At 35.9% G+C, this 72,089-nt stretch overlaps 4 protein-coding genes across 18 annotated transcripts; 2 read left to right on the forward strand and 2 right to left on the reverse strand.

Annotated features, from left to right (window-relative positions):
• The first annotated feature begins 6,777 nt into the window (after positions 1-6,777).
• Positions 6,778-8,915, forward strand: LOC131146868 (probable membrane-associated kinase regulator 2). The gene is made up of 2 exons (XM_058096696.1): positions 6,778-8,372; positions 8,533-8,915. The coding sequence occupies exons 1-2, from the start codon at positions 7,400-7,402 to the stop codon at positions 8,640-8,642; spliced, it is 1,083 nt and encodes a 360-aa protein (XP_057952679.1). The 5' UTR covers positions 6,778-7,399; the 3' UTR covers positions 8,643-8,915.
• A 10,419-nt stretch (positions 8,916-19,334) lies between these two features.
• Positions 19,335-42,856, reverse strand: LOC131146556 (pentatricopeptide repeat-containing protein At1g03100, mitochondrial). 10 transcript variants are annotated; one of them, XR_009134399.1, is made up of 6 exons: positions 40,074-40,908; positions 38,493-38,579; positions 28,504-30,880; positions 26,871-27,236; positions 20,122-20,313; positions 19,335-20,020 (listed from the first exon to the last, which is right to left on the reverse strand). XR_009134399.1 is itself a non-coding variant. In XM_058096220.1 (6 exons), the coding sequence occupies exon 5, from the start codon at positions 30,858-30,860 to the stop codon at positions 28,515-28,517; it is 2,346 nt and encodes a 781-aa protein (XP_057952203.1). In that variant the 5' UTR covers positions 30,861-30,880; positions 34,205-34,260; positions 34,359-34,505; positions 38,493-38,579; positions 40,074-40,908; the 3' UTR covers positions 19,335-20,313; positions 28,504-28,514. The 10 variants fall into 10 exon arrangements, 5 of the variants coding, with proteins under 5 accessions (XP_057952203.1, XP_057952200.1, XP_057952201.1 ...); XM_058096220.1 differs by lacking the exon at positions 26,871-27,236 and adding exons at positions 34,205-34,260; positions 34,359-34,505 and having other exon boundaries at positions 19,335-20,313; XR_009134398.1 differs by lacking the exon at positions 26,871-27,236.
• A 4,894-nt stretch (positions 42,857-47,750) lies between these two features.
• LOC131146485 (late embryogenesis abundant protein At1g64065-like) lies at positions 47,751-48,809 on the reverse strand. The gene has a single exon (XM_058096119.1). It carries the CDS (start codon positions 48,719-48,721, stop codon positions 48,134-48,136), a length of 588 nt encoding a protein of 195 aa, XP_057952102.1. The 5' UTR covers positions 48,722-48,809; the 3' UTR covers positions 47,751-48,133.
• Positions 48,810-63,154: 14,345 nt separating this feature from the next.
• On the forward strand, positions 63,155-67,099 carry LOC131145509 (ABC transporter G family member 8-like). Of its 6 annotated transcripts, none has more exons than XM_058094640.1 (2): positions 63,155-66,150; positions 66,618-67,099. In XM_058094640.1, exon 1 carries the CDS (start codon positions 63,487-63,489, stop codon positions 65,317-65,319), a length of 1,833 nt encoding a protein of 610 aa, XP_057950623.1. In that variant the 5' UTR covers positions 63,155-63,486; the 3' UTR covers positions 65,320-66,150; positions 66,618-67,099. The 6 variants fall into 6 exon arrangements, with proteins under 6 accessions (XP_057950623.1, XP_057950624.1, XP_057950626.1 ...); XM_058094641.1 differs by having other exon boundaries at positions 66,622-67,099; XM_058094643.1 differs by having other exon boundaries at positions 63,155-66,097.
• Positions 67,100-72,089: the final 4,990 nt, after the last annotated feature.

Here is a 72,089-nt window from a genome sequence, read left to right on the forward strand (position 1 = left end):
CTTGATATAAGCAAAGCGTATGATCGAGTGGAGTGGCAGGTGGTGGATCAGATTTTCCATGCCCTTGGCTTTCCAGACTAGTTTTATAAGTTGATTCAGAATTGTATTTCTACTCCTTGGTTTTCTATCATGATGCATGACACTTATAGAGGTTTCTTCAAGTCAAAAAGGGGCTTGAGGCAAGGGGATCCGTTGTCGCCGTATATTTTCATCATCATGGAAGAAGTTTTTTCTAAATTAGTTCAAAAAAAGCTGTCTGAGAAGTGGATTTTACCGTTTGCACATCCATGTGGTGCATCTATTATATCACATTTAATGTACGCGGATGATGTTGTTATATTTGCTAATGTTGAAAAAAATCTGTTAGACAGATAATAGAGGTGATTAAGGAGTATGAAAACTGAACTGGCCAAAGGGTGAATAAAGATAAATCAGCTATTTTTTTCTCAAAGAAGTTGGGTGTTATGAGGAAGGGAGAAATTCTTCAAGAAACTGGTTCTAGTGAAGGTAAATTTCCTTTTACGTATTTGGATGTGTCGATAGTGGATGGTAAATTGAAGGGCTGTCATTTTGACCATTTAATTCAATAAATAAGTAAGAGAGTTGAGGGTTGGAAAAGTAAATTGTTGTCTCAAGGAGGTCGTCTAGTTTTGTTGAGACATGTGCTGTCGAGTATGTCATTGCATCTGTTAACTGTTCTAAATGTCCCAAAACTGGTGATAAAAAAGATAAAAGATATGCTTGCTTCTTTTTTATGGGGTTTTAAGGATGGAAAAGAAAAAATGAAATGAAAGGTTTGGAAGAAATTGTGTGTTCCTATAGAGGAGGGGGGCATAGGAGTAAGGGACATTTCGAAAGTGCAACTGTCTTTGTTTATGAAATTTGGTTGGCATTTATTAACTCAAAATTCTTTATGGGCTAGATTTTTTAGAGCTAAATATGTGAAAGGAGGACATATTGCCCTTTGCAGATCTCATGGATTGAATTCTTCCTTTTGGAGAAAAGTTTTGCAGGGTAAGCATGAACTGTTAAGTAAATCTAAGTGAAAGATTAGAGAAGAAGACATAAATTTGTGGTATGATAAGTTTCTAGATTTAGGACCTTTTTTTGTAGAGTGTCCAGATGGTGCATATTCACATATCAGATTAAAAAATTTGGTTATCAATAATGTGAAAATTTTGATGGAAAAGGTGGGAAATCTTAGAAACTCTTCGGACATACTGCTATGGCTCCCGGAAAAGGATGGTTGTTTTAATACAAAGTCTGCATGGGATGTTATCAGAGTTAGAGCTCCAAAGTTTGAGTGGGTAAAGTGGGTTTGGAATAAATGGTTATCGAAGAAAATTGTTATCTGCATGTGGAAGACCGCTTTTGAGTGCTTAAGTGTTGATGAAAATATGAGAATGGTGGGGGTTTCGCTTGCTTCGACGTGTAATTGTTGTGAGATGAGGCAGCCAGAAGATATGGAGCATGTGTTAAATAAGGGAGACCTTGCAACTGAGGTTTGGAGGAAGGTTTCAGTGGAGGTTGGTGTTCCTTTCCTTAGACAATAAAGTTGGAAAGAAAGAGTCCAAATGTGGTTTAATAGAGCTTCCAGATTTTCTCAATTGGGATCATTGATGGGTTTGATTCCTTGTTTAGTAGTTTGGAGGTTGTAGAGAAGGAGGTGTGTGGCTAGAATGGAGGGGAAATTGGAGAGTAGTACATATGTGTGGCTGTCCATTAAGTATTGGGTGGGGGTTTTGAGCAAGAACATGACAGGAATAACTCAGTTAAAGGATGCTGATTTTCAGATATTGCAGAATTTAGAAGTGCAAATTGTGAATAAAAGAATTAAAACTATACAATGTGTGAGATGGCTAAAACTAAGGCAAGGGAGGTTGAAACAAAATTTGGACGGGAGCAGTTTGGGGAACCCAAGGCCGGCGGGTGGTGGTGGCATCGTTAGAGACCATACAAGTTCTTTTATGTTTGGTTTTTCAAAATATTTTGGTTCTTGTTAAAATAATGAAGCTGAATTGAAAGCTATATTGGAGAGAATAAAGATTTACAAACATTTGGGTCATACTAGTATTGATATTGAATGTGATTCGAATATTGTTGTAAATTGGATAAGATCAAGTAGGTGCTCTTTGTGGTATTTATGGGATTTTTGGTAGCAGCCGATTAGTTTATTGAAGGAAGTAAACTTTTCGATAAAGCATTGATATAGAGAAAGAAATAAAGTGGTAGATGTCTTGGCTCGTCAAGGTGCTAGGGGGAGGAATAGTTTGTTTACAAATAGTAGTCAATTCCCTAGAGTTATCAATGGGTTGTATAAATTGGAAAAGACGAGTATGACTTATATGAGGTATGTTTAACTAATTTCCTGTTGGTTATGGTTTATGCTTTATCTTATTTATCTTTTGTTTGTTTTGTTGCATGATATTTGTTTTGTAGGTCCTTATTTTGTTTTGTTTTGATTGGACTTGTAATCCTGTTATGACTGGATGTTGGTGTTGTTATTTGGGAGGCCTTTAAAGTTTTGTTTTTTATTTCTCCCTTTGATTATCTTGTAACCATGGTATTCCTCTGCCAAAAGTGAGGGTTTATCAATAAATAAATGGAGGTGCCGCCCTTCTTTAAAAACAAAAAAAACAAACTTACGTTTAAATTAATCAAAGATTTAATATTATTTGCTAGATAAGTGTCTAATTCTTCAATGCAATCACAAAGATAACTATTTTACTTTTACAATTAATGTTAATTAATAGTATTTGCATATTTTAGTGTTGATCAAACAACTTATAATCTTAATCCAAACCCTAATTAGTCCTAGTAGTACGCTTTCTCATTTTTGAGGTTTATTTAGTTTGTATATATAGTGTGAATTGTTTGTTCGTTTAACACAGTATAGAGATTTATTCTCAAGAAGAAGTTTTCAAAAGTTTGTTTATAATCTTGAATGAAAACGTAATGTAAAAGATAATTAGCAATATTTTTTTTTTTTTCCTTTTTGCCTTAGAAAATTGAGTTAAAGATTTTAGGTTTGAATATTTATATTTTTTCTTAATAATGCATGTCTTCATGTAGCTAAGCCTCATGCAAGGATCCCAGTTAACTATAGCTAGTATTTATCTTGCTAAGATCTTAACAAGAGAAGGAAAAGGGAAAAAAAAAAAAATCAGACTTGTTCAAACATATTCTAAAATTTTCCCCCAAAACTTCATGCACCTAGCTAATGAAAAGATATATGGTGACACATGAGGGATGACCCAAATTGAAAATGCAAGAGAATTGAAAATGAAACTTACTGGAAGCCTGATCACTAGGCACCTAGCTTAGCCCTTTTGACCCAAGTGTGGAAATGTTGAACCCAAATCATGCCGTTGCTTAATTGGACCGAGTCCACCCACTCTGAAGCCAAGGAGGGTTGGACTGAGTCCACTGCTTGGCTCAGCAGGGCCTACCCCTGGGTTCCTACCCACCCACTAGGCCATTATGCACTTTGTTCCTCACCTCATGTGAATAAAAAGAGTTTATTTATATATGTTATTTTTGGTATATATACCCAATTCACTAGACGACCTTTAGGGCATGTAGCATTTTAAGGGCATTCAAAAGGGAGGGGTGGAGATGGATGGAGAAATCAGCTGGCAGTCCAACTTGTAACAAGTCAAACCTTTTAGGGCATATGAATAAATTATTGGGACACTGGGCCTTTACTTAAAGGGAGCATATATGCATAAAATGGCATATTGCAATGGGTAGGTCCACGAAGGCATAACATGCATGCGTGCCAAAGCTAGATGCACCAATATCTTTGCCTTGTAAAGAACCCATTGTCTCTGCAACAGCCCCTGAATTTTCAAAGCCTGGGAAAGAACAAAAGCAGTCGCCCCCTCAACCCAGCTCCCTCTTACCTTTGTCCCTCTCTCTCTCTCTCTCTCCTTTTTTGGCCTTTTGTTTTCATTTTTTCTCTCCCTCTCATCTTTTTGGAAGTTTCTCGACGACCTCCTCGGAAAAGACTTGTCCCAATCGCAAGAAAGACTTATCTCAATTCTTTCATGCAAGATTGGGCTTTGCTCAAATGCATGGGAAGTGAGAAGTTGAATTTTCATGATCTCAAAACCTCTTATTTGCTTTCTTACTCGTTAGATAAATTACTAGAAATAAGTCTCAATGAATGGATCACAATATTTTTGTTGGGATAAAAAATAATATTCAAACTCTCTTTCAGTCCGTAAGAAACAATAAATAGAATGATATATATGCGAAAAATATATATCAAAATACCACAAACACAAAATATATGATTTTTATGTGGAAAATCTTCTCGGCGTGAGAAAAGAAAAATCATGAGACCGTAACCCACTCAAACAATTTCACTATCAACAATTACGGAAATATATGAGTTTTCTATAGTCTCAACTAGAGACATACAATCTACAATTATTTTCAAGAAATACAATTCCTTAACTTAAATCAAATTCTACAATAATTAAAAGAAAGATCTCACCAAAACAGATGATACTATCCACGGACTGAAAAACAACACTGAATACTCAGAATCCAATCTCTACCGTTTACAATGAAGATTCACGTGTCATGGATATCTTTGTAAAATTTAAGCTCAATCGGACCACAACTGTTCATTGATTGGAGCAGTTGATCAACACTTGACAGCTCTCTTTTTATATGGCGACGACTCTCTCTTCTTTTCTTTCTTATTTTCTAGTTATTCATCACTCTTTGCATCTGTAAAGGAGAGTATATTTTAACTCTATTATCTCAAATGGGTCTCTCCACACATGAGCTAATATTGGGTAAGTTTGGGTCATCCTCACTTAAACGGAAACCCAACCCAACAATTTTCATTCTCAATTTAGTGCTACTTATATGAGTTCCAAGGGCTTAAAAAAAATTATAGACAAATTCTTTAATTGACTATTTCTATTCAAATTAATACTTGAATTGGGATAATGAGAATGAATATTTTGATGTGAGTTTCATTACTATAGATATATTATATACCAGTTCTTATTAAAAGAAAAAAGAAAAAGGAAAAGAAAAGTGAGAGGCACATACAATATGTGTACCAACCAGTCTACACTCCACTCACCCAACCTAATTCTTTTCTTTTTTTTCTTTTTTTCAGTTCTTTTGTTAAAGTTCTATTTTTCTTTTGGGTTTTAAAAAGAGTTAAAAAGCAAAAGGAGATGGGAGCAAGAGGAACATTGGCGTAGTCAACTCTGTATCATTTGAGAGCTGATATGTAAAAAGGAAGGAAGGGCACTTTAGTTTTACATTTGTATGGTAATATTGTATAGCTCAGATTTTCAAATGTAAAAGATGACACGTCCACTAATGTATTACATAGAAAAAATCACAATTATAACATTACTTAAATATAAAATATGCTACTTGAGTATCCTTAATTTTACTATAAAATTTTCAACCTGGATCATCGAAAAACTTAAAGGTTTATTCGCATAAGATTAAGAGCCTAGCTACTATCTCACATAGGCATTTGAATTCACACAAGTGGGAGTTAGAAGTTATTAAGTTAGACTCTCTAACTACATCACATTTTAGATGATCAATATTAACTTTGAATTTTGAATGATTTTTGGTTAAAAATGTGATATATGTAGTCGGAGGCGGCCTAACCTTATGATATCTCGAGTTATGATTTTTGTATGGATGAGAATTTCATATTAATTTAGTGATTTTAAATGTTAATATAACATGTTTTATTTGGTAGATTTTAAGATTAGAAAGAGAATGATACAAAATTCAAACTTATATAGACCACTTTTCATGTCCCACGCTCTTGATGTGAAACTCATTAGGTCAATACATTCGATCTTATTTGTTTTCAAAAATAAGTGGTTAAGTAGTAAAGACAGACTTAACTAATGAAGACTAAGTTAATCGAACAAAATGAGTGAGGAGAGTCAAGTTCATAATAATGATTAAGAACTTGACTAGGTTGTCCTTAATTATGTCTATCATAATTTTCACGAGGAACTCTCAAGTATACTTTAGTATTATATAACTAAAATATTAAAAGTAACTGCATTACTGTTTACTTGACTACTAACAAATTAATGTCATTAAGCTATATTCACATTGACTAAACAATAGACTAGCACACTAAATATGTTTTTCAATCAAAATTCATTTTCTAAATTACTAATAAGCTCTTGGTATAAATAAGAAAATATATATATATATATAAAATTGAAGTATGCTAAAAAAGACCAATTTACTCTGTTATTTGTCGTCCTACATCTTTTAATAGCTTAGCCACTACAGAATCATCATCAAAACTTTTTTTTCGCAAATTTATACCAAAACTAAATCTCAAACTTGTAGGGCTTTTCCTAGATGGACTCAAATTCAGCATTAATAATTTCATATAAATTTGAATAAAAGGGAGGGTAAGTCTCCAAATTGAGGTCACAATTTAAAATGAATTATCAAATACTGCTCAACTTATTGTCAAATGGATTTTCAAATTTTAATAAAAAAAGGTCATGACAACATGGACCAAATAAAATTAGTCTTAAAAATTCCCAAACCAGATAGATACGATTGTAATGTGAACAAGAAAGTTAACCATATGAATTATTACTGCTGCAAGGAAACAAAAGTTTCATATGTGGATTGGGTTGTAAAAGGAAGGGATTTGGTAGAATCAGCATCCTCCAACCATTTTGAAAATTTCTAGCCATGTATTTCATCTAATTGACCCATTTAGTCATAAATATGAATCATTTCCAGCAAGTAGTCAATATGGACATTTTCATTAATGCTGTTGACACCAATGAGCATGCTCAAACTTAGAGAAACCTAACAGTTGCATTTGTTTGATACTAGAAAAATTGGATCTTGAAAAAATTCAAATGGCAGCTGAGCCCTTTGGGCGTCATCATAATTGATTTCCTTCCAAAATTTGCACCTAAATCACTAGTGGGTTAAACCCAAACCGTCCAATCTATGTTTAAAAAGCACCAAAACCAAAAACCCATTGGTCATTCTCTCTTCTCTCTGCCTCCACAGTCTGCAATACTGTACAATCTGAACTCCTTGATTATGGCATAGCCCTCTCTCTTTCTCTCTCTGCTCCGTGCTCTCATGACCAAAACCCCCTCTCTCTCTCTCTCTCTCTGCTCTGTGCTCTCTCTCTCCCTCTCTCTCTCTGACTCTGCTTGCAGAAAAAGCCTAGCCTTACTCTGCTTCCTCGAAACACAGTTTTCATTTTTCAGAGAAAGCACCATAAAACGAAGGGAAAAAAAGCTTCCTTTATTTATACCCTCACGTTTCTCTCTGCCCTTTTCACCTATAAACCCTCCGAAAACCCCTGGCCAGTCCACCTGCACTACTCCCTCTCTTCCCAGACCTGGCTCTCCCAACCATGGAAGCTCTCGCCTTTCTCAAGTTCTGGCGCAATGTTGGCGCCGGAGCCCCATCCGCCGGTGCCGTGAATTTTCCGGCGGCGGAGATCGACAGCGACGGCGATGATGACGATGAAGGGTCGTTCTTCGAGATTGAATTTTCGGTGCCCGGACTAGATTACGAGCGCCAAGACAAGAAGGGAGAAAGCAATTGCAGAGATCCCGTGATGGGCGGCGGCGAAAAACGCGACAGCGACGCTGGCGGCGGCGGCGGCGACGGCGACGGCGGAAGCGGTAGCGGAAGCGAGCTCTGTTTTGGCGAATCGAAAGTTAAGGATCTGTTCTTCAAAAACAGAGTCATGCCGCTGGAATCCACCTCGAAGCCTCAGTCTCCGATGTCGCTGCTAAGATCCCCGCCGAAATTTCGCGTCTTCACGATGGGGCTAAAGCGATCGAGATCGCAAAGAACAGAGAAAACGCAGAAAACAGAGCAAAAACCAGAGACGATTAGCAGTGGGTTATTGGCTTGGGGCTCGAATCATCGGCAAAAGAAACCGAGCAAGCTTTTTACGCTGAAGTTGAAGGTCGAAGAAGGTTCCGTCGTTTCGATGTTGACCGGAGAAAACAGCTCCAGAGGCTCATCGGCGGAATCGAAGAGATTCTCCAAAGATGGTGTGCAGAAGTACTTGAAGCTGATTAAACCTCCGTACGTGAGGGCTTCGAAAAGGTTCAGTGAAAAGGTGAAATTCTCCGAAACGTCATCGTTTGCTTCGTCTCTGTCACCTCAGGCGCCGTCGTATGTGCCGAAGAAGAAGGAAGCAGGGGGAAATATTCCGGCGGGACTCAGGGAGGTGTGTAAGCAGTTGGGTAAGAGCCGATCGGCCTCTGCGTCGGCGACGGCGACGAGCAGGAGAGATGACTCGTTGATGCTGCAACATGATGGCATTCAAAGCGCCATTCAGCACTGCAAGAGATCATTTAATTCCTCTGCAGGTACGAATTAATTTCTCTGAAAGTTTACGTCTTGGTTACCATTTCTGACGTAATCTTCTTTCATTTGATTACTAAATTTTAATTGTCAAGTCTTTGAATATGCTTTTCGAAATATGCTTGATTAATCTGACAACTTGAATTTTTTGAATGTTGGTTTCAGATTCTCCTCAATTATCGAGATCCACCAGCCACCCATGTCCCAAAACATCAATGGAATTAACAAGAAAATCGACAGAGGAGGCAAAAGTAGGGAAAATTGCAGAAATATGAAGCTCTGTTTTCTGGGTTTTCAGTTTTCACCTTGAGCGAGAAAGAGCGGGAAAATGCTTTCTGTCGAGAAAGTAAAAAAAAGAAAAAGAAAACAGAAGCAAAGGGATTCCTTTTTGTTTGATTGTAAAATGAAGACTGTAGACAGGATAGGGCAGTGGGTGAAGATCACGAGCAGTGAGAATAGGTTTACTGTTGTTTCTGTAAAGCAAAGCCAATCGATCATCATGTGAAATTGAAAAAAAAAAAAAGAAGTTTAAAAACAGGATTCAGATCTTTGGGGCGAATGTTTTTCTTGGTGTAATCCATTTCTTCTGCACAAAACATCATTTTTGGATTGAATTATTGGAGTTTGGTTAACTGTTAAAACCACAGTTTTGATGATTTCTGCATTTGAAGAATCAACTGATGTTACAAGGCCTGCAACTTTTCCTTTTCTTTTCACATTGACGAGCGTGCTTCTTTCTTCTCTCTTCCTTTTTCCATTTTTTCTGTTTTCTTTTGTTTAATTTTGCAGAATTACGTTTGTTTTTATTTGTTTATAAATTTGTCTTTATCTAAGGTTAGTGACAGTTGGAAAATTTTGGGGGATATTTTTAGAGGATAATTAAAAATAATTGGAAATATTTTCACGAAATTGTTAAGTGTCTTAATTTGAATAAGCATGAATAAAAAAATTTGTAATGTAATTTTAAATTAAGACATCTTCAAACATAGAAAATGTGTATAAGAAAAATATGTATACATTAAATTTATGTTTATCTTGAAATAAGTCGTGTTTTCACTTTGCCTATTTATTTAATTTGTAGAATGGAATAAGTTGGATCTTTTTTAATTTTATATATTTATGCATTAAAATATAATCATTATCGTATATTGAATAAAAGTGCGAGGAATACCAAGAAAATTTCATATTTAGACATGTGGACCAATAATTGTGAAGTATGGTTTTTACTGTGAGGATGTTAAGGTTGTTTTGTCTTGACTAATTGATAACTTTATGAATAGATTGAATATAATAGTATTAGTTTTCACAAATTTACATATTTATTATATAAATTTTCATTACATTTTAATCTCGTCTGATTTCATTTCAGCGTATTAAGTATTAGGTTAGTCTAATCTTTCTTTTCAATAGCAAACCTCTTTTTAGCGACAATTTCTTTAGTTGCAACATCTTTCTCTCTATGTAGCCTTTTAGATGGTCTCCTCTATAATCTTGTAAATTCTTGTTTCTTCCTCTTTGTAGTTGGTAGATGTGATGCATTGGGTGCTAGAGACATGCTTCGATGAGACTTGAGACATTTAAGAAGGTCATTAACAAATATTAATATAAATAAAAACATTAAATATTAAAATGAAGAACTTATGGCCTATCCTCTATCTTGATAAGATTGAGGCCAACCCTCGACAACCTTTTCTTAGTCAAAACTCAAAAGGAGAAAGTAAGGAGGGAAACTAATGCTCTACAGTCTCTAATTTTATTTTATTTTTTTTGTATACAAGTTGGAAGCACTTATCTCAACTAGTTCATGCATTTACGGCTTACATGTTACTCGCCAGAAAGGATAATGAAGAAATACCTGTCCTTTTCCACTACTTGTGAATGAAGAATATAATTTCTAGCATAATCTTCTGCTTGAACTCGGGGGAAAAGCATAAGGGCCCTCAATAATCCCAATGACCATGTTTGGGATTAGGGTTTTCCTCATTACCCTTGGCCTAAAAGTAACTCCCTCCTAAAAGGCTACCACAACACCCTTAGAATGGTCTAAAGAGACAAAAGGTGTGGAAAAGGAAAGAAAAATGTTTTAATCCTATGTGACACAAAAATGATAAGAATTGATTCTTATAATTTTTTTATCAAAGATAAAAACAAAGCTTAACAAAAATGAAAGAGAGAGAGAGAGAGTGGAAACAAGAGAAAAACCAAAAAACCTTTCAAAGATAACACCAAAGTAAAACGAGAAGTTAGAAAGAAAGAAGCATAAATTATCAAACAGAGGATAGGCTATCGTAATAGAGAATGAACGTTGAAAATTAGGAGGACTCTTATCGGAAAATGACTTTGAAGTTTTTATAAGGAGCAAATTTGGGAAAATAAAGGGTTTCTTACCATTTTATGAATCTAAAGAATGACTCAAATCTGTCAAGGTTCCATGGTTATGATTTTCCTCATAGTATTGTTTCACAAAATTATATGGTATTAAAAATAAGAATTAATGTTCTTATTTTTTTCATAATAAATATTTTATTATTAGAATGTGTTTAAAGCCATTATATTTTAAAAATGATATAATCATTTATCTTTTATCTCACAGTGTATTCTATTATGATGTTTATAACAAAAGTTGCTCTAATACGGGAAATAAAAAGCGACACTCTTGTTATAATAATTAATACAAGATTTCGTAAGATTGTCAATTAGTATTTTAAACTTTCAATACTTATAACTAATACATATTTGGTTAAGAATATTTCTAACAAGAAGTACCTTTTTTGATTAGTTATCATTATAGGATATCAAATGGCGCCTAAAATTTTAAATAAAGACTCAAAATAATTAACTTTTATAATTTGGGTTCTAGATCGTATCTCTTATATTGTGATAACAAGAAATCATTTTATCTAAAAGTCTTTATGTTAAATGAGGATCGAAACCCGAAATCTCTTATGCTTTGACTTTAACAAGAAATCATGTGTTTGCTGAAAAACAATTAAAGGGATGATTTTGGAGCAAGGATGAAATTGGTAATTACTTATATAAAGGCACAACGATGCTCCTCATTGTCATTATTTAATTTTTAACTAAATAAAGATTATGATCGTCTACATAATTATTGTGTTTGTTTAAGTGATTTTTTAAATTTTGAAAAATGAAATTAAAAGAAAAACTAAATATGGGTTGGTGGATTAATAGGATGCTTTTGTTTTGAAAAGTCAAACCTTATAATACATTGTGGTCTACTTAAAGTGCTTATAATGTTGGGATTTTTTTTCCTTTTTTAAATTGTAAAAAGGTAAATATCTTAGGAGTTAGTGATATTTGATGGTCCATTTAACATGTAATTATGTTGTCTATTGTAACTATAAACTGAATTTAATTAATAAATATCTTTAGTGCAAAATCATGAGTCCTCCAATTTCTAATTGGATTATGATTGTGTTAGGGATTATGGCTTGGAAGGAATTAGTGCAACATCTTTTAAATACTTTCAAGATTATAAAAAGAAATTTGAAAAGCCTAAGCTCCTTTCATTACAACAACACACGTACGGATGAACTTCAATATCTGTAGATTAGTATAATTTTAAAAAAAAATTTCATAAAATTGTACTTATGATAAAAATACATATAATTTGGTCTTCTAAATGGAAAACCGCAACTGCAAGTTAAAACTGTTCATTTTCTTTTCTTTCTTTTTTCTTTTAAAAGGTTGAAAGAGTTTCAACAACCCAAAAAGACAAGGAGAGAAGACGAGCAATAGCCATAAAGAAAAGTTAAAAACTTAGTTTACTGTGAAAAATAACTTTCTGTCTTTCATTTTAAATTTTACAAAGAATTACAAATTGAAATTTGTTTGAAAATAGAAAAATGACTAAAAAAAAATTTTGCATTTTATTTGTAGTTTGTCAAATAATTATAATGCCGCTTCATTTTAAACTTTTAAAATTTGGGTAGGATGGTTTGAAAACATATATTTTTTATTTCTTATTTCTTATATAATATTTGAAAAATTGAAAACAAGATGTGTGTTTTTTTTTTTGTACTTTTTTCCAAAATATAAAAATAAAAAAAAAATTATTTTAGACATCGAGACAAACCCTTTCTTTTTTTTTTTACCTCTTTAATACAAATATTGACAAACTAAAAAATAAGTTGAAAGTTTTATAATTTTTTTAAAAAAAAATTAAAGAAAAAAATAAAACTATCTTCTACAACTAAATGATCTGAAGTGTCTAAATAATTGTCAAAATAGTTTTCTTTAATTTTGAAAATTACTAAATTATCATATTATTTTTTAAGTTCTGAACATATGTAGCGAACGCATACATTTTTTTTATTTAAAAGAAAAGTCGTAGTTATTTTGCACAAATATCAAAGATTGAAAAACACAATTTTTTTTGCAATTATTTATAAAAATAAAACTTAAAAATTAAAAAAAAAATTCATAATTAGACATGCCCAATGAACCAAGTTTAAAATTTAACATTCTTAATAACTTCACAGCTAAACAGTAATCCAGTTGTTTTCTGTAAAGGTGTTGAATCCAAATAGTAGTTTTAATTTATACTCATAAACTCATAAATAATCATTTGTCAAGTAAGAAAATTAATTCAAATTTCTTGCCATATGAAGAGCTTAGTCATGAATCATGATTGACTTGTTTGGCACACGGCTGGGCACAAAAATGGATTAAAAATTTATATATATATATATATATATATAAGCTATGAACTCAATTTTGCACATTTATTTTAAAGAAGTGTTTTGCTATCTAAGTCTATTTACAAAGTGATTTTGAGTTCATTGTCACTTTCCTAACATTTGAAACTAAATTAAGCAATGATACATTATAAAATGAAATACTACTAATAAAAATAAATGAAAATAATTATAATTATTTTTACGATATTTCAATCGGTCTCTTTTTTCCACAATACTCGTCATTTAAAGAATTCTTTCCAAAAAATAATTAATAGATTTATAAATAATAACATAGATACATTTTTTTTTAAATTTTTATACACCTTTTTTTTTTATAATTATTAAAAAATTCTTGTCCATGATTATTGAAAATCACAAATCACACCATAAAACTAATTATAAATAAATAAAAAATGAATTATAAGTTAGTTGTATACTCTTCAAATAATAAATTCAAGATATTTTTTCTATTAGATGAAAAGATTCGAATCTTAAGATAAGGGTTACAACTTTCTAATTGAAATTAAAAATTGATATTTAAGTAAAAGGGATAGAGCATACCATTTTTTATCGTAACATAATATTTGAATGCTCAAAGTTAACACGGGGAGTTGAACAATCTATTAGTTCAAAACAAAATCTAAGTCAATCTCTTTGAGTTCAGAAAACAAAATTGCACACGAAATAAACCCAGACACTAATCAAATCAAATATTGTTGTATTTGTGTGCGGCTCTTATACTTGGTGGGAATCACAAACAAAGGAATGAAAACATGAGATAAAGGTCTTCTTGTGCTAGCAGCAGAAGACTCATTGACGAGTTCCCTGTGCTCGTTGACGAGTAAATACCGAGAGCCGGAAAATCTCAGAGTTAAAGACTCGTTGACGAGAGGATAGACTCATCGACGAGTGGGCTTCTTTGACTCGTCGACGAATCCCCTGTTCTCGTCTACGAGTGCGTCTGGGTTGCGAGAAGTTATTTGAATTTTAAATTTGAACGTTGTGACAGTTGGGGATTCAGAGGGAAACCTTCAAGGGCTTGTTATATATGCCCTTCTGGGCATATTTTGAAAAAACAGATAATAAGAGAGGGGTAAGAGAAGGAGAAAAGATCATTGAGTGTGTATCTTTGATTTTCATAATGAAATCTCTTACTGATTGCTCCCATAGATGTAGGTTTTACCGAACCATGTAATTCTTGGTGTCGTTGCTCTTATCTTTACTCTCTTTATATTGCTATGGTTGTGGATATATTCTGTATTCACCATTTACATTGTTGCAAATATGTATGTGTGATTCTTTATATAATGTTTATTCTGTTGTGCATTATTGAAAAAGGCTCTTATTTCACAACAATTAATATCATAGCGTGTGTTATATGACGTTTGAATTGAAGGATCTCGTGGTGCAACGAGGTTTGGTGAAAGGTTTATATAGAATTCAACTGGATAGCATGGATGCAACGACTTGGAATGAATTGGGAGCAATAATTCGTTTTTTGTTTGGCTAAGGACGTGTTGTATCACGTCATGGATGAGAATTCTCCGACATTAGTTTGGTGAAAATGGGAATGCCGATATATGTCTAAGGGTTCGTCAAAATCTGCAAGTGTAGTGGAGGAAGACTCAGAATGTAGAGATATGCTACATGTTTCATCAAGTTCGAAGTGCCTCACAAGTGATTCTTGGATCTTAGATATCGGATACTTTTATCCTAAAAAATGGTTTGACATCTACATGTCAGTTTTTACTGGTTGTATTTTGATGGAAAATAATATTTCATACAAAATGTTTGTTGTTGGAAATGTCAAAATCAAAATGTATAATGATATTGTAAGAACCATATGTGATGTAAAGAATGAATCAGGTCTAAGGAAGAATGGTATTTCATTGGGAACTTTAGACCATATTGGATATTGTTACGAGCCTGAATGTGGAAAAATGAAATTGCGTGAAGGTAACTTGATAGTGATGTAAGGGGATAAAGTAGCAGGAAATATATATGCAATGCAGGGTGTTACGGTTGTAGGTGGAGTTACAACTGTTGAATCTGAGTGAGGTATCCTGTGGCATATGTGGTTAAAGCATATGGGTGACTACATGTATTCAGATATTTGGGAACTAATGACGATAGTATCAGGGGATAGACATATGTATTTCATGGGTATATCACGAAGGGTCTTGGTGTACTTTATGCAGTGGTTGAGGTGGAGAACCAGACCGGGTGAGAGATTCTCAAGTCAAACAATGGGGCTAAGTATGCTGGTTTCGTTCAAGAAGTTTGTGAGTAGGGCAGGTTATATGCAGAACTTCCAGGATACTTCTTAGTGAAGTTAGTGAGTATGACGCATTTCTCGTGTAACCGATCGCCAAAGGTATCGCTAGATGTGAAAGTTGCAAGTGAATTGTAGGCAAGTTTTGCGGAAGACTACTTCATTGTGAGTGGATGTCCACTGGTGCACTATTCTAGTAGTGGAGGATCTAGACTTGGTGTTATGTCTGGACAGTACATCTTTTTGGGTTATAAGAAAGGTGGGTGCAAGTTGGGTGATCCTATGACAAACAAAGGGGTGATTGAAGACATGACTTTTTTTTTTAATGAAGTCATGGTGCAGCGTACTCAGGTAAAGGAAGAGAAACAAATGTCATAAAACTGCGACAGCAGCAATCATGTTATTCAGGTGGAGTTAGAAACTCAAGACAGAAATGTGGGGAGTTCCATCTCGAATCAATAGTATCATGATATGAATGGGCATGTGATGCAGGTGGAGCAACACACTCAAGGCAACAATGACATTGGTCATATTGTAGGGAGTTTCAGCTCAGAAAATCAGCAAGATCACGGTGCGCCCATGTGCACTATCAGACCATCATTCAAGTATAAATTGGTGAGGCTTCCAATTGGGAAGAGGGTGATAGTGATGTATGAAGTGATGTATCTATTATATGTGAATGATATGTTTTTGGCTAAAAATGCTTTAATTGAGGCTAATCAGTTGGGAACTCTGTTGGAAGTTTTTGACATGTTTGTGTGGGGTACAGTCAAGATGGGTCTTGGTTTGCTAATTCGAATGGACAGAACTACAGGAAGATTGATGTTATCTTAGGGTGGCTTTGTGGACGAAACCATAAGGAGACTTCATTTGTCATCTCAAGGGGATTCTGTGGAGAATCAAAATAGAATGTCTACCGCTCGGTACCCAAGGACGGGTTGTGATGTCCGGGATATGTCAAAGGTCCTCCATGATTGTGTAATGGACCGTCAGTTGTTAGTTTTGTTGAAGACTAGGCAAGGGGCTTCGGTGATATAAGACTTGTAACAGATTTTGTGTTTATTATTATGGAAAGGTTTTATTGAAAGCTTAAGGCGAAGTCTTTGGGTGTTGAATCTAAAACTGTAACGAGGTTGATGGTAGAAGCTGAAGCTACCATGGGGAAGTTAAAGTGGCATTGCTTAGACTTGGTGTATGTCTCCAAGTACTAGAAGGGAGACGGTCCCAACCAAGTGTTTCAAGTTCAAGGTGGAGAAATCAGTCATATTTTCAAGATCTCCTAAGGAATGTATAATCGCCAAGGTGGAGATTGTTGTATTTGTGTGTGCCTCTTATACTTGGTGGGAATCAAAAAAAAAAGGAAGGAAAACATGAGATAAAGGTTTTCTTGTGCTGGTAGCAGAAGACTTGTCGACGAGTTCCCCGTGCTTGTCAACGAGTAGATACCAAGAGTCGAAAAATCTTAGAGTTAAAGACTTGTCAATGAGAGGATAGACTCGTCGACGAGTGGGCTTCTTTGACTCGTTGACGAATCCCTTGTTCTCATCAACGAGTGCGCCTGGGTTGCGAGAAGTTATTTGAATTTCAAATTTGAACATTGTGGCAATTGGAGATTCGGTGGGAAACCTCCGAGGGCTTGTTATATATACTCTTCTGGGCATATTTTGAAAAAGAAGAGAATAAGAGAGGGGTGAGAGAAGGAGAGAAGATCATTGAATGTGTGTCTTTAATTTTCATAATAAAATCTCTTGCTGATTACTCCCATGGATGTAGGCTTTACTGAATCCCGTGGTGTCGTTACTCTTATCTTTACTCTCTTTATATTGCTGTGGTTGTGAATATATTATGTATTCACCATTTACATTGTTGCAAGTATGTATGTTTGATTCTTTATACAATGTTTATTCTGCTGTGCATTGTTGGAAGAGGCTCTTATTTCACAACAAATATGTTGATTCGACAATGTGAAATAAAATCGAACCAAACTTAACACTTCCTTCAACAATAACAACAACTCTTAAGTTTCATTAGGTGGGATTTTCTACATAAACCCTTTTTTTTTTTTTGCTAATACACTCGATCAATAGTGTTTTCTTTAATTAAATTAATGACTATTAAATCTTTTCTCATTACCTCATTGCAAATTATTTTAGCTTACATTTATCCCTTTTCATACCAGACACAATAACTAATTCACTCCTCCTTACAAGTGCAGGCCTATGTTTCAAATGTCTAAATCATTTAAGTCGTCCCACCCTTATCTTGTTTTCAATCGGTGCAATACCTAAATTTTTACGTATATGTTCATTTCTTACTTTATCTTTTAAAGTTAAACTACTCATTCATTTTAATATTCGCATCTCAGTAACTTTTATTTTTTATACATGTTGTTTCTTAGTTCTAAACATTTTGAACCATAGTCATCTCATAAAACTTTCCTTTTAATTTCAAGGATATTTTACAATCACACAACACATCTAACACACTACAAAAAAAAACTTTTAGTAACAAAACTATTAGAAACAGATTTAATTTCGTCACTAAAAGCGAGTATTAGTGTCGGTTATAATTCATTACTAATACTTCATTATTAATGACGATTTCAAAATTTGTCACTAATAGTATTAGTGACGAATTTATAAGTATTAGTGACGATTTTGATCTTTCACTAATAACCTTATTTTTTGTAGTGACAATCCTTTATTTTACCCAACCTGTTTTAATCTATGTACAACATATTGTTTAATTTTCCGTTCAATTTGCATTATAGATCCAAGATATCTAAATCTTTAAATATTATTAATTTCTTAATTATTAAGCTTAATCTTCTATCTATTGCTACTCCTTATATTATTGAAATTAAATTTCATATATTTTGTCTTATTCCTACTTATTTTGAAATTTTATATTTACTTCAGATCAAACAGATACTAAAACAAAATTCAAAAAAATATATAAAAGCATTTTGAAATAATTATAGGTAATTATATGAGTATTTTATGATAATTATGAATAGTTATTGAAATAAATTTGACATCTTTATGAAACCATTTTAAGATAATCTGAAGTAATTATGAATAGTTATAGAATTAAATTTGACTTTTTAAAACAAATACCAAAAAAGAATTCCCTTCATAATATTAGATATTAGTATTAATATACTAAGAGTTGTAAGTGCTAAATAATTGAACTAGTTTTTTCTTTAACTCAAATTTTCATTTAATTGCGTTTATTTGGAGTTGCAAAACTAAAAATGGAATCAAAGACATTGACATTTCCTAAAATTTAATAAAAAGACCATGACTTTTCTTGAAATTTAAAAATTTTCAAAAATCTCTCCTGAAATTTTAAGAATTTTAAAGACTTCCTCTAAAGTTAATGGAACACAAACTTTCATTTATATTTTATAATAAAATAATAATAATTAATAATAAAATTTTTATTTTTATTTTTATTTTTATTTTTTTAACTAATCTCATTAGAAAGGCTTGTAATATTTTTAAAATCTTAGGAGACCTGTGTCATTTTAGCAAACCACAGGTCTGGCCTGCCGGATTTCCGATACGGTGACGTAAAAGTTTCACGTACCGTCGATACGTCCATCGGCTCGTAAAGGTGACGTGATTCGCCGGTCCCTACGGTTCGATTCGCCGTCCACGTGGCGCGTAAAGACGATGTCGGTCAAAACTGCTTTCCACCTGCCAGCGTGTCAGAGTTCAGACACACGCTCCTTTTTTCCGCGTAAAGAACACGCAAGGCCCTCTTTTACCCTTTTTCTAAGAGAGCTTTGCCACCCTGCTTGGCTGGCATCTTTCGTGGCCGTCTCAGGAGAATGTTTGCTGACGTGTTACTGACAATAGTTAAACTAATTAATTTAAATATAATTTTAATTAATTAAAACTAAAATAAAAGATAAAACTGTATTTTTGTTTACAAACTTTATTTGGGTTTTAGGGAGAATTCAATACAAATATAAAAATAAAGTAAACTTTATATGGAGTTGAAAACAAAGATTTTTTTTTTTTCGTTTTATTTTATTTTAAAATAAGATATTAAATAATATCCTGTTTGGGAAAATATTTTCCAAAATAACTCTGAAATAATCTCGCTAGACCAAGGAGCGAGATTTAAAGGATCAAAATAGTTGGGATGGCTACACGTGCCAATTACCCTCCCAACTACGTCATCTCCCATCTCTCCAGCTACTTCTCCTTCCTCGTCTTCAATTGCTCGAATTCCACCCTAGTGGGTTCTTTTATGAAAATGACAAGGGCGATGGTTGGGGGTTCTCTGCATCCGCAGAGTTTTTGCAGAATCCTCCATTGTCGTCGCCCACGTCACCATCCCGCCTCTTCCTGACCACTCCCGCGGGCTCTGAACCGTACGATTTGAGCGTACAGAGGCGAGGCTGCAAAATGATCTTCACATGAGCATTGGGCTGAATTCGAATCAAATCGACGCTGCATTGGAACAGAGTTGAATTGGATTTAGACTTAATATTGATGACCTCGAGTTCTAGAATTCCCGATTGGTTGTCTTGGGTAGTAGCTCTAATGGCCAAGATTTCAGACCAGGGAATTTCCATCTCTCTCTTCAAACCATCTTCCAGAATTTCCCACACCAATTTTCGCTTCGCAAAGTAGCACTTTGTGACCAACTCACCATAGTTCTCTGATTTCCTCTGCAGCCAGATTGAGTAACCAGGGTTGGAAGCAATAACAAAATATTCAAATTCTTTCATTTCCCTGATTTGGGTGTTTTGAGTTTATGATTGTTGATTACCCCCATGATAACAATTGAAAGAAATGATGCACTGAAGTTTGAAGTCTTCAACTTCTCTGACATTGTTAGAGATAGACAGTTTGAATCCATAAGTTGGGATAATTTCATTTCTAATAAGTTGACGAATGAAGGTGTCTTGCTCAATGTCAAACCCAGAGGTTTTAGTTCTGACAAGGCTTCCAACTTTTCATCCTGCAAAAATAAATAAGAAAATTGTTTTAGAAAAAATTTATGCAAATTAAGAAGCCTTTTCTTGTTAGAACCCAGAGAGAAAATATTGAAGGTTGTCCAAGAAAACAAATAAATGAAGGCGTTTGCTAAGTTTATAATCATTGAATTCCTCTCAATCAAAAGGATTTTTGGCACGGCTTGTTAGAGAGAGACTCCCTTCTCTCTAGGAAGGTGCATGTCGTGTGTGTTGGGGCTGTGTTCATCCTCAATCTCCTTCAATCTCGTTCGACTGGTGCTGATTTGAGTTGAGATTGGGCTTTGTTGAAGGTTATCGGACTGATTGCTGGGTGATTTCCAGCGGTGGAGTGGAAGTTGAAGGCTCGGGTGTGGAAAGTCAGTTTCCCGCCTATGAAGTTTTTTGAAAATCTGAACCTCTGAGCATCCATGGCTGGCCGGGGTGGTGCTAGGGTTGCTGGTAACCTTACCCATATAGCTGAGAGGAAGGAAGAGGTTGAATATATGCTGAGATTTATTGAAGTTGAGTGTGGGAATCGACATGCATGGAACAACAGAAGCTACAAAGATATTCTGGCCGAATATAAAATAGTCTCCAGAGAGAAAGGCCACAGCCAGAGTGAAGGAAACCAGTTGAAATCCTCATCGGAGCTTTTGGATGAATGTAGGAGACTGTGGGGTGCTTCTCATGCCTCTCTGGGTTCTTCGACTGGTGAAGAAGATCCGATTAATTCCAGGTCTGACTGTGAAAAGGACCTGGGAAGAGAGAAATCTCCACAGAAGGGACAGTTGGAGGAGGTGAATGTGGCCATTAATAACTCGGCCACTCTATCTACTCTTTTTGACATGCTCCAAGAACACTTTGGGCTTGGGGCAACCTCTGATCTGAAAGCTGTAGGTGGGGATGATTCATCTGTGAGGCAGCTGTTGGAGAAGAACAAAGCCCCGTTGGTGTTAAATGAAAAATTTCTTGAAGGGATGGGGTTGGTAGAAACTGATTCTTTAACCAAGGAAGAGTTTGATAGTGGGGAGGGGACTGAGAAGGAGAAGAAGAGATTCTAGGGTGATGAGGAGCCCTATGTTTCTGTTACCTTGGGATCAAAAGAAACAACTGAGACTATAGAAGCCAGGAAAAGCTATGCTCAGATTGTTAAGGAAGAAAGAACAATAATCTGGAATAACAAGAAGGTGTCGTGGTCAGAGTTTTTGGCAAATAACCGTAACCCTGAATGTTGTGTTCCAATTCCAGCATTTGAGTCTGATGGAACTGGTGCTCGTCTCCGAAAGGAAGATCTTTCTGCTCCGGAGAATTCATATCTCAAGTGCCTTATTGGGTACTTTGTAGGTAAATTCCCTGGGAAGGCAGCGTTAAAGAATGTGGTGAGTTCATGGAAGGTGAAGGTTAACTATGTAAGCCACAATGAAGGTTGGATTGTATTTAAATTTCAAAACAAGGATGATCTTGTGAATGTGTTGCAGAAGGGGCCTTACATCATCTATGGAAGACAATTGCTGATGAAAAGAATGCTGAAAAGGTTCCAATTTGACCCTGAACAGAGAACTACTCTTCCTGTTTGGGTTCAATTAAAGAACCTTCCAATCGAAATGTGGACTCCGACGGCTATGGGGAGGATATGTTCAGAGTTGGGTAGACCCCTTTGTGCAGATAAACTAACTTCTATGCATGCAAGAGTGTCTTTTGCTAGAATTCTGGTTGAGATTGATGTGGCCAAGGAGGTTAAATACTGTGTAAAGGTGATGATGCCAGATGAGGAGGACCCTTTGTACCAGGAAGTAGCTTATGAGAACTTACCAAGGTATTGCTCCTTCTGTAAAGCAATTGGCCACACTGTCAACCTCTGTAAGCAGAAGAAGGAGATGACATCCACTTCTGGAACAAAAATGTATGTGGCAAAGGGGGGTAACCCCATCAAGGAACCCTGCAATCGGGATAATGATGGTAGAATGAGTAATGGGGGGAAGGAGACTTTACCAAGGGATGGGGATCCAGGTAAGAATGTAGAAGTTGAACTTCTTACTGAGAAGGTGGAGGTTGGTGGCGTCCAAGTGAAGAACCAATGCCTGCAAGACTCTCCTACTCACAGTTCTGGTTGTGTTGGCCATGAATCATGTTCTCCAGTGACAGACAGGAGTGATTGCCCCTTTCCTGAGCAGGAGTATGATTGGTCTCAGGATAGAAGAGAGTTTTTTCCAGAAGAAGAGTTTGGAAATAGGTTCCTGTCCCAGCCAGAACCAGGCAAGTCTGGTGAGTTTGCTACCAGACTAGGAGATGACAGCAATAATATGGAACAGGTGTTGGAAGATGAGGATGAGCTGAGGAAAGAAAAGGGAATGTTTCCAGGCACAGGAAAGACACTGGTGGATGAAGGAAATCAGAAAGGTAACAACAAAAAAGTGATTGGTGGGATTGATGTTGCAAAGGGTACAAGCTCTACTGGTGTCCTGGGTAATGGTGTGGTATGTGCCTTGCCAGCAGTGGGTGCTACTAGTAAGGGTACTGGGTTGAAGGCTTCTTCTGGGAATCAGATGAATGACAATCAGAGTGAGGGATTTACTTTAGTCAAGAATAAGAAGAATGGGAAGAAGAGTGCAGCTATAAGTCAAGCAAACAGGAAAAGGGGGTCTGGCCCCCAACCTGCCACATGAAGATTTCATCATGGAACATCAGGGGTTTGAATAGACCCATGAAGCAAAATGAGATCTCGAATCTCATTAGGAAAAATAAAATAGATGTTTTTGGCATTTTGGAAACAAAGCTATCAGTTGGAAAATTGAAAACTATGATGAATAAGAAGTTCAAATCCTGGATGCAGGTGAATAATTTCGAATTGCACAGAGCTGGGAGAATTTTGGTGTTGTGGAACCCTCAAACAGTGTGTTTCCAAGCATGTCAAATGAATGCCCAAGCTATCCACTGCTCTGTTGAATGTTTAGTGACTGCAAAGAGATTCTTTGTTAGCTTCATTTATGGTTTAAACTCTTCAGTGGCAAGGAGAGCTCTTTGGTATGATATTGTTCAGACTGGCTTGTCTTTTTCTGGGCCTTGGATCCTGTTAGGTGATTTTAATTGTGTTTTATCTGCTGATGAGAAGAAAAATGGGGTTACTCCATCAGCATACGAAACAAAAGAAATTGGAGAATGTTTCAATGAAGCAGGGTTAACTGATTTGAACTCTTCGGGATGTTTCCTCACATGGTCGAATGGCAAAGTATGGTGTAAATTAAATCGTGTGATGGTCAACCAAAGATGGCATATGGAGGGGCTGAAAGCACATGCTAATTTCCAATACCATGGGACTGTTTCTAATCATTCTGTGTGTATGGTCTCTCTCTTCTAGTATTTGCAGTTGGGGAATAGACCTTTTAAATTTTTTAATACGTGGACAAACCATCAGAAGTTTATGGAAGTCTTGAGGGAGGGCTGGATGGAGGTATTTCACGGTTGCAGGCAGTTCTGTTTGCTAAAGAAGCTCTAGTTCTTGAAGAAACCACTGAGAGCCCTGAATTCCCTTCATTTCTCCCATCTTTCAGTACGAGCAGAGAAGGCAAGGAATGAGTTGCTAGCTGCTCAACAACTGCTGCATGATGATCCTCCTAATGTAAAATTACAGAAATCTTTGGAGGCCACGAAAGGGGAAGCTTGCAGGCTTGAAGAAGCTAACAGATTATTCTTAGCTTAAGTCTCTACGTGCAAATACCTCAAGAACTGTGACAGAGGCACTGCTTTCTTTCATGCTCTAATTAGGAGAAATACAATCAGGAACCATATAGCTAACTTAACAAAAGCAAATGGGGAGCAGACTAACTCCCAGGGCCAGGTCATTGAGGAGTTCTTGAGGTTCTATATTCAGCTGCTGGGGGAGGAGATACCTGGCACTAGAGTTAATTACCAGATTATTGCCACTGGCCCAGTCCTGAATGAAAGCCAGAAAGACATGATGATGGCTCCAATATCTGATGATGAGATAAAGAGTGCTTTATTTAGTATCGGGGATGGGAAGTCCCCAGGACCAGATGGATATTCTGCATGCTTCTTTAAAAAATCCTGGAGCATTGTGGGGGAGGAGTTCACTCTAGCAGTAAGGGAATTTTTTGAAAATGGGAGATTGCTCAAGCAAACTAATCACACTGTCATTGCACTTAACCCCAAGACAAATCATGCATCTACTATAAATGACTTCAGACCAATATCCTGCTGTAATGTGTTCTACAAGGTAATAGCCAAGGTGATTGCTGGCAGATTGAAAGTTGGTCTCGAGCACATTGTTAATCCAGCTCAAACTGCGTTTGTGAAGCAGAGAAGTATGGTTGAGAACATCTACTTAGTCCAAGAACTGGTGAGAGGGTATGCAAGGAAGCGTATATGCCCAAGATGTATGTTTAAAATAGACCTTAAGAAGGCATACGACTCTGTCTCCTGGTCCTTTTTAAATGACATGATGGTACATCTGAATTTTCCACCAGATATGATTGGTTGGATTATGGAGTGTGTGTCCTCTACCACATATTCCTTATCTCTTAATGGAAGATTTCATGGATTTTTCAAAGGAAGGAAAGGTCTCAGGCAGGGGGACCCCCTATCCCCACTACTATTTGTTATTTGCTTGGAGTATTTTTCTAGACTGCTGAAGACCTTGGAAAGCAAAGCAGATTTTTATTTCCACCCTAAATGTGATAAACTGAAAATTTCTCATCTTGCTTTTGCAGATGACCTCATGTTTTTCTCAAGAGGAGATATATCATCTGTTGGGCACCTAATGGATTGCTTGGGGAAATTTTCCAGCTGCTCGGGACTCTCAGCAAATTGTCTGAAATCAAATATCTACCATGCTGGAGTGAAGGAACATGAATTAGAAAAGCTGTTGCAGTTGACTGAAATGTTTGTTGGGAGCTTTCCATTTAGATATTTGGGAATACCTTTAGCAGCCTCAAGGTTGAATTGTACTCATTATGCTCCTTTGGTAAATAGACTTGCTAACATGTTTAAAGGATGGCTGGGACATACACTATCATATGCAGGGAGGCTTGAACTTATCAATTCAGTTGTTCAAGGGGTTGAGTGCTTCTGGCTAGCAATCTTTCCCATTCCAAAGAATGTGCTTGATCAGATTGTGAAATTGTGTAGTCTTCCTTTGGGGTGGGAAAAAGAAACCTTCAATGTCCTGGAAGGAGGTATGTCTCCCAAAATCTGAAAGGGGGCAGGGGGTGCTCGATTTAAATGCTTGGAACTCAACTCTGCTGACAAAAACTGTGTGGAATATACATTCAAAGAAAGATTCTCTTTAGGCTAAGTAGATTCACCAGGTATACCTTATGGGCTCTGATATTTGGGGAGCTACTGCTATGAAAAGTGACTCTCCTCTGTTTAAGAAGTTGATAGAAATTAAAAACAGATTATTGCAACACTCTGGGAATTCTGAAGCTGCCATCAGGTTGCTAAATGGGTGGGATTTAAATTGCTCACATGATTGTTATGATTTCTGGAGAAATAAAGGGAGCAATGTCCCTTGGGTAAAAGAGGTATGGAAAAGTGGAAGCACCCCGAAACATGCTTTTATTCTTTGGTTGGGTATTAAAGGGAAATTATCAACAAATAATAAGCTTGTTGGGGAAGATGTTGACCAGCTATGTGTTTGTTGTAAAGAAGAAACCAAGACTGTAGACCACCTCTCCTTCAGTTGTAAATTTTCTTCCCCTGTTTGGGGTTGAATAAGAGACTGGCTGGGGTTGATCAGATTCATGTCTACCCTTAAAGCTACGGCTAAATGGTTACATAAAGAGGTTAAAGGAACTGGAATACAAGCGGTAGGGAAGAGAGTTGGTTTTGCAACCACAGTCTACTTCTTATGGCACTATAGAAACAAAAAGAAATTTGAAGGAGAAGACATCTTGACTGAGGAATTGGTAAAAGTAATTCAAAGACACTTGTTTAGAGTTGTATTTGATAGGTTTAACTTGTATTCTTTTGAGCAGGAGGTTGAATGTAAATGTATGGCTTGGTTTGTAATGTTTTTGCTCTTTGGCCATGATGGACCTAGTTATGCCTGGGTTGCTATGTAACTTTTAAATGATTGCTATTGTTATTGGGGTTGTTTTTCCCCTTGATCCTGGGTATGCCCAGAGTATATTGTAAACATTCCTTTGATCAATATATTTACCATTTGATCAAAAAAAAAAAAGAAATAAAAATAAACAGGGAAAGAAATAATAAAAAAATTAATAAAAAGAATTGAGGAAAAATCATAGCATAAAATCCTAGCTAATCAAACTGCTTTTAAGCCATTTAATATATAAAGCTAGCTAAACGAAATGGCATAGGAAAGAAGCATTCATGGTTCATGCATGCATATATGTTGATTGCGAGAGCCCCAACAATGGATGAAATCTATATTTTCCTGAATTCCATGTATGCAGGAAACAAGAAACCTAGATGCACGAAAAGGGAAATGGGATAGAGAGAAAAGAAAGAAGAAGGCTAATGCTGGTTTTAAGACAAATTAAATTGAAGCAGCAAAACAGAGAGAGAATGCAGAGGCATTAACCTGAGGATTAATAAAGGATGTGAGCCTAATCTTCTTGGAAACAACCTCTGATGATTGAAACCCAGAAGAAGATTCATGTTCCCCTGCAGGACGAACAGAGAGAGAACGCAATGGAGGATTCTGCAGAAACTCTGTGGACGCAGAGAACCCCCAACCAACGTGCTTGTCATTTTCACAAAAGAATCTGCGAGGATGGAAGTGGAGTGACCAAAGACGAGGAAGGAGAAGTAGCCGGAGAGGTGGGAGACGACATGGTTGGGAAGGTAAGGGACGCCGTACTATTTTCAGGCAAATCTCGGTAGATGGTCCAGCGAGATTTGTTTGCCATGTGTCGCCATACCAACTGCCCTGACCCTTTAAATCTCGCTGCTTGGTCCAGCGAGAGATTACGTCAGAGTTATTTTGAAAAATATTTTTACAAACAGGGTATTATTTAATATGTTATTTTTAAATAAAGATAAAATTGGAAAAAACTCTGAAAACAATAATATTTGAGTTAAATAAAATATTTTAAAATCCAATCCACATCAAATCACATTAAGAATTCAAATGTTAATATAACATTTTATTAGCTAATTATTAGAATGAGTCAATGAACAGATATTAATGTTTGCATCCTCCAGTATGATGCTGTCTGGATGTTCAAAGGGTTCATCTAGATTGGAGTTCCGAGTAATAAAAAAAAATTATAGAAATACAAAGCATTACTAGCAGAAATGTAACACAAACTATTGAAACATTTTAACTGAAAAGTGAGATGGAGCAAAGTCTTGTACACTACAAACATGCTAAGAATATGCATTTGCCCACATTAATTTAATTTTGTGTTCACAAAAAATTAGATGTATGATGCAATAAGATGGAACAAACAAAAAGGAAAATAGGAATTATACGAAGAGATAAAAAAAAACTACATCTCACATGAGTTTTTTTAACAATTATAGAGATCTTCCCTAATCATTTAAAAAAATATTAAATGAACTTTCTCGAGATTTGATATTACTATTAGACAACAAAGTCGGCTATAACTCCAAATGATAGGAAAAATAACCATTTTTTAGCAAGAAAAATGAAAGATTTGTGGTGTTTAGATCTCTAGCAAGTCCTATATGCCACTAAAAAATCAGGACCTAAATTTACATTACCCTTATGTTAAGAAAGAGGTTAAATTTGAAGTTGTATTGAACTTAGATAAAATATAATATAAAATTATATTGAAATTTGTCCAAATTTACCCAATTCAAATCTAAGGTCCAAAATTTATATGTTCTTAAATGCAACATAAAGATATGAAATTGCGTTAGTTCTCTATGCTTCATCAACAGTATAGTAGTTCAAGAAACAATCTCAAGCAATCCAAATATGGTTGCGCCTAGGGTATACTGAAATAAAATCAAGTTATTTTGAAATTTTTCTATAAAAATTATACATAAAATTTAGACTAAACAGAGATTTAAATTCTATTTCAAGTATCTAGTGTTAAAATAACCAATCATCCTTAAAACTACACAAGCCAGGCACTGCAAGAAACCAGACATGGATGTAAACTTTTTTCATTGTTAAAATGATTTCACATAAAAATGCTTGCAACATTTCAGAGATAATTTACGGCTAGAGAAGGCATGAAGCTTACTCAGAACTCCTTCAAAACAAGCCTACCCACTTCTTAAAGGCTAATGCAGCTTCTCTCTTTTTAAATTGGGTTTCTGTCTGGAATTTGGGAGCCTTGCCCTTGTGAAGTGTTTTATGGTACTTCAGGAAGAGAGTTCGGTATTTGTACTTGTCGATGAACATGTTCCCTCTCTCCATCATCACAATGACTTCATTTGCTCTAATAAAAAATCCACCCCTCACAAATGTATAAAGAACTGAATCCAGGAGCTCTTGATCAAACTTCAATGGAGTAGAAGAAGCAAGAGATTTCATCTCACCCCATAGCTCTGTTACTTCCAGATATTTCCCCCCAATAGCAGCATATCCAGTGACCATGGAATGGAATGTTTGAGCATTTGGGACATGCCCCAAACTCCTCATTTTATTCAAAGCCTTCTCAGCATCTTGCATCAATCTCTTTTTGCAGAAAAAATGAATTACATTGTTCCAATCATGAACTCCATAATCCGCTCTCTGCCCTTCCTTGATTTCCAGCAAGAGCTTTGCCATTATGCCGGCTTCACCACCCCCTGCACATCCCTTAACCAGCAACTCAAATTCTTGATTCCCAGCTCTGGGTAGTTTAGCTTCTTTCATCTCTCTGAACATATGAAGTGCTCCTTGGGTATCTTTTTGAAGCACCCGGGATTGGATCATTGCCTCATAACAGCTTGAATCTAGCTGGACCCCAGCCTTACGAGCATCTCGTAGAAGTGACGTGACCTCTCCTGCTTTATTTGCTTTACAATATGCTTTTAGCAGTGAGGAATATACAGAAGAACCAGTACGAACCCCCGCTAAACGCATTTCATCAAGAAGGTCATGTGCTTGGCTTAACCACCCAAGTGAAATGCATGAATTAACGACTTGAACCAAGGGTGAATTATCAGCTGAACTTGTGGAATCTTCTTTCTCTGCTTTGATTAAAAACTCAGCCAAATTTTTTGTCTTGCCAGCTTCCAGAAAAGCCTTGACCAATTTCACATAAATTTTTCCTGTTGGTTGGAGAATACCACGCTCAGTCATAATCAATTCAACTTGCATATGCAACTTCGTTAACAATGCATGAAGCATTTCTTTTGCCTCTGCCTCGAGTTTTAAAAAATTCAGGTCTCTAGAAAATTCTTCATAAGAAAAGGGTGAGCTTCTAATTAATTCAGAATTCTCTAAACCATCTGATTTCTCATGGATCACTCCAGAAACATGTCCATTGGGAGATTTATCAACATTTCCAGCAAACTCAAGTACGAGGGTTGCTGCAGCAAGAGAATTTCGTGCTTCCTTTGCCTTCCGAAGCATTTCCAAGACCATGTGGGATGCAGAATCTAGGTCCCCAAAGTTCAGATGGCATGTAAGCAGGCAGTTGTAGAACTGTCGAAACTGAATATCAGTTAGGTTATGCACCTCTTCTACGTGTCTCTGCAGCTTTTTGAGTTCTTCCCTACGCCCATTTCTTTCATAAATATGTGCCATTATAATCAGCAAGTTCGCATCAGCTTTGACTCCTATTTGAGGCATCATGTCAAGCAGCTGCTCTGCTTTTCTTGTTGTCCCAAATACAAGACACGCAGACAAAACAATGTTGAATGCAACAGTATTAGGCTTCATAGCAATCAAAGGTCCATTACTCTTCTTACGTGAATCAACCCTGCCATCTTGGAACAAGTAACCTATTTCAAGAATCAACTCAGCAGCAAGTAAAGCTCCAGGAGCCGTTTGTGTCATGTGAGCCACAATTGCAGACCAAGCAGTCACCGGGGGATATTGTTCCGAGTCAACCAACTTTCTCAGAATAGTTGATGCAGGACCTGGTAGTCCACATTTTGCAAGGTTAAAAGAGAGATAAATAAGAGTCTCCTTCTCTAACAAGTTTTGTTTACCCTCGTCAAAAGCCTTCTCCACCAGCCCATAAGCTTTCTCAAGCCACTGAAGATCAAGGCTTTCTGCAGAACTTGACAAAAGCTGGCTTACAATGGACTTCCTTGGAAACCCATCCATCAGCAAGTGTTGTTCATACAATCTCCACATATCACTGAATCTGCGCTCGTCAATTGCATTTTGTAATTCCATGTTCAGTTTACCTGGGTCTCGAGCTTGGACCAAGAATGTTCCAGCCATGGTTGAAAAGAACTGTAGTGGTTGGGCCAATCCATTCTGAGATTCCAAAACCAGAGTCTGCATGTGTATGTAAAGGCGACTGACGGAACAATGGCTCTGAGAGACATGTGGTAGCGGTATGGGAACCCTCGCAATGCTGCAATCGCTACCAGCAAGCAGGGATGAAGCAGATCTGGTAACAGGAGTAATATGACAGCACAGTTTTCTGATTGACTGCATTTTTTTCCCTTTTCTGAATGCTACACATTGACAGCAACAAATTTGGCATTGAAATGGATTAAAGTTTGCAACGTGGTCAACACTAACCAGACAGAGAACCATGAACACATGAAATTTAGAAAATACATACCATCAAGAACTAAATAATAGAATCTTGGCAAGCGAAAACATATTTAATATTGCAGACAACAAATAAAATGATGAACTATGCAAGCTTCTGGATATGGCACCAGCTACTAAATATATCTGAAGATATGCCAAAGGTAAAAAATCCATACAAACAATGGTAAATATATTTTAAGTAATAACCATAGGGGCACATCTGCTGAAGTCCAGAGCAATACTTTAATTAAATAGTGGAGTACACATATTTCCCTTTGCCACCCATGGGCAAGCATTGAATCAAATTTAAACAGACGATAGCCACTATGCCCAACACATGAGTAATTTCTAGGATATGATAGTGTGGAAGCATTTGGATTCATAATAATGCATCTATATGGTTTAGTGTGATAGAATCATATATAATCTGAACAATAGCATCCCGCCGTTACCCTACAAGTCAAATTTACTTTCAATTTCTCCGTGCAAAGGAAAGGCTCCTCTAAGGGAAAGCAGAATAACCTATTAAAGCAATGTTCTTCAACACCAACTTTACTAGGCCCAAGCTTCCTTCCCTTTCAGACCAACAGACAACCTCCCAACTAGCCACATGATCCTTATTATCCCCCACCCAATACCAAAGGAAATCTCCAAAAAAAATTTCAATATTTCTAGTGATGGGGATCAACATGCACCTCGAGTATCTTTCGCAAATATTGTGACACATGGACGACCACAAGAAGTCCACCATTGGATGTGAACTTTATTTGCAGCAATTGAAGCTTCTCTTGGAAGCTAGCTTGGAAAGAGGATGACAACTTGCAAATCAAAGAGTCTTGGTTTTTCAAGAAGCATGACAACTTGCAAGTCAAAGAGTATTGTTTTTTCAAGAAGCATTTATTTCATTTAAGTTCCTAGACTCCACTATCATAATTATTCTAGTTCCTAGGCACCTATTTCCTATGACAAACTATTTCCTAAGAACCTCATTATCTATATTTTAAATGTTTTATTTTACTTTTGTATTTTCTTTAATATCTTATGAAGCCATGTGCAAGTCATGTGCTTGCTCATGTAAGGCTATAAATATGTCATCACTTGTATTGTAAAAAGTATCTTTTGCATTATCAATTAGAAAGGAAGCCTTTGCTTAAACTTGTGAATCTTGTTCCTCTCCTTGTCAGTGAATAGTGTGAGGCTACGTTCCGTCTCCCTGGAGAATGGGTGGTGAGAGACTACGCCAACATCAACGTCATCATCAACACTCCACACCCACTCCTCTTTCATAGCTCACAGCCACAACCTTCCTCAAGCTTCATTCTTGTCTCAAGATCCCTAAGGATCAACAAGCTTGCTCGTGGTGATATCAAGTACTCGTGTGTCTTGGTGTTTGTTATTCCGAACCTTTTGATAAGCTCATTTCAATTCATTGTTTGTGACCATCTAAAACAGCCCCTAAAGGGGCCTTGTCAGCCTTGAAACTCTACCCAAACCCTTGATTGAAAAACCTTGTTCATTCTCTTTAAATCTTCCTATATTTTCAACATGAACATGCTTGTTAGTACCATGCATAGGGATATTTGATTTGTACGCTAGGACTTGTGATCTAAGACTTCTAATATAACATCTTTTAAAGTGAGCTTGATTACTTAAATGAAATGATCAACTAAGGGCTTTTAAACCAAATCATATATGTTTTCAAAATCTCAACAACTTGTTATCATTAAAATATGTTTGTGATGTCCATCCTTGGTTTATTCAACTCTCCCCATAGATTGTGATATTGTGTGTGCGCTACAAAGAGGGTCAACCATAGGACTAGGGCTACTTAGAACCGTCCTACATCATCTAGCCAACCCACCCCCACCGTCCCCTTGCGCGTGCATCTAAAAATGGATAAGAAATAGATAGGGATACTAGCAAGACAAACCTAAATAAGTGTAATACCCAGACAAATAAAGCACTCTTCCACCCATCCAACCATTTAGACACCTCCTCCATAATAGGATCCCAAAATCCCTCCGTCCAAAGTTTATCATCTAGACGAACTCTTGAAATTAACTTAAGACACCAATCAAGAATACAACACCCAACTAAAGAGGAGTAGAGGACAACTCCAAAGATCTAGAAACATTCAAGTTAATACAAACTATCACACTCTTCCCAAGATTTATTTTAAAACCAGAAGCCCTCCCAAACAATTGCAAGAAATATGACTTTTTGAGACAAATCAATTCATCACTAAAGTTGTATATTTTGTTGCCAATGCTTTCAAGATGAAAAAATTCATCCCAATTTCATCACCAAAAAATCCATCGCAAAAAGTATTCTGTGATAAAATTCGAAATTTTTCGTTAAAACTTTGATTAAGGATGCAGTTTTTTGTCCTTACAAAAAGGGGCAAATGTGAATCTTAGATCATTGGCGACAAATAAATATCGTCCCTTAAATGTATTCATGACTCATAAAAATTTATCCCCAAAAAAAAAATTAAGGAAAAAAAAACATTGGCAGAAGTCTTTAGGGATAGAAGACATTAGTCCTGAATTGTTTACCAACAAAACTATTTCATCTCAAAAGGTCTTTAGGGAAGAACAAAAGTTGTTGACAAAGGTATTTAGGGATGCAATTTCATTGGGAAATCTAATATCTATGCTTAGCGACAAGACTTTTAACGATAAAATTGTCTTCTCACTGAAATTATTCTTATCTTTGCCATATCTATAATCTTATGACTGTAGCACCCTACTTTTAGAATCGCTATGTATAAGTATAACATTCAATATCATATTTAAAGATCTAATAGATATTCAAAAACACATCTAAACAACATTACATAAACATTTGTCCTTTTTGTTACCAAAAAAAGACATAACATTTCATTGTTAAATATCATAAAGCATACAGTTCATACAAATATCACAAATTTTAAAAAATTTTAATAGCCCAAAGCAGGATGAGGTCCATAGCTTGAAATGAAATCATACACCATGTTTGCAATGGTGAAAAATTTAAATAAAACAAACAAAAAGGTTAATAAAAAATTTGAAATTTCATAGAAAATTGAAAAACTGAAACATTAAGTCGTATTATTCCATGTATAAAACTTCTACCAGAATTTCATAATCATCCTATTGCTTAAATGAAAATTTTTAACTTTCATTGTTTCAATTTTTAACCCAATGACATTTTAGACTATAACAACAGGCTTCAGACAAAAAGGAATTATGCATAGAACATACGTGTTGAGCTTTTGCATCCAAAATGCTTGGTGCAGTGTCCAAACTAGCTTCATTATCTGGAAAACAAAAAAGGAAAATAAAAAACATTTAAGAAAATCATGACCTCACAAGGGGAAAATAACCTATAGGCTTATAGCTATATTTAGATTATCACCTTTTACAAATAACAGAAGAAAACATAGTTCACATGTAACAGCAATACATATTAGGATGCTGGGGATGAAACTAGCAACCAAGAATAGAGAATTTTTTTTTTTCGGTCAACAAAATCAACTCCTGCTGGTTCTCAATTTCTGCGGACCTACATGCCATCACAAGTGAAAAATAACCTTATAGCTATATTTAGATTATCACCTCTTACAAGTTACAAATAACAGAACAAAACATAGTTCACATGTAAAAACAATATATATTAGGATGCTGGGGAGTGAAACTAGCATCTGAGAATAGACGTTTTTTTTCTTTGGGCCAACAAAATCAACTCCGGCTGCTCAATTTCTGCATAACTTTTTGACGGCACCAAACTTGCAATGAGAAAGATTTTGGGTTAAACATGTTTTTCCCATAAACTTTAACAAAATTATATTTCACTCCCACGCATGACCATAATGAAAGACCACCATACATTCCTCAATAAATACTATTTTTAATTGAAAAAATGAAATATGGAAAAGAGGAAAATGAACAAAACTATAATTTTTAGGACACCATTCCTTCTTTTTGCATCTCCAACTTAGAATCTGCATGGGGGTTTGTTTGTAATAGATATGCAGAATCATTACCTATGCATGACCATGTGTGTTTTATTACCGATATTGGATTAAATTTATTATCACAAGATAATCATAATCCAGTATCACACACACACACATAATAATTCTAAATCAAATCCTAATCAGTAAGGTACATACTTGACCTCTAGAGAAGTTTTATCGAATTTAATATAACATTTTCCCCATCCAAATTACGAACAGACTACGTCATCCAGTTGATTCTTCTCCATTTAATTTCTCTTTATTGGCCACAGGTCATTCCAATTACAAAGAGAAAAAAACAAAAAATCTCTCTTGTCATGTGAGTGAACCCATGCATTGACATAAGGGTGGAGGTGATGCAGGACAAGAAGGGAATGGACGGACCCTCATTGGAGCCTAGACAGAGAATTAGATTAAGGAATTGTTGGATTTCTGCCCAATTGATTTAGGAGTAATTAATTAGGGCTTATGTTTAGAGGGAACGTCTTGGATCAACAATAAGGTTGCTCCTTTGTCACTGGTTGGTCATAGGTTCGAGTGCAAGGAAACAACCTTTCTAAATAAAAGTAGGGGTGAGACTGCACACAGTGTAACGACTCTCCCCCTACCTTCACAAAGTGGGGAACCTTGTGGCCCAAGGATGCCCTTTTTTAATTAGGGCTTATGCTTATTTGGGGGTTTGTTTGTAATAGATATGTATTTTTTAGAAGTTCATTTGTATTTTGAACTCTCATGTATCCTTAGGAGTTTGCGCGTACTTCAATGTAATTTAGGCTTTCTTATAAACAGGGTATGAAATCCATTTAAGAGTTATTTTTTGATGAATTTTAATTGAAAGTGAAGTGTAATTCCCCCCACATTATACCTCTTTCCTTCTCTTCTTCCTTCTTCTTCAGTTCTTCTCCCCCTCTCCTCTCCCCTCACCTTAATTCTCTCTTGGCTGCAATCTCTAATTTCAGTCCTGCATCATTAGGAATGAGAGCCCAACCAAGATCTTCATTATTCCCCCTGCAATCCCCTATTTTCCTCTCTCATTCTTCTTCTTCTTCTACTTTCCATTAAACACCAGAAATTCTGTGATATCCCTTAACCGATTTCTCTTCTTCATCTCCGATTTTATTATTCCTCCCATCTTATTCCTCCTCCTTTCTCTTTCCCCCTGTTCTATTTCTATTCTCTGTTTTGCATCATTTTCCCAGTGCTTCTGATCTCCCTGTTCTATTCTTGTTATGTCCTCCTGTCTCTTCTACTTGCAGTAGTTCCTCTTCTTCTTCTCCTCCCCTTCTTCTCTTCTCTTTTTCTATTTCTCTCCCTATCTCTCTATATTTCTGATTTTCTGTTCAATCTCTTCAGTCATCTTCTCTCCTTGGGAATTTCAGTCAAATTTTTCTTTATAACCACCTGTAACTTCCAGCAAAAACTACACTTGCCCTCAAGTTTCAAATGCCATTTTCCAGAAGTTGTGCTGCAACACCAGCAAATTAAAAAAAAAAAACAAAACAAAACCCCTGTAACTTCCAGAAAAAACTACGGTTGTGCCCTCAAGTTTCAAATATCACTTTCCAAGAGTTGTGTTGCAAAACCACCACTAACAGTTACAAACAGAAACTTCAGAAAAGTCTCGCCCTAAAATTTCTCCTCCATCCAGTAAATAGTGTTGACCCTATAAGCCACCTAAAAATTTCCCAGGAAAATCCATTCAAAATCCATTACTTCCTGGTGCACTCTCTTTGCACCAACGCCACCATTGGACTCTACCATCCCCTATCTACCAAAATTGAAATTTCATCGCTGGAGGTGGCCCTTGCAAGTGGCACACATTCCCCACATGCCGGCAACATGCATGAGAAAAATTGCCATAATTTACCGCAAATTCCAGCCTTGTGATTAATTGGTTCCAGCCAAGATATTTGGGGTTTTCCCCTATTTTGATCTGCAGTGTAAGAGTCCAACTTCTGGCTTTATTTTTTGCAAGCAAGCATAGTATTTTGATACAAAAAGTTAGAAATTGGAATACCAGTGTTCCATCAGCACTTTGGAGCATCAATTTATCACTGCCCGCAATAAGAATTGGATTTTGTTGCATTCTGTCAGTTTTCTAAGTGTTTGATCCTCCAACATTTTAAAATTCAATGCTAAATGTTTTCCAACTAAGGAGATTCGATGCAGGACGAGAAGCAGGGCAATGGACAGACTCTCATTGGAGGCTACTTAAGGAGAATTGGATTTCAGCCCAATATCTGAGGAATAATTAATTAGGTTTTGTTTTTGGGAGGGTTTGTTTGTAGATTGTAATAGATATGTAATTTGGGGGTTTATTTGTAATTTAAGGGTTTATGTGTAATTTAATGCTTAGATGGATGAGTGGTATAACATTGAAAGATAAATTAAGGAATGAACATATTCGTGGTAAGTTAGGTGTAGCTCCTATAGAAGATAAGACAAGGGAGGGATGACTCAGATGGTATGGACACTTGCAACGCAAGCCACATAGTGCACCTGTGAGGAAGAGTGACTTAGTTACTATGGGGGGCAATAAAAGGGGTAGGGGTAGACCTAAAATAACTTGGGAGAAGAGAGTGAGTAAGGATTTAATATCCTTGAATCTATCAAAAGAAATGGTTCATGATCACATAAATTGACGGAAAAGTATTCATATAACCGACCCCACCTAGTGGGACTAAGGCTTGGTTTTGTTGTTGTTGTTGTTGTTGTTTGTTAGGCTTTCTTATAAATAGAGTGTGAGTTAGTTTGTGATGAAATTGAATTGAAAGTGAGAGTGATTTTTCCTCTATTGTATTTCCTTCCTTCTCTTCCTTCTCCCTTCTTCTTCATATTTCCCTCTCCTCTTCTCTATCTTTCCCAAATTTTCTCTTGGCTGCAATCTCTAATTTTTGTCCTGCATCAGGGGGCATAACCAATGTATATCTTAATGAAGATAAAACTGCCACCTACGACCTTCGGCAAGCAATAGTGGTCAAATGGAGAGGGTACATTTTTCTTGACTACATAATAGATAACATGTCACATTAAAGTTACAGAAAAATATTTTCATACTAGCATAAAAAACATTCAAATGCAAGCTTATTACGAGTACAAGTCACAAAATATATTATTATGCACTGCATTTTCTAGGAACAAACAAAAGAAGTTTTGAAGTAAAATAGGATACAACAAAGATAAATTAATAGGATACTCCCAAGATGGGATCTCTTATATTCGATTTCAAATCAAAAACAGGCATAGCATCTCAACAAGACACAATTGTCATGAGATTAACAGGCTGATGATTAGTTAAAATTGCTTCCATACAAATGGAAGCATGTTAGAGTCACAAACAGCATTTAATGCTTGTCTTATACACACACGTCAATCTAAACCCAGAGCAAGGCTAAAAAAGGGGCTTATATTGTATATAAACAATACATATATAGATGCATACATATACGTATATATATAAAAATATAATTAACAATGAAAATGAAATGCCTGGTGCACAAGGATGATAATTACTCTTAACAAATAAAATTCACCTTTTTGGCCGGCACACACCATATTAGAGTCACAACAATCTATCAACTGTCATCAGCTACCACCATCATAACTCATGATTTGCAACACTGCGTAAGAGAAAAAGAAAGAACGAAAGAAAAGAAAAGAAAAATATGAATGGTAAGACAAAACAACAAAATATTCAAAAAACATCATTCATTTGCAAAATTAATGCATATTCAGCAAAAAAACAAAGTACGTTGTTTTCTCATTCTATCCCACTGGCTCATTCATTCGCAGAACCATAATACACAAAGCATGAGCTCCAAATATGATGTGGTGACATAAAACTGTTTTAAGGGCCCACTTAGTTGTGAATACATTTTCCATTTCCATTTTTTAGTTTTGCCAAAAAATTGTAAAAATTTTGGTTCATTTTCTTTTAGTTTTTCAAGATTCATATTCCAAAGGTAGAAAATAAGGAGTTTGCTTAAATGTAAAACATAATTCATTTTTTTATTTCTAGATCTCAAAACAATTACAAGAAAGACAACTTGTTTTGTAATTTCTCAAAATCATATAAGATAGTAATATACTATCTAGGATCATAGATTTTGAGGCTTGGATTTAGATTTGTATGGACTTGGAAGAAATTCAATAAAAAACCCACACAAATCAAAGTCAATGATCCAAATTCCGTACTCCCATTTGCAAGGTAAGAGAGTTAGAAATCCTGAAAATAATAAAAATATGTTTTCCAACTTTTCTATATAAATTTAAAAAATTAGAAAGCAAGCTGGCATTTTTGTAATTATTGAAAAACAAAAATGAAAAATAAAAATATTCCCCCAGAAAGTAGTGCTAATTTTTTTTGTTGTTGTTTTTGTTTCATACAAATGTTTTGAAAATGAAAAATTCACTTACTCTTATAATATTTTTTATATCAAATTCTTTTATAATTTTTTGAAAAATTAAAATGGAAAATGTCAACTGTCTTCCACAATAAACGGCCCTAAGATTCTATGTCAACTACTAACACTTCCAAGGTGTTAGTATCCCAAATAAACTTACTCTATGTTTGGGAGCTTGGATTTCATGCCTTGGATTTGGATTTGTGTTTATTTAGACAAAATGTAATACAAAATTATATCATATTTTATTAAATCTACATAAATCCAAATCCAAGGCCTAAAATTAGTACCCCAAACACTGCCTTAAAAATGCCCACCAACCCATATATTCTCTGCCTATTACTAAATATTCCAAGGTGTTCAATAGACCATCATATTATCTGTATTTTCACTAAAAACCCACTTTGAGAACCATGACTATAAGAATCAATTCGGCCAGACCAGTGAACACACACAAATCCCCAACATAAAAATGAAAAATAGTTGAACAATAATCAATATGGCGACATAGAACAACAGAATATACAAAGAAGCACAGCAACACACACACACACACACAAAAGGACCCTAGAAATAGGAAAACAAAGACCCCAACTGAATAAATACATGAATGCATGAATGTATATATCCTAAATAAAGGAAGAAAAAGAAGAGGGAGAAAGCGGGCAGTGCATAGGTGTGAAGCTAAGTTTAAGGGATTGGAAGACAAACCTTGAGGGGGAGGTGCGACGGCGACGGCGACGGCCTCTGGTAGTGGTGGATGGGGTTTTTTCCTCAATCATCGACCTTGATTGTAGGCGAGACACGAGGGGCGGAGCATTGAAGTGAGAAATAGAATTGAGATGCGCGAGACCGAAGAGGAAAAGAGCATTTCAAGGCAAAACAAAAAACGACACCATTTTGTATGCGTTTCGTGGAGCTTTTTCGCGACGCCTCAAGTGCGCCACTAAAGATATATGTTCTCGTCGCTAAAAAGATCAATAAGAGTTTAAAAGACTATATACAATAACCCGCTAAAAAAGTCCAATTTCCCAACTTTTAGCCAGCTCTTGTTCGTAATTTTTATTTCCCACCATAATTTGGGAAACTAAAATCGCCTCAAAAAATTTTGTTGCCAAAAAAAAATATTTTGTTGTGAAACAATTGGTTAAAATTAAAATCACTTCTGGCTTTTCTTTATTTTTTAAGTTAATATAAATTTCAACTACTATGCCTATTAATATAATAAAAGTTAAGGAATTAATCTAGTTGGTTGTGTAGTTATTCGTGTTTCATGAAGACAACTCAATTATATATATACAAACAATAATAACAACAAAATCAAATTGTAAGTCCCACTAGGTGAAGTCGATTATATGAATCATTTCGACAATTTATGCAATCATGGACCATTTCATTTGATAGATTCAGGGTTATTAAATTCTTACTCACTATCTCCTTCCAAGTTATTTTAAATCTACCTCAATCCCTTCTATTGTTTCCCACAATAACTAATTCACTCTTTCTCAATAGTACACCTACGTTACAACTATTCATATCATCAAAGTCGTTTATCTCTTATCTTATCTTCTATACGAGTTACATTTAACTTATCGAGAATATGTTCATTCTTTAATTTATCTTTCAGTGTTATACTACTCATTCATCTAAGCATTCTCATATCGGTGACTTTTACTTTTAAGATATTCTATTTTTTCTTCGCCCAACATTCTGATCCATATAGCATAATTGGTCGTATAGTCGTCTTATAAAACTTTCCTTTTAATTTTAAGAATATTCTACGATCACAGAACACACTTGAAGCACTTCGTTATTTTACCCAACCTGCATACAATAACAACAAAGCAAAAGCAAGAATGAAAATAAAAACATGTAATAATAATGATTACTATTATATATAAAGTAATAAAAACCATGATGACAAAAATAATAATAATAATTACAATCATAATAGAAAATTATTATTACAAAAACAAAAAATAATAATAAATAATAAAGCAACAATAACAATAATAACAATAATTATTACTGGAAAATAACATGGAAATCCAAAAAAAATATATTAATTACTATTTTTATTTTAAAACTATAAAGAAATATTATGATCCGAAAAATGAAAAAAGAAATATTGAATTGACATTATATATTTGAAAAATTATAAAATTAAATAATTCTACATTTTGGGTTTTAGAAAATGACATTTTTTTCATTCCATCATAGCACAATTGAAGAGTACCAAATGCAACTTAGAAAGGAAATGAAATTGTAATTTACATCGTTATTATATGTTGCTAACCAAACACGAATAATAATGGCATTTTAACATCAAATTCATTATTATCTCGATTTGGATCATTCATATTTTTCAATTTCAGTCTACAAAAAATGGGATGTGATTCACAACCATTCATTAAAATAATGAATTAATTAATAGTACAACAAGAGTGTACAAACATCATAATATTTTATCTTCATTTCCGTCATATCTTTCTCATTCCTAATTTTGGACGTTGTGGAGAGGACTAATTTGCATGTCATCCCTTTTAATTAGTTTAACAATAATTATAAAGATAAAAAGATATTAAGTTTTTTGAGGTTTGACAAAACCAAAGAAACCTTTCCCAAAAATCTCAAGAGTCTCCTCTAAAATTTCAAGAATTTCAATTACCTTCTTTGAGATTTTTTTTAAAAGATACAAACATTTCTTTTCCCACATTTGGTTTACAATGGAATTAGAAATAAAATCCGTATTGAAAATATCATTATTATGTTTGGTTAATAAGGATTGGAATGGAATAAAAAATAAACCAATTTTCAAAAATGTCATTATTGCGTAATTATTTATTTCAGTAAAGCTTAATTATATAATTTCAAATTAATTATATGTAATTATAATAATATGAAATCATTTACTTCAACCTGAAAAATCAATTTTTTTTTTCTAAACTAAAAATCAAGAATAAATTCATCAGTAAAAGCACAAGGACAAATTTATAAATATTCATGGAAGAAGAAGAAGAAGATGGAACTTGCTTTTATCTTCACTCCGATGAACCAAAACCCACCAGCAGGGACAGCGGCAATAAAGCTATATACACACACAGTCGATCGATCACAAACGCCCACATGCACACCATTAATTTCATGCGTAGCTGTAGGCTCTCAGACCCAATTGAGAGATTGACGAACGAGAGACGGGCAAAGAAAAGAAAATGAAGAGTAAAAACATAACAGAATAAAATTAGAAAAACAAAAAAGAGAGATGAAGGAGAACCTAAATTTAAAGAAGATCGAGTCTGAAAGATTTAACCTAGCATTTGGAAGGAGGCATGAGATTGAGCCCCAGGTCATCCTTGTCCAACACCAACTGAGGCTTGTTAGTTAACTGATCTCCGTTCGCGGAGCTGCAGCGGAGACAGAGATGGAGGAGGCTGCGGCTAGGTTCCTTTGAGAGAGGCATGAAGAAGAGCATTGGGCTTATTTAAATTTTGGATATTTTTGGTATTTTCAGTTTGTTTGAAATAGGAATGGATAGTGATTCTCACGAGTTCTAAGGAGGAATCACCATTCTCCCAAACGATTGAATGACCATTCTCGTAGAATTTAACATCCCGCAAATCAAATGCAAGAATGAGATCTATTCCAAAAGATTAATTTTATTTTCAATCTTATACGCCAAAACAAATAGAGTTAAAATTTGTATCATTTTGACAAATCTTAAGAGGATAATGTCATAGGTTCAAATTTTATAGAGTATGATTATGTTCTTGTTTGATCGAATTACACCAAAATAACTTTACTAACTTAACAAGCCGACTTTGATCCCTTGGAGATTAAAGAAATGAGGAAGTCGATAAAAAATATAATTGATCAAAGGTAATCAAATGTTCAACTGATCACCGCCTGTATTGTAAATATGCAATTACAAATAATCCAACTAAAATAATAAGAATTGGACCTAACACGATTCCAAATAGAAAAATTTCAATCATTTCAATTTGTTTGAACAGGGAAGGTTCCTGTACATGTCTTTTTGTCAAATCTTAAGAAATGCTAGTATCTTTTGTCCTAATTATAATGTCATCATTTTTTTTTTTAAAAAGAGAGAAAAACTTTATAGGATCTATTTGAAATAATAATTTTGTTTGATTTAAAAAAAATTATTTTCTTTATATAAAATATTATTAAAAATTTTAAATTAAATATTAATAATATATAAAACCATATTTTTATTCATTAATTAGTTTATCGTAACTATTATTTGTTTCTTACTTATATGATAAATAAATGTGAAAAAGTGAACTCCTTCATACTTTCTATTTTCACCTCTTCTTATATTTTTTCAAGTTTCATGTTAAATATTAATAATAGTTCAACTTTAATTTTTACCTCAAAAAAAAAAAAAAAAACGCATATCTTGTGTTAAAAGTGTAAATTAAATAAATTTCTATAAAATTACACACCAGCTACCACCATATTTTTGGTGGGCCTCATGTATGCACTTATGTGTGAGGCCCACTAAACTGATGGGTTTGCTCATGTAGCAGACAAGCTCAAATTTTGCATTAAATTCAACGCGCAATATGATTGATTAGCATGCCTACCGAAACTGTAATCATTACACGATGCCCTCAAAATACAATACACTGTTATTTTGTTCAAAATTTTGAAAGAAAAAGGTTACCAAGAGGACTCAATGTGGAACTAGGCTACAGTGGCTAGGTAATAGTGGGCTTCTAAGTCAAGCCCAATTGGGCGCTTAATGGGCTTGATCAGTTGGGCCAGGCTAAGTCAAATGAAACTTGGTCAATTGGACCGGGTAATTTTGACTTTTAGGTGGGTCAAGTCTTATGAGCTTCAGGTCTAATTGGGGAAAATGGGCTTAGTTATGCTTTGGGCTGATTTAACGGTTCAGTTAGGCTTGGGCTTTAGATTGGGTTGAGCCTAATTGGGCTTTGGAAATTGGTCTTGGGTCTTAAGTCTAGGTAGGCCTGGCAAAACGGGCGGGCGGGCCGGGTTTGGACGGGTCACTAACGGGCCGGGTCATAAACGGGCCGGGTCATAAACCGGGTCGATATTAAATGGATCACACACATGTCAACCCTAACCCGCCCGTTTAATAAATGGGCGGGTAACGGGTCACCCGTTTAAAAATTATAATTTTTTTATTTTAAAATTTCATATAAAATGACATTTTTTTTTTATAAAAAAAACTGCATTTTATTTAAAAAAAAACTCCATAGCTCCACCTCACGACGATAACAAATCAACTATGAGTGTAAGCCCTTTCAAGGTCCTTACCCACTTAGCTATATGAGAATGCTGTAAAACCTTACCCAGATTGGGAGTTTTCTCCAATTTAATGCTATTACTCATACTTTTAATAGCTATTATTGTACTGTAAAGAATGCCAATTTTTTTGTGAATAAATGGTAGAGATTAAACAAAAAAATTTCAGCTAAACCCCCCTCCTGCTGCTGTTATTACTGCTGCATATGATTTGCTCACAGCAGTGCTGGCATCAGCATTGTACAGACGTGTGTAGGAGTGGTTTGAGCTTATGCTGTGTCCAGACCTTCAAGTCATTTTTGTTGATGGCTTTTGCTCACAGCAGTGCTCACGCAGGTTAGGGACTTGGGGTTACTGGGTTAGGGAGTCGGGAAGGGGAACTTTACATAGTCTTACGGTTTTTTTTTTTCGTTTTTTTTTTGTGTGATTGTGAAGTGTGAACTGTCAGGGTGACTGGTGAGGCATGTGGGAAGAAGGAAGAAGCACTGAACTGAAATTAACGGGTCACCCGCCAGGTGACCCGTCCAAACCCACTTAACCCGTTTATAAACGGGTTGACCCGTGACCCACCCAATTATTAAATGGGTTAACTTTCTTAAACCCGAACCCGTTTAAAATGGACGGGTCCGGGTGACCCGACGGGTTATGACCCGTTTTGCTAGGCCTAAGTCTAGGTGGGTTTGGGTCAAGGTCTAATGTCAATGGCCCCGAGTCAAGTTGACCTAGGTCCCTGGGTCTAGCCTCGGTTCTCCTTATTTATCTCCCCTAGAAAATAAAAGAAAGGAAAAATGAAAAGAAAAGAAATTTGAGAAGAAAAGAGAGTTTGACTTTTACCTATTGATGATCTGAGCTTGGATCTAAAAGCTCCACGCCTATTTCGACCAAAATCTGCAAGAATGGAAAAACAAAGTCAAAAAAAGCAAAAATAAAAATAAATTGAGAGGGGAGAGAGAAAGGTTCGAAGAGTGAGAAAGAGATTTAGAGAGAGAGAAAAAATAAATTAGGTGAGAGAAAGAGAGAAAGAGACAAAAGAGAGGGAGACAGGACAAAAAGGAGAGGGAGAACAAAGAAGAAGAGAAAAAGAAATGAAAATGGAAAAAAGGGTTTTAGTATTAGATTTAAAAAAAAAATTAATAAGATATGTGTCACTGTACGAATGGTGACATGTGGTGCAGTTAAGATTGTATGTTTGGGGGGTGACATGACGCGATTCTGGCCATTGTCATATGTTTTCTGTAGACAGCTCGATCGCTACCACGTTAACAATCTGTGTCAAACCCATAAGGCCCGACGCATCTTATCACGTGGCGGATGACATCCTATTGACATTACCCTACTATAATAAATTCAAAAAAATAAAAAATAAAAAAAAATATTTTGTACCTTGTGTCACCACCATCAACTGGCACGTGGTAGTCTTCTTCCCCAATCGAGTTAACCCAATTTGACTGGAGTCAGCTTGAGTTGACCTATTGATCCGGTTCAAACTGGTTAAATTAGTGTGATCCATCTTGAGCCACCAGTTTGTTTTTAAATTCAAATAATATTTTTTAATTTTTAATTTTTTTTTAAAAATAGTAAAAAATTAGAAAAAATCATGAAAAATATTCAAAAACAAAAGAAATAAATAAAAACCAATTGAGTCATTTTTTACCCATATAACAAAAAAAGGAAAAATAAAAATACCAAAAAATAAATAAAATAAAGGAATTTAAAAAAAAATCCTAAAAATTGAGAAAAAAATTCTTGAAAATGTTGGAAAAATTTTGGTAATGTTTTAAAGTTTTTTTTCCTAATTTTTGTGATTTTTTCAGTTATTTCATTTTAAATTATTTGTATACATTCTATTTTGTGTGTGCATCTCAATGATTAAACGAAAGGTAAAAAGGTGTTTAAAATCTTACGTATATTAGTTTTCAGGGGAGTTTATCTAATAAAATCCCCTCCTTTGAAGGTCTTATTAGACATTCCTAAACCACAATTTATTTCACATTTAAAAAAAAAAAAATTGAATATTTATTTGTTTTTCAAGGAGTTAATTAAAAATTATTAGATTCAGTTTAGTGAAAATTCATAGTTAATTAAGTAACGTTCATTGAATAGGCATGTATGGGGTGCTAGTACCTTTCTCTCGCATAACTGAACTTCCGATCCCAGGTTTGGTAAATGCAAATCGTGATTATTTGTTCCTTGGTCTAGGATTAGTTTAAAGACCAACCAACAAGTAGTAATGAGGTGAACTAACTGCTCTTAGAAAAATAACACATTAGTGGTGGCTCTATCGAACTAACATTATTATTACCATTCGCCATTCCGGACTCTTCTTCGAAACGTTGCAACATCACCTATATAAATCGCAATCCAAGTTCATAACAATAAACATTTTGCTTCTTGAAAATAATTCTATCTTCTATTCTTTCTTGTTATTTAGGTTTCATTGGATTAATTAAAAGACAATACTTATTTATAGCTATGATGTTTGCAAAGTGGTGACTTTATCTACCGTGATATTTTCTCTGTAAGTGTGAATTGACTTTAAAGACAGTAGTTTTTTAAGACTCAACTTCTGATAAGTATTTATATTTTTTTCACTATTAATTGTATAATATTTATTTATCTCTTCTATTATTTTTCTAATAATATATGCCTAGTTTGTAAAAAGATATACTTATATTTGACTAGTTCTTTTGCAATTTAGATCCCAGTCCCTAATAAATAAAAACATATATGTCATATTTTCAGTTATGAAATTAAGATTGTCAACTACTAAAAAGTGTGTATGTGAGTCATATATTATATTTATATTTCAAGGAATGCTAATATTTTTATATTTGTCGGGTGGACTATTAATGCCTTTAGATATATGACAGAAAGAATGTACATATAGATTAAATAACCTTTCCTTCGGCAAAACTAAATATGTTATAATAATATTATGTTTTAGGTTTAGCTTTAACCGCTCAAGTTAAATTGAGAAGGGTCTTTTTCTTTTAAAAATAAATATGGCAAAATGAAGTTAGATGCAAGATACACACTTGATGAATCTAATAATTTCTCTTCAATTAAAATATATTAAAAAACTTTAACAAGAAGGGGAGACTATCAATGTTATTTAATTTTATTATTATTTTACCAAATAAAAAAAACAAAAGAGAGAGACAATTATTTCACACACAGGTCTCTCCATAAATGTATATGAGAAAAAAAAAAAAATGAACATTTTTGTGTTTCGTATTCCAACCCTATCCCAGATAGACACGGGAATGGATTCCATACCCAGGTAGGTCCAAAAGTGAAGTCCTTACTGCGGCTACCCGGGATATTGGCTGGGATACAAAACCAAAAAAATGGATCGTTGTACTATAAATAACATTAAAAATTATAAATTCAAACTGCCACCAAAATCCCAAAAAAAAAAAAAACAAAACAAAACAAATCAAAAATCAGAAAACTAATTTAAGCTAGCTTAGGCCTCATTTCTATCACTTGCAAGTCAAGTTCTCTACGTTCTTGGTCTCTGTATTGACATCCACGGTGCAATTCATTTCAACGCTCTTCTTCTTCTTGAACACAAAGAACAAGTGCACTTTCCCCATCAGCTTGGCTTCCGCCACCAAGCTTATTCTACTTGAATTCAAATCACCGCCCAGCTGTGAACCATCCAACCCAACCTTGTCCGAGCTCAAGCTTACGGCGATGTCCGCCTTCTTCGTCGACCGAAACCAAGCCTGGGCCTTATTAATAATGGCATCCCCGACCGGAGTCCCCCTATAGGATATGGTAACATTGCTGCTTTCATACTTGAAGTTGCCAAAATTTGTGTTCTTTACGCTGAGTTCAGCGGTTAGTCTCATGCTAAAGGAAGGGGACGAGGCGGTGGAGTTGGTGACTAGGGTTTCGACGCTCACCGAGCTCAGCCGAACCCTAGGGGTTCGGATTCGCATGATGACTAGGGCGAAGACGACTATGATCATGGTTTGTCCGATGACCCCTGCGACTACATAGGCGAGGCACTTGAGGTTTCTCTTCCGGCGGAGCGCGGCGGCGGAGTCCTGTTCGCTGGTTGTCATGGTGGCGGGGCAGGTGTGTAGTTGAATAGAGGAGTGGTTGAGTTGATGGAAGCTTTTATGGTTTCTTGAACAGAGATGAGAAGAAGATGGTGGTGGGATATGATGGCAGAGAAGCAGGACCCTTATATAGTTACGTGCTATAGGAAATGAAATGCAGAGGAAAGTGGAAGGGAAAGTGCAAAGTATGAGGTTGGGCAAATTAAGGAAAAATAAAAAATGGTAGCTAAGAGGAATGACATCAGACCCCATGTCATAACATGCTTCATGTTGGGAGTAAGTTTGTCAATTAATTAGATGAAGACTTAATTTTGACTTCGTTCCATTATTAAATAATGGACCAACGCGTTCTTTATCCGAAAAGAAAAATGCCTATTGGACTTGTATTTATAATAATAATAATAATAATAATTTTATATTATATCTTATTCAAATCTAATATATATTCAAATTAATCTAAGATCTCTCCAAATATAAAATTAACTTTTTGAGAACAAATTTGAATATTTTGGGTATGATATCTCAAGCTATGTTATAAATAGAGTAAAATAGGCTCCACACTTATGTGGATGCTGAGTATAAAATCCATATTGGCATCTCGTCGAGACCCAATACGAGATATGAATTCAGAGATGTACTGTATGAACCTAAAAATGGTGAGGTGAATCCCATGGTTATGTACATCTTATTTAAATTCAATCACTGAATTTGCGTATGGTAGGCAAACTTATGGAAACTTATGGAAAACAATTCAAATTCTAAAAAACTTATTTTAGGTGTATTTTTCATAGATATATTGTGTGAGACTCATAAGACCATATGAATATAAGATCCATTTAAAATGGGTTTCCCAAAATATTATTAAACATAACCTATATTATCATAGGAAAATAGAGGAAACCTCTCCTCCACGTGCATGTATACCAATTTCCTAAATTCTATATATTCTAAAAATGAGTCCCCTTTTACATGTTTAATATTAATGAATGTAGGATCAATTTTTCATATGTCTAATATTTAAAACACAGACACATAAATATATAAAAGGAGAGGTTCTTTGTATAATTTCCCATATTATCATACATTCTGTTGCATGTATTTGTATTGACCGACTGTAGGACAATTCATTCACCTCTACTAGCTAGTTTAAAAGGATTTCAAATTTACAAAAAGACATAAATGATACAATTTCAAATTTGAAGTTATTAAAAAGGCAGCTACAAACTCTAATGATTAATGTAATAATCTTAAAAATTTAATGAAAACATCATACTAAAATTCAAAATTTCATGTTTTAACTTCAAAGTTCACATTTTTGCATGATTAAAAAGTTAAGGCCAAAAAAGGATAAAGCTTCTAACTTCATGTGTAAATTAAGACAACTTGATTTAATAATTTTAATTAATTTACTTCATATATATTGTGTAAAATTTTCAAACATAATACAAAATAATACATTTTGCATCGAAATATAAACCTCAAATAAAAATATAAGCCTCGACTTTGCTACTAAAAAATAGATAAATAAATTAAGCCTCAATTCAATTCAATTTTTTTTTTATTTGATTCATGATTCAGCTTGATTTTATTGATTGGAAAAATCAAAAGAAAAGACCAAAATGAAAGAGAGGTTTCCCCCCCGCCCCCTTTAATCAAGCTAAACTTGTGCACAAAGAATGGATTAGACTACATGATTTGGTTTGGTTTTTAGTTTACAATGTAATGTTAGAACTTTGATTTAAAACTGTAAAGAAACTATGTGCTATGATTATAAAAATGGATATTATAATATTGATGAGTTCAAATTATATTTTCTATGCTACTATTTAGCAGAAAGAAAAAAAGCGCGTGCTTTACTTTTAGATTACGAATTTGATGCATCTTGAACTTTAACCTTGAAGATCATGCGTAAAGAAAGTGCTTTTCATCATTCTTATCCCATTTTTAAAATCGCGTTTGGAAGATGCTATAAGTCTATAACTTCCATAATCTACATATATTAAACCCATTTAATATATGATCATGTCCAAACAAAGTAATGGTTATGCTAGGACAAAACATGGAAGTTTCCTGAAAATGAAAATGGAGAACTGATTTGGCAAATTTGTCCCTCTTGACCACTTGATTTGCAAATTGATTAGGCTATGTAAAATGTTGGAGCTATTAAAAAACTAAATTCTTTTCGGAGTTCCAACGTTAAATATATGATTGGATTTGTGTAAATTCAAATAATCTCAACTCAACTCACACATTTTTGAATTTGAATTTTGAAATCATAACTTAAGGAATTAATGCATATATATATATATATATATATATATATATTAAAAAAATACAATTCTTAAACCCTATTAATCCGTCTTTTGAAAAAAACATGATGAAAATTATCGATACCTAATTATTTGAATGAGGATGGCAATTAATAAAAAATCTCTTCACCTCGTGAATTAATTGCATCTTGAAAGAAGTTTGAATAACTTTGATTGAGAAAAAAAATACAAAAGAGGAACATAATTAAGGTATATTGTATTATTTTATTTTTGCCTTTATTTTTAAATGAAGGTTCACTAAACTTGAATTATACGATAAAAGGTAGCTCGTCTCCCATAACATATGATATCACTCTCCTTTTTATTCCCTCCTATATGAAGACTGATTCCAAAACATCAAACATAAAAATTCTAAACTCATGTCATAAAAATTTAAATATTTTAGCGACAAAATCTTATTTGTGCCAAGATTGATTTTTTTTCCATGTCACTAATTTCATACTTTTATCCCCTTTAGCAAATTAATTTTCAAGCTTTTTTATTTCCTCCACTAACTTAGTTCAGTCAAAGTGCTAATTAGCCTAGTGGCAAGTAGGCAAGTGCATTAGGTGGATGGAATTATATAATATGTAGCTATAGTGTGAAATGGAATTCTCTCATAGTTTTTATTATAGTGGAGACACCTATAATTAGGTTGATTGTAAGAGCCCAACCTGAAGTATGTAGATTAAATAAATGAAAAAGAGTAAATAGGTAAATTTTGCAGGTTTCATCGACGAAGCCATTGTTCTCGTCGACGAAGGCCCTTATACTCTTCGTCGCTGAAATTCAGAGTCTCATCGACGAAGAGATACCAAACATGTTGTAAAATATCGGAATAGAGTTCGTTGCAGAAAGAGTCGAATCGTCGATGAAGGCGCCATCTCGTTGACGAGGTTGGCCGGGTTAAAAAGGTCTATAAATATCCATTTCTCTTGCTTAGTTGCTAAGAAATATCAAACTCTCTCTCTCTCTCTCTCTCTCTCTCTCTCTCTCTCTCTCTCTCTCTCTCTCTAGAACCAGAGAAACCTCTCACTCTCTCTTCGATTCTTCAGTCGCTTGATTCAATGATCCGACGTTACTGCATGGGTCAGGGGAGAAATCTCTACGTTTTTAGAGGATCAGAAATTCGTTTCGGGGATTTTCGGGTTTTGACCCAAAAACGAGGTAAGGGTCCAATTTCAGTTTTATTTCAGTATATGTGTAGTAGTAAGAATTGTAGTAAAGTATAGTTCTTGGATGCTTAGGTTTTGGGAACTCAGTTCGTAGTTTTGAAGCCGTAGAATTTGTTGTTTGGTATTCGGGAAAAGGTAAGGGGATTCTTTTTATATTAGTTTATTTTTGAAATCAGGATCGGTAAACCTGTAGTTTACGATCGTATGTATGTTTTGGTTACTTATCGGGTGAAAATATGAGATTTTCGGGTTACAGTTTTCGAAAAAATTTGGGGGTTTCAGGTATCATCTCTATTTTGTTGGAGAAATCGTATGTTGTATTAAAATTGTAGTATTGAGATGACCATACCCATATTTGTATTAAACTGTATTCTGGAACTGAAAAATGATATGATTTGTTGTATACTCAAATAAGTGTGGAATGAATTGTTCTATGTAAAATGTTCCAGGTTTTGTAAAAACAGTTAGAGGCGGTTAATTGTCGTACGCTGATGAGTATAGGGACATGAGTTCTAAAATCGTTCTAGGTTTTGTAAATCAGTTAGGGGCGGCTAATTACCGTACGCTGAATCAGCCAGGGGCGGCTAATCACCGTATATTGACGCCAGGTCTTGACTAATTACCGAGGGTGAGAGTGTCCGGCTCTATATCCGAGGGTGTGAAATATCGCCTTTTCTTTCTGGCTAGTCACCGATGGGTGTGAGCTGCACCGTAGTGGCAACGATATCGCTATGAGGTTTCAGTTATCATAGGTTATTGGGTGCTCATATGGGTAACGTTATCGCTATGAGGTTTCGGTTATTATAGGGTAATTGGGTGCTTAGTGTGACGACACTGAACGTATGTATGTTTGGGTATCGTATGTACTGGAACTAAAATGTGAAAAATACTGAAACTTTATTGAACTATATTGTACTATATTATATTGTGTTATGTTTTACGCTCAAATAACACTCGTATGCCACACACTGATATAACCTACCTTCCTCCTTACTGAGAGGTGTCTTACCCTGAATATACAAATGTTTTTCAGGTCCTTCGGGTAGTTAAAACTAGCATCCTAGCATTCGGAAGCGGCGGTGTCGGTTAGCTACATATAGTACCTGTGTAAGTACGAGTTTTGTAACAGGGTTGCCATTGTTGGGTTTTGTAGACACCCGGAGTATGTATTGTATTTTGGGAACGTATATCCTAGTTATGTATAGATTCTGGTATGGTATGATGTGTAGCGACCCTTCATAAAAATACAACATAATAAATAAATAGTCAACCCGAACCCATGGGTAACGAGGACACCTGTCAATCGTAGTGGAAAAACCTAGCAGCAGTAAAATAAAATCACAATCATCCAACCATAATGCATAATACCAGAGCTTTCTATTAACATCAATATACTGTTCATATGTACAATCTCATATACATCAAAATATCTCTAGGGTCAAACACAAAATAATTCTAACCCTAGTATAAAATCTTACCCTCCTCACGGGGTAATCTCACTAATCTCAACGGCGGCCTTGACCCACCGGTCTCTCAGGGACTCCTGAAAAATTTAATAATGTTGGGGGTGAGACACTTCTCAGTAAGGGAAAATAAACTAAATACAGTTGTGTAATAACATGAATATTTAGTACAATTATACATATACAGTACATTTCATAAGTCGGAGAACATTCGTCATATCATTTGAAATAATCATACATTTCCATATATGCTAATAACTCGTAACGTACATAAACATCTACTATAACTGTAATACTGAAAATCAACCCAGGATGAATAGTTAGCTAATGTCATGTATTATCCCCCATGACGGGTTGTGCAGCCCGAAGGCGGGACCCGACAATGGCTGGCTGACCACTGCCGAATCAACTATGTCTGTAAGTACGATGGGCCCGCCGCACCCTGATCCAGACTGCCAGGTGGATGTCCACACTCTATTGAAAGCCACATCGACTATCCATCTCCCATCCCCTCATGGAATGGTTAGCACTAATACGACCTCATGCCAAAATCTACCCATAGCTACGGTACCGAGCTCCTGATCTGAACTAAACTAACATCCTGGTTGTGATAACATATAATACATGATCATAAATAATATCATCATGGCCTCGTGCCAAAAACATAGATACGGCCTCGCACCGAATCATACATATGGCCTCGCGCCGATAACATAATAAATACGGCCTCGCACCAATAATATAAGTATGGCCTTGTGCCAAAAACATAAATACGGCCTTGTGCCGAAACATAAATACATAGCCTCGTGCCAAAATCAAATAAATACGGCCTCGTGCCGATAACATAAATGTGGCCTCGCGCCAAATACATGTTAGGTATTTACATTTGAAAATAACTCATTTATCATATATTCGTCAACTCAATATAGCATAACTCGTCTTTCCAAAATACCTGAAAATGTGTTTTACACGTAAAAGCATACATATCATATCTCATTCCACGTAAAATAATATTCATGCCACACATGCTCTGTTAAAAGTCATACTTCATATTCTAAAATCGTGCTTTTCTATCGTCTCATACATACATATACGTTTCATCATAATAACAGTATTTCCCAAACGTACATTTCATCTATAATATACGAATATATCACATGTTTTTCTGAAAATAAATCTACTCATAATCAATAATAGTTTGTATGGAAAAGAACTGCTTTAGTTTACTCCCTTACCTGACTACTGAGAAAGCCCCCTAAAATCTTAGCCTAACCCCATAGGATTTCCTATTCAATACCCTGAAACTCAAAATTCCCAGTATTAAACATCTGTATTTTCATGCGTACATCAATTTTTATAACTACCTCAAAGTCCAATTTGGCTTAAAAAGCCTTACCTCAACCCAGGGATGATTTCCAACTTCGTTTTCCCAACGATCCGCTCCGGCAGACTCGTAGAGAACTTCGCCAGGAGGGTTGTGGTAGCCTCAGATCTTCGATCCGGCATAAAACCAGCCCAAAATTGAAGAGAGAGAGTGAGAGAGCTGAAAGGGAGAAAGAGAAGAGAGAGAGAGCTCAGAGGAAAATGATAAAAATCCCGAATTTCAACTATTTATAGAACAGGGGATTTCGTTGACAAGACCCTGTGTTCATCGACGAGTCCTTCACAGATTTTGTCGACAAGACCCTGTATTCATCGACGAAATTCAGGCTGTCTCAGAACCTCTCTTGGCATTTTATCGTCGACGAATTCTTTTAAGCCTTCGTCGACGAATCCCTGTGTTCGTTGACGAAGCTTGGCAGCTTCCTTCTTTATTTTATTTTGTTTCCATTCCCTTTTCTTTTTATTCCAAAATGTAATGTCGTCGATGAATTCTACGGCTTCCTTCCGTTTCTGTTTCTATTTCCCTCTCTCTTATTACTCAAATTTCCATTTTAAATTTGGGTCGTTACATGATGTATGTATATAAAGAACATTTTCGCTGCGTATTTGATGAGTATGGATATGTATATGAATACGTATAGGGTTTACGTGTACCCCACAAGGTCAGACCTTCATTCAGTATTGTATTGTATATGTTTAATTGATAGAGAGATAGGTTAGGTTACTATATTCACACCTGGGATCCATATGCAGGTTCGGGGCGTGACAACTTGGTATCAGAGCTAAACTAGGTTGTTAGGTCTTGTAGACTTGGTTTGGCATAGTTATGTGTACCTACAAGAGTATATGATGTAGGAAATAGGTTGGGTAGGTCGAGAGTTATTTTGTTGCTAGACAAGGACTCATTGGCGATGTTCTTTGTTTTTCCTAGAATGATGATTTTAGTAAAATCACGACAAACCATTGATGGATTCGTATCAGTGTGGTAGGACAGACCTGGACCCATGAGAGTAGTAGTTGATATTATTAGTTTTGATGATTGTGTTAATTGCGTATAATATAGGAATTCTTATTGATTCCTATCCTATTTTCAGTTGGGATTACACCTAAATTAACAGTTGAGTTTGTCATCTTGACATTTCAAATGAGGTGACTTGTAGAGTAAATAAATTAGTTGAAAGAGATTAATTTGACCATCTTAATATGTTTTGTTTTTTACCTCATTTAAATTGAAATTGTGGTTAAATTTGGTTCCATTTTAAAGAACTAACTAGCTTAAGTACTTGTTGCATATTTGGTAAACTCAAAAGTTAAATAATTAGAACGGTATCTTTGGGTCTAGTGGTTCATCTTCTCATTCTCCTTTGTTGAAATGGGGGTTCAAGTCCTCTTAAGGCAATTGGTTGTGTTGGGAAGACAATTATTTATATTTATTATTTGGTTGTGCCTTTGGATACTTTGGGCGGTTAGTTGGTCTCTAGGCCTACTCCAATCCATGAGTGTTGAGATTGTAGGTGTGGAGTCACCGACAGCCGCACCAGCCTAGCCGCTAACTTGGACATTGAAGATCGGCGGCCACCTACTCTGCAGATTTTGCTGAAACTGCAGCCACCACCTTTGAATTTTTGCTCCCCCTTGTGTGTGTGTGTGTATATATATATATATATACGTGTACGTGGAGTTGTGCGATTTGTGTGTGGGTTGTAGTAAGCTATGTGGGTTGCAGTAAGTTGTGAGTGTTGCAGTGTAGCTGTGTGGAGTTGTGCAGGGAGAGCTGTGTGAGTGTTGTTGTGTGCAAGTGAGCTGAGAGAGGTGTGAGTTGTGTCGTGTGCAAAGAGTAGAGTGCAGAGAATTGTAGTAAGAGAGAGAGGGAGAGAGAGAGAGAGAGAGAGAGAGAGAGAGAGAGAGAGAGAGAGAGAGAGTTGAGCAATGGCTCCTCCTTGTAATTTTTTCTCCCAGTTTATAGTGCAGTGGTGTGTGCTCCGTGGACGTAGGTCAATTCGACCGAACCACGTAAATCTGGTGTTCCAGTGTGGATGTGCTTTGATTTTTCTTCGTGTGTGATTGTTGCTCTAGGATTATCCCTAACAATTGGTATCAGAGTTTGGTTGGAGTAGAATCGTTTGATCGGAGAAAAATTTTGGATTTTGAGACTCTTTCCAGTAGCTCAGAATTTAATTTTATGACCACCATCGCACTCCCCCCGTCGAGACGAAGCCAATGGCTGTAACCGGAGCTCTAACGAAGTTTGGATGAATCCGCACGCGCTCACACGTTCCATCGGCGTAAAGACTGCGTTGCCACGCACCATCACTCGCTAACATTAGATTGGAAGGGGTCCTTACGCGCACCCGCGCTTCGGCGAACGTCTGGCGTACGATTCAGAGGTTGAAGACGCTGGCATTATCGGCCACGTCAGCATCGTGCCAGCCAACGTTCGTCCACGTCAGCGCTGTGTCAACCGCATAGTCAGCGGCCACGTCAGCTGAGACCCGCGCCCAGCCAGTCGCCACGTTAGCGTCACATGGTGCCGAGTAAGTGGCCAGTCAGCAGCCGTGTCATTGCCCCGTCAATAGTTAAGATAGTGCCACGTCAGCCCAACCCACGCCACGTCATCAAGTGGGTCCCACAGTCACTCGCCAATAGGTGGGCCCCCACAGTGCCACGTCAACAGACGGTGCAGTTAAGGGCGTCACTAACGTCGTCAGAGAATATTCCGTCCGTGAGAGGAATATTTCGTTAAAGTTGACCGGAGTTGACCAAGTTTGACAAAAAGTTTGACCGGACTTTTTGAAGCCATTTTGGGTCTATTTTTCGAACGACTTAAGTCATTTCTAGGGTTTTCAGCCATTTTGGATCCAACCGTGCTGTACGATTGAGCTAATTCCATCTATAGATCATCAAATCGAGATGTCAAATGAAAAGAGCTCTTAGATCGAGATGTTTGACGACACGAACTTCGGTTTCTAGAAAATGCAGATTGAAGACAAATTGTTTGGTAAGGAGTTGTACTTACAACTGATGGACAAAACCAGAATCCATGAAGGAGAGCGAGTAGGAGTTGCTTGACCGAAAAGCCCTTGGAGCCATCAGAATGACGTTGTCGAAATCTGTGGCATTCAATATCAAGCATATAACATCCACCAAATCTCCGATGGATGCGCTCCCTAATATGTACGAGTAGCCTTCAACCGCAAATAAGGTACATCTTATGAAAAGACTATTTACAATGAGCATGTCTGCAGGTGAGAGTTTCAGCAGACATTTGAATAACTTCAATGAGTTGTCTGATCAACTCATCTCAGTCGGGATAACGTTTGATAATGAGATTCGGACCCTATTGATTCTCAGTCAGTTGCCCGAAAGTTGGAATGGTGTCGTTATTACCATCAGTAGCTCCGTAGGAAAATCGAAGCTTGTATATGATGAGGTCGTCAGTATGATTTTGTTGGAGGAAATAAGAATGCAGTCAAACCATGGATCCACTTCGAGTTCAACCTTGAATATGGAGAGTCGAAGCAGAGGAAATAGGCATGGACGATCAAACAACCGAGGCAGATCTAGGCCCAGACGGTCTAAATCTGGAAATCCCAGAGGTACTCAAGACACAGGTTCCTATAGCACAAAAGTTATTGAGTGCTGGAACTGTGGAAAGACTGGTCATTACAGGAACCAGTGCAGGAGTCAGAAGAAAGAATTTGAGACGAGGGCAAAGTTGGAAGCAAATATTACTTTCGAGAATGATGAGATGTTGATCTGCTCTTTGGAGAGTAAGCAGGAGTCTTGGGTCATAGACTCCGGAGCCTCATTTCATGCCACATGCTGCAGAGATAGCCTAGAGGAGTAGACACCAAGTAATTTTGGTAAGGTGTACTTTGACAACGATCAACCTTACAACGTAACCGGCAAGGGAGTTGTGAAGATCAATATAAACGGGTCAGTATGGAAACTGAAAGATGTCAAGTATATTCCAAACCTAAGAAAGAATTTGATCTCAGTTGGTCAGCTGGCAGATGAGAGATACACGACGAAATTCTTTGGCGATGAATGGAAAGTTTCAAAGGTATACTAATGATTGCACGAGGTAAGAAAAGCGGAACGCTTTTTCTAACCTTTAATGCCTCCATGTCTATTTCAGTTGCTGTAAGAAATGACGGCAGCAACATCTGGCACCAATGACTTGGTCACATGAGCGAGAAAGGACTCAGGGTGATGTACTCAAAGGAAAAATTGAGTGGTCTACAATCAGTGCAGATTGACATGTGTAAGGATTATATAGTCAGGAAACAGAAGAGGGTCAGTTTCCAGATAAACACCCGTGCCCCAAAGAAGTGTGTCAGGACACAACAGTAGAATACCGAGAATCCTTAGGTGGAGGAACCAGTGGAGCAGATCGTCGCACCACCGTCTCCTACTCCAACTCTGGAGCTTAGAAAATCTACTCTGTCCCATATACCAGATAGAAGGTATATTAATTACTTACTTCCTACAGATGGAGGAGAGCCTGAATGCTATGATGAAGCATGTCAAGTGGCAGATACAAGCAAGTGGGAGCTTGTGATGAAGGATGAGATGAAGTCCCTCGCCTCCAACAGAATGTGGAAGTTGCCCAAAGGCCTTCACAACAAGTGGGTGTACAGAATTGAAGAGGTGCATGATGGCTCCAGAAGATACAATCTCAGTTGGTAGTCAAAGGTTTCAAACAGAAGGAAGGGATTGACTACATCGACATCTTTACACCAGTTGTGAAGTTGACAACCATTAGATTAGTCCGCAGAAATCTAGCAGACAGGAAGGTGGTGATTAGAGAGAAACTGAAGTTGTGCTCAACTTCAGTTGGTCTTCATGCTTGAAAATAGACATGAGCACATCATTTGCCTATATACTGGTTGAGATGCTGTCTTTGTCTCCAAGTCGGAGATTGTTGAGATTGTAGGTGTGGAGTCACCGACAGCCGCACCAGCCCAACCGCTAACTTGGACATTGAAGACTGGCGACCACCTACTCTGCAGATTTTGTCAAAACTGCAGCCACCTCCTTTGAACTTTTGCTCCCCCTTGTGTATATATATATACGTGTGCGTGGAGTTGTGCAATTTGTGTGTGGGTTGCAGTAAGCTGTGAGTGTTGCAGTGTAGCTGTGTAGAGTTGTGCATTATGCAGGGAGAGTTGTGTGAGTGTTGTTGTGTGCAAGTGAGCTGAGAGAGGTGTGAGTTGTGTTGTGTGCAAAGAGCATAGTGCAGAGAGTTGCAGTAAGAGAGAGAGAGAGAGAGAGAGAGAGAGAGAGAGAGAGAGAGAGAGAGAGAGAGAGAGTTGAGCAATGGCTCCTCCTTGTAATTTTTTCTCCCAGTTTATAGTACAGTGGTGTGTGCTCCGCTCCTTGTAATTTTTTCTCCCAGTTTATAGTACAGTGGTGTGTACTCCGTGGACGTAGGTCAATTCGACTGAACCACGTAAATCCAATGTTCTAGTGTGGATGTGTTTTGATTTTTCTTCGTGTGTGATTGTTGCTTTTGGATTATCCCCAACAATGAGGGCCTTGTATATGTTGTATATCTTAAAAACAAATTAAATAATCAATTTGAAAATTAAGAATCAATAAGATCCATTTGAAAATTAAAGCAACCTATTGAAGACAAGAAATTAATATGGTTAGATTAAATCAAAACCCTTTGACAGACTAGTTGACTTATCTAACAGTGTAGGTCATCAAATGCCAACAAGAGTTACATATATAGATTTTTGTCATGTTTAATTGACATGTCAATTAACCAACTCTTACAGCGCATCTTTTTCATTAAGTGAAATTGAACTAATACCTATCCGAGCCTTGACTTTGTCCAATGATATATATAATCATATTGATGGGATGCTTAGTTTTGTAAAATGGAAATGAGACAAAAATAAATATGCAGAAATCAAGTAATTGATAAATTTAATTCTATTTTATTCTTATATTCCATATATGATTTAAGTCATTTGGATCAAAACTTGTCAAACTAAGCCATAGGACTTGATGAGTAAAAGTCTATGATGAGTATATCAGTTTCTGTTATTTATAGTATTAATACAGAAAGATTTATAAAAAATAATAATAATTGCTTTGCGTAAAAATTGTAATTTCACTAAACTAGTGTTGGTCGTATTGGTTTCAGAATTTTGATTTGAGTTTTTGTGAATTTGAAAAAAGAAAATTTTAATTTTTTATTACATTTTGTCTAAATCTAAACAAATGTGGATTTAAGATCCAAATTCAATAGCCTCAAATAAAAAATAGTGGCACATTAATACTATATATTACACACAAAAGTGTAAAAAAAAAAAAGCAAAAAGGATATTAGTATAGCTAGTGCCTATATATCTATACATAATGTTAATTGGATCTAATGAATTAAAGGCAACGTTTATGGACCTAGCTATATATAATGAAATGCCCCATGCATATATGCTACACTAGGCTACATTACATTATTTAAGGGAGGCTAGGGACAGGGGGCCATCGAATCATTGACTCTCTACGGCCACGCCAAAGGGACGGAAGAATCACGGATGGGAAACCACTTATAATAGTGAAGCAGCTCGTCGTCAAGCGTTGGCTCTCGGCTGGCACCATGCATGCAGTTATCAGAAGCACACAGCACACATGCATCTGCATGCATGCTGTCAACAGAGAGAGAGAGAGAGAGAGAGAGAGAGAGAGAGAGAGAGGAGATTTGTGAATAAACAGTAATGCCTAGCACTTACTATTGAACTTGTGAAGGGATTGAGGGTGTGGGAATGATTCAATTCAATATAATTAGTAGGCCTTATCGCTCTCTCTCTCTCTCTCTCTCTCTCTCTCTCTCTCTCTCTCTCCAAATTCCAAAGTTTCCAATCCATCACTTCTCGTACTCCCATGGTTCATCCTTCGACAAAAGCAGCAAAGGAACCCCACCTCTCTGTTGGCCACCGCCCACACCCACATGCATCTTAATTTCTCCAATCATGTTAATTTATTAATTTATGATGAGCAAATTGAATTATTATATATCATAATAATAATAATGAGAACTCTTAGGGCTTATTGTGAATGAGGTATTTTATCTTTTTTCTTTTATTTTTTATTTTTGCATAAAAATGCTTTATTTTTTAAAATTTATTTCTATTTATTCTCATCTTAAATGCTTCCTTCTTAATTTATAAATAATTAGTTTCTGCATTTTCTATTATTTTCTCTGTTTTTGAATATTTTATTTTTCTTGCTTAACATGCACAAATGATCAATACAGCATTTATTAATCTTGTATGAGGATGTTAATTTGCCTTGGGCCTTATTTTGAGAGAGCATTTTTGTTACAAAAAAAATTCATTAGTAACTAAGAAGCTAAAAAATGTCACTATGTCAATATAGCCTAGCTTGGTAAGCGTGCCTTAAAGACTTTAGTAATCCCACGGTCCTGGGTTTGATCCTACTTGGGAGTTTACTCCCAGTGAATTAATAGGGATGCGTCAATGGGTGGATGGGTTCCACTCCCCAAGGTTGGTGCCGCACCATTGAGTCACAAAGTGGTGCGATGATGGCTTTAGAGTCCCTGAGTCATAAAAGAAAAAAAAAAAAAAAACTTAACTCAAAAACTTGAATTTATGGGGTCTTGAACTCAACCATATGTATAAGTATTTATACTTCATTTTACTTTTAGAATGTGAGACAAGTTCAAACATATCAAAAAATAAATAAATTTTACACTTCAAAATTACGATACAATTCTTCTAAAGTTGCGAATCATCGTCACTAATATCACTTGTTAGTATTTAGAGAATCCTCGTGCGTACCAATTTGACTTAAAAACTTATTTGAATCTTGAGTCTAGTTATGTATAAAAGTATTTATCTTTTATTTTTACAATGCAAAAATTTAAGATAAATTAAATAGAATTTAATAGCTACACAGCCTACACATAAGCTATTAAAGGATTCATCGCAGAGGACAATTTAATCCCTCTATTCTTACACTAAAGAATTCCTATGCGTTGGTCATATGACGACAGCCGATTGTGATACGGCAAAAGCAAAACCACTTTTCATTTCGCCATGTAACAAGAATTACTTTCCATTTTAAAATATAATATGATGCAAACAAGTTTCAAATTCAAAGGCTCTTTTGGCTATTTCCACCATTCTCTTTATCACCTTTCTTTAATATTATACATTCACTTCATGAAAGTTCATTACTTCTATTCACGTCTCATGGTTTTATTACAAACAAGACAAAATAAATCTTTAAAAAAACTTCACCTCAGCTCAATTTCTTTTCTCTGCTAGGTTTTTCAATCCCTTTAATTGGTTTTTTAAGTAGTAATTAATTTAATATAGCTGCTTCTGGGTTCCCCAAAACCCATCACACCCCCAATCTCCCTCCCATTGCCCCAACTTCAATCCCCTCATATATCCACCCTCACCATGGAACACCCTTCACCGCCACCACCAGCTGTTCCACCACCACCGCCTCCGCCGCCTCCTAAAACCTACAAACTAACGGCTTCCTCCATCTCTTACGCCAAACCAACCACCACCACCAATATTTTGTCACCCTATGTTTTCTTCTTCAGCCCCTGCACTTCTACTCCACCCACGTGCATCCTCCGCGACGTCTCTTTCACCGCTCACCCATCTCAAATCCTCGCCGTTGTCGGCCCCAGCGGTGCCGGCAAATCCACCCTCCTCGACATCTTGGCCGCCCGAACCTCCCCCACCAATGGCTCCCTCCTCCTCAACTCCTCCCCCCTCAACCCCTCCGCCTACCGCAAGCTCTCCGCCCACGTCCCTCAACACGACGCCTGCCTCCCCCTACTCACAGTCTCCGAAACCTTCGCCTTCGCCGCCTGCCTCCTCCTCCCCAAAACCGCTGAAATTGCCTCCACCGTGGCCTCTCTTCTCGCCGACCTCCGGTTGACCCACTTAGCGCACACGAAGCTCGCCCACGGCATCTCCGGCGGCGAGCGCCGCCGCGTGTCCATCGGCCTCAGCCTCCTCCATGATCCGGCGGTGCTCCTCCTTGACGAACCCACATCGGGGCTCGACAGCTCTTCCGCCTTCAATGTGATGCAGACCCTTCAGTCCATCGCCGCCGCGCGTTGCCGGACTGTGATTTTGTCAATTCACCAGCCTAGCTTCAAGATCCTTTCTACCATTGATAGGATTTTGCTGCTCTCGAAAGGAAGAGTCGTCCACCACGGAACGCTTTCTTCACTGCAAGCCTTCTTGCTCTCCAATGGCTTCAATGTCCCTTCGCAGCTCAATTCCTTAGAGTACGCCATGGAAATACTGAACCAGCTTCCCGAAATTGACATTAGTAAGAAATTACCCATCACACCACCGTCGCCCCCTCCGGCAATCCGCGAATCCAACACCGCTATTCGTGAAAGAAGAGAGATTATCAAGTACAGAAGCTCCAGAGCACACGAAATCGTCGCGCTTTATGGAAGATTTTGGAAAATTATCTACAGAACTAAGCAGCTCCTTTTGACAAACACGTTGGAGGCATTAATTGTGGGTCTTGTTCTTGGCACAATTTACATCAATATCGGATTCGACAAGCAGGGGATCGAGAAGAGATTAGGCCTTTTCGCCTTCACCCTCACTTTCCTCCTCTCCTCCACAACCGAAACGCTGCCAATCTTCATCAACGAGCGGCCAATTCTTCTGAGAGAAACCTCAAGCGGGATCTACAGGCTCTCCTCTTACCTAGTCGCAAACACACTCGTTTTCATTCCGTACTTGCTCGCAATCGCAATTCTTTACTCTGTCTCGGTCTATTTCTTGGTGGGTCTCTGTTGTTCGTGGCAAGCATTTGGATACTTCGTTTTGGTCATATGGGTAATAGTCCTAATGGCGAACTCCTTCGTTCTGTTCCTGAGCTCTCTGGCCCCGAACTACATCTCCGGAACGTCGCTCACGACGGTGCTGCTCGCCGGATTTTTCCTCTTCTCCGGGTACTTCATCTCGGAGGAGAGCTTGCCCAAGTACTGGCTCTTCATGCACTACTTGTCAATGTACAAGTACGCGCTGGACGCTCTGCTCATCAACGAATACTCGTGCCTGGTGTCAAGGTGTTTGATATGGTTTGAAGAGAATAAGACGTGTATGGTCACAGGGCGGGACGTGCTGGAGAAGAGAGGCCTCCGCGAGGGGAACCGGTGGACTAACGTTTACGTGCTCATTGGGTTCTTCGTGCTCTACCGCGTTCTCTGCTTGCTGGTTTTGATCAGAAGGATTTCCAGATCAAAGAAATGATTGAAAAACGATTACCCATTTAGTCATTTACCGATACATATGCCCAACTGTTAAATAACCCATTTGATTTTCTTCAGACGCATTCATTCACATTCGTAACATTTTGTTGGTGTTTTTGCGTTTGGGAAGAAGTTATGCTTGTTGCTCTAATAAGATTTGCCTCCATGAACTGATCGAATCTGGGTCGATCATGAATCATGAATTCCATTTTTACTCATTGATTTGATATTATTTGCGTCCAGCATTGCGACCAAAACATTGTTTTTAATTTGTTTTCTCACCTTTTCCTTCCCTATTTTCTAGAAACATCTTGTTCTATTTTGTGCCATCTTTAGTTCTTCACTCGCGTACCCTCTCCATTGGCAATATAATATTATTATACGTAGTTTTGATTCATTGTGTATATATAGAATGGGGCCAATCCTAATTTAGGGGATGAGTCACGGGTCTGTGTGGAATGATCCAAAAGCAATGAGGAAGTCGAGGTGTCGTATTCATTAGATACAGTTTGTCGGGAGGCGCTGTTGATTTGTATTGTAGGGTTGAATAATCCCAAGGGGTGCATAGTCACGGGTTCATCTTTTGGACGTGGCCCGTGACCTTATTGGTGTGCTGTCCCTCTGCCTACCCATTCTGAGTCAGCTCTCCCCGTTTTCAGTTTCCTTGTTAATCCTCATTGTTTGTTATCCACAGGCCGCAGCAAGCCACTAATTGGAGGCATCCAAAGTACTATTTAGTTCTTTATTAAGGCCAGGTCGATGTGCACTTTTATCTTTTGGTGATGCATAAATTATAGCCTCTTATCTCTCTACGAATTCATGCACTTATTTTGTACGTGAATGTGAAATATATAACATTTGATTTTATACTTATTAACATTCATTCAATACATGACGAACTAGACGCATTGCTAAATATTTTTTATTTACAAAACGAGCAAATAGGCATCATGGAATGAATAGGTTCTCAATATAATTATCTCAAAAGTTAAACCCCATTATTCTTGCGTGATGATTATTTACAATCAAAAAGAAAATATATATTTGGGAGAACTCGATAGTCTTTAGGGGCCTTCACAATCTTTTTCAAGATAATAAGACCCAAGAAGTTAATTGTCCTATTTAGTTTATATACTTTCATCAATATGAGGAGTGTTAATGTCAAGCTTGAAGGAAAAGCAATTCAGGCCGTCCATTTCTTTTCCAGATCTAACGGCTGCTGTTGTGGTTTTTTTTTTTTTTTTTTATGGGGGGCATTGATGTAATTATGTTTCCTTTTGTGTTGTAAATAAAACAAAGGCAGCAGGGGGCGGGGGGATTCTTCAAGAGGGCTGGCAGCTTCAGAAAAGATCCAGATTTGGGGGCGAGACTTCTTGCAGAACCGAGACCTGCAACCTCAGCCGAGAGAGAGCTGTGCTCAGCCATAGCCGCGAGGGTATTCCTTTTCTTCACAGCAGCAAGAGTTCTTTCAGCTGCAGCGGGAGAGCGAGGGCCGCACGAGAGAAGGAGACGGCAGCGGGCGTCGGCGTTGGGGGGATCTCCAACCTCCAGCAGAGGTTCACGCAAGGTAAGGGAAGGTAATCTACAGATCTATTTCTTAGGAGGGTTTTCTTTTATGGGAATTAGAGAGAAGAATAGGAAGAAGCCTAGGTTCAGGGGCTTTCTTGGATCGTTTTTGACTGATTTTTAGAGGAGATGGGTAAGTCAAGAGTAAATCTGTGTATATATATTTATTTTCACTAAATTTAATATAATATCTCCGAAGTTGAGTGTTTGATCAATTTTTGAATCAAATCACGCAAATATGTTCTCGTGAATTGTGACTGTGGTGAATATTGAATTGTTGAACATATATTTTTTTTTATTAGAGAGACTCTACACAAATGCACACAAAATAAACAGTTTTCGTTTAGTTGTGATTGTGGTTTTAGGTAAAATTGGTTTGTTTATAATTAATTAAAATCTGAAATTTAGAGTTAGCAATCAGTTTAATCAGTTTAATTACACACAAGGAGATATTATATAAGGGATATCCCTTTGCTCGTGTCCATACCTCTGTTTTCTTAATTATACATTTATTGAAAATAAATCTTTCTTTATATTAATGAATATAAGATTAATTTACACATGTCTAACATTAAGAAAATAGATACATGCCTGTGAAGGGAAAGGTTTTTATATAATTTCTCCCTATTAATTTTCTATTATGAACATCTTCTAAAAATTTAATTACATCTTTTAATATCTATATACATTTTAGACTTCTTTAGATATTTTATGCACTGCTAATTTTATATATATATATATATATATATATATATATATAAAGTAATAAGTATTTAGTTTTTGGATAAATGGAAGATAATAATCCCAAAAGATTCATGAAAAATAGTCCAAGATAATCCTCATCAAACCACAAGCAATACGGAAGATGATTAGTGAAAATATAATGATTTTATATTATAAAGTGATTTCATATTATGACTGTCAATTAATTAGATTTTTGTGTCACTCTTATTTATAAACATGTGATGGTTCAATTAAAGTTTGAAATTTTCACTTAAAATTTTCTCTCATTAAAAATATTTTTTTAAAAGTTGAGTACATAGTTGGACTTAAAACGAAATTAAAATGTGGAGGGTAAATTAAATTTGAAGACACATAAAACATAATCCGGGTCTCATAGTTACACTTGATCAGTAAATTATTCTTCTGTAAATGTTATGCTACCTCACGAGGAAAGGATATTCTATTTTCATCTTTTTTTAAATAATTAATATATACCCTTATGGAGTCCCATGCTAACTGCAAACAAGAAAGCTTTACTACACGAATAAAAATATAAATTATTTGTATTAAGTATAAATTCACAATCGTTTTATAATAGATGTGCGGGAGATCTAATAGATGTGTTGAGAGGTCTTGAATTTAATTTTGTATAAATTTAAATAAAATATTATGTAAAATTATATTAAAAATTATCCAAATTTATATTGGGTCTGCTGTACTAACATATTTGGAACTGAACCAAGTCAAAACCTTGATTTCCTAGGAAAAAAAAAAAGAGGAGAAAAAACTTGAAGGAATTGAAGCATAAAGAAAGAATGACAACGAATAAATAATATCATAAAATGAACTTTAGTTTTATGAATGGGGAAAATTAATTGCAAGTGTAAAAGAGTAAATTTGCACTGAAAAGTAAAATCAAATCATTACCTAAGTAAATATGGTAATGATTGAATTGATATTATTGATATCTATTAATAAGGTGTGTCAAATTGATGGCAAGTTATTATTTGAACTTGACTTTATTTTGTTTGAATTTCAGTCAAATTTGAAAAAAAAGGCTTTGAATAGTTTAATGAGTCAATTTTAGTTTTAAAAAATATTTTATATTTGACGTATTATATTTTTATCCATACGTATATTTAGTGCTTAATATTATATATAGTATAATTACATTTAATATTATATATAGTATAATTACATTTAAACCAAAGAGCTACCAATATATATATATATATAGGGTATCACGACATTAATATTTTGGTATGATAGCATAACATGTGACTAAAAAAAATGTGGCAAATTTAAGTTGTGTTTTTTAATTTGAATTTTAAGTTTATTTAAATCATAAAATTTAATATAATTGTATAAAATGTAACAAACTGAAATCGTGTTTTGATACATGGATTTTAAATTTTAAATTTAGATTTATTTCTATCTAAATAAAATTTAATATTATATTTTATTTAAATTTAGATAAATTTCAGTTAACTTAAAATTTAAAGCTCTCAAACATAATTAATCATTAAGAATGTATTAATATATTATTATTAAAAATAATTTTATATATCTTCATAAATGTGAGTACAGGTAAAACAAACTAAGAAAGGTTGCAAAACTTTAAAGCCCAAAAGGTGGCCCAATGAACATCTAGGCCCAATAAACTTCACAACGCTCTTGATGGGAAAATGTTAAAGGACCCCATGATGACACAAGCCCACACTGTTACAGTGGAAACACCGGCTAAGAACACTTGTCATGTTGGCCTGTATCATCAAGGGCTTGCATTGCATAATACCACTTCCCTGAGCTCTATTACTTATCTTTGTAATATTTGCTAGGACTGTTAAATTATATTAGACTTCTTTCAAATTTAGACATTTTCCTTCAAAGTCTAATTTTGAAATTTATATGTCCCAACACTGCCTAGCTAATAATATAATTTTTAAAAATTCTTCTTTTCTCTTACTTTATTTTAAAGTTAGAATATAGACTAATTTGAAATTATATAAATTTACCTAATAAAAAAATAATTTTCATGTGAAAAATCAGTCCACAAGTGAAAAATAGAGAACCAAATTGTCTTGATTTTGTAGGGATTTAACCATGAAGAAGTGAGCCCAAACCTTTGATACTAACCACTAAATAATTGGTTTTGGCAGTGATAATGAAAATTGAAGGATCGAATTCTATATATTAATTCTTATTTTATTTTTTTTTTCCAAAGAAATTTTCTTCTTATTTGCATAACCTGGTCTAAAGATCTATATTATATGGGAATTGATAAAATTACTTGCTATTAGAGTTTTTTTTTATCACTCTTTTGTTAAAGACATTCAACGTTGTCAAGTTCATTTTTTATTGTGAAAATCCAAAGTAAAACACAATTGAACTTTATTCTAAATTAAATCCATTATCAAGCCTTGTTTCTCTCCACTAGTTGTCGTTTTTATCCCCACCCCTCCGTGGAAGTCCTTCTTTATATCAAAGTGTGAAAGTGGGCATTGCCCTACTTGCGATTTATCATACCAGATTCTTGCCTTTTCACTTGTAGTTGGTTCGTGAGTTTAATGAAACAATCCACTATATCCAGTCTAGTATGAGAAGGCTATCACTTTTGTTTGGCTGAGAATTTCTTATAAAACTCCTCTTCTTAGTGTGATACGGGGTTTAGAGAGCTCATGCTCTGCCTACATAGGCAAGTGTGGGACTAGACGCACCCAACAACTCCCCCTCGGCCCATGACAATGGAAATGAGGCGAGGAGTAGTCCAATCTAGGACAGAGTTCAGTAACTCAAAAAGTCCTAATTCTGAATACCAATTTAGAGAACTCATTCTACAAAACCAAGTGTTAAGGAGAGAGAGTTAAGAGGTCTTAATTTGGCTTTGACTGTCACTAGAAATGATTAGGACTGAAAATAACCATACCCCTGCGATGCAGTCCTATACCAAGCCATATTGATATTAACTATCATTTTGTACAAGATCGTTCAAGTAAAAACTTTTCAAATCTCTTTTCTTTGAGAATATCAACTTGGTCAACAGATTTTAAAGTCGTTATTATTTTTCAAGGTTCTTAACATGTAGACCACGAGACTCACTATACCTTCCCTACATACTTGCTCATACAAGCCGGGACGGGTGGGAAGCGAGGCATCCGCGAGGGGAAACAGGTGGACTAAAAGTTTAAGTGCTCATGCGGTTCTTGTGCTCTACCGCGTTCTATGCTTGCTGGTTTGAGCAGAAGGATTTCCAGATCAAAGAAATGATGAAAACGATTACCCCTTAGTATTTACGATACATATGCCCATACTGTTAAAAACCCATGATTTCTTCAAGACGCATTCAGTCACATTCGTTAACATTTTGGTGGTGTTGTTGCGTTTGGGAAGAAGTATGCGTGCTCTAATAAGATTGCCTCATGAACGGATCGAATCTGGGTGATATGAACTCATTGATTCCATTTTTACTCTGATTTATTATTATTGAGTCCAGATGCGACAAAACTTGTTTTTAATTGTTTTTCACTTTCCTTCCCTATTTCAGAAACATCTGTTTATTTGGTGCTCTTAGTTCTTCACTGCGTTACCCTCTCCATTGGCTTATATTATATACGTAGTTTTGATCATGTGTACATAGAATGGGGCCAATCCTAATTTAGGGGATAGAGTCCGGGTCGTTGTGGAATGATCCAAAAGCAAGAGGAAGTGAGGATGTCGTATCATGATACAGTTTGCGGGAGCGCTGTGGATTTGTATTGTAGGGTTGGAATAATCCCAAGGGTGTGCATAGTCACGGGTTCATATTTTGGACGTGGCCCTGACATTATTGGTGTGCGTCTCTGCCTACCCATCTGAGTAGGCTCTCCCGTTTTCAGTTTCTGTTAACTCATTGTTGTTACCAAGGGCGCAGCAAGCCACTAATTGGAGAATCCAAAGATAATATTAGTTCTTTATTAGTGCCAGGTCGATGTGCCACTTTTATCTTTTGGTGATGAATTTAAATTATAGCATCTATATTTCTCTACGAATTCATGCACTTATTTGCTACGGAGATGTGAATATATAACATTTGATTTATTAATAAATTCATTCAATACATGACGAAACTAGAGCATTGTACATATTTTTTATTTACCAACGAGCAATAGGCATCATGAGATGAATAGGTTCTCATTAATATCTCAAAAGTTAAAACCCCATTATTCTGCGTGATGATTATTACAATCAAAAAGAAAATAATATTGGGAGAACAGAAGCGATAGTCTTTAGGGCCTTCACAATCTTTTTCAAGGAATAGACCAAGAAGGAATTGTCCTAGTTAGTTTATATACTTTAGCAAATGAGGAGTGTTAATGTCACGCTTGAAGGAAAAAGCATCAGGCCGTCCATTTCTTTTCCAGATCTAACGAGCTGTTGGGTTTTTTTTTTTTTTTTTATGGGGGGCATTGATGTAATTATGTTTCCTTTGGGTGTAAATCAAAC

The sequence above is a fragment of the Malania oleifera genome, chromosome 13 (assembly GCF_029873635.1).
Source record: "Malania oleifera isolate guangnan ecotype guangnan chromosome 13, ASM2987363v1, whole genome shotgun sequence".
In the NCBI taxonomy this organism is placed as follows: Eukaryota; Viridiplantae; Streptophyta; class Magnoliopsida; order Santalales; family Ximeniaceae; genus Malania; species Malania oleifera.

Bases quoted from the DNA above. Each gene is read 5' to 3' on its own strand.
- LOC131146485 (XM_058096119.1), bottom strand. From the start codon at position 48,721: ATGACAACCAGCGAACAGGACTCCGCCGCCGCGCTCCGCCGGAAGAGA.
- LOC131146868 (XM_058096696.1), top strand. From the start codon at position 7,400: ATGGAAGCTCTCGCCTTTCTCAAGTTCTGGCGCAATGTTGGCGCCGGA. The intron at 8,373-8,532 runs GTACGAATTAAT...TGTTGGTTTCAG, and splicing joins ATCATTTAATTCCTCTGCAG to ATTCTCCTCAATTATCGAGA.
- LOC131145509 (XM_058094640.1), top strand. From the start codon at position 63,487: ATGGAACACCCTTCACCGCCACCACCAGCTGTTCCACCACCACCGCCT.
- LOC131146556 (XM_058096217.1), bottom strand. From the start codon at position 38,514: ATGGTGTGTGCCGGCCAAAAAG. The intron at 30,881-38,492 runs GTGAATTTTATT...GTCAATGTGTAG, and splicing joins GGTGTGTGCCGGCCAAAAAG to CATTCAGAAAAGGGAAAAAA.